Below are 72,089 nucleotides of genomic sequence, written 5' to 3' on the forward strand. Positions count from 1 at the left end.
CCTTCATTAAAGACCAGTAATCTAGTAGCTGAATTTTCCCTTGTTTCTTTTTCTCCCCCCTCTTTTCTTTATTTTTCTTTCTTTATTTATTTATTTAATGTTAACTTGTCTGACTATACTGCACTGGTTACGTTAGGAGTTCTTACAGCAAGATTTTAGGAAAATGGAATGTACTGAAACTGAATGTAATGTACTGAAAAAGGCCCTAATTTATGAAAGCTGAAATACTTACTATTAAAATGCAGTCCTATAAAACATTTCCGAAATAGTCATGCTAAAGCACTTACTTTTATTTCAAAACTTTTTAAATTCATTTCAAAACTGTTTTGGTTTCTCATTCTTCAAAAGCCATTGCTTTAAATATTCAGAGGTGTTGAACAGAAGGAAGGTGTAATTTTTACATGTAACTCAGACGCTTAATATCATCAATATCAGTATTGCTTTAAAAATAAAATATGAGAAGATTGCACAATAAAAGCAATGCAATGTTTTGCAGTAATTTCTGCAAATCAGTTGAATAGTCTTTTAGAGCAAATGATGCAAACATTAACTGATAAAACAAGCTTGTTGCTCCTTATTAACTGTTTTTAAAAAGTTTTTCAAAACTGAATTTTCTAAATTAAACCAGCTCACCAGCTACTGTGCAGTAAAATGACTGAAATCGGGAATACTTCTCAGTCACGAGAAAATCTATTAATTTTATACGGAAAACGCGCGAATTGACATTTCTTTTGGTGAACTATCCTACTGAATTATGATCATCACAGAATCATACTGCACTTATTTCCAGAAAGCAACATGTTTGTAAATTATTTATTTGAAATATTTCTTTGATGACATTCACCTGCATACTGCAAAATTATGTTCAAAATGTCTGCTTACTAATATTATTTATTTATGACCTAATTTTTGCATAATTAAATTATGACTTGCATATATATATATAATTTATTTCCTAAACAATATTGATTAATTGATTATATTATCTCCTAAGTTTAATTAAAGTAGAAATATATTAAAAGAGTGAATCCATACTAGTAAAATTAACATATATATATATATATATGCAATATTATGTACATACTATGTATGCATACATACACGCACTAAATATACTTCGTAAAGAGATCACCAAAACCGTGTGACAAAAACAAAAAATAAATAAAGTAATTAAGTATATAGAATATAAACAAAGTATATAGAATGTAAACAAAAACTGAGTCAATTATGAACCTGTGTAAGCGAAAAGAAATTAAATAAAAAATGAATAAAAATGAAAATTAAAAATTAATCACACTGCTGAAGAGACCATTTTTTTTAAAAATTATCTTTAAATTTACCAGCGACCAAGCAGTAAACAAACTGAACGGTAGTAGTTCGATCCGGGTTGAAATCCCAACGAAAGGGTTGCTGCATATTGTTTTTCTCATGGTTCTTAAGGTTTTGTGGTTTCTTTCTCTCTCGTGGGGTCCGAGGTTCGAATCCCGCGAACGGGCTGGCTGCATGGGCGTTTTCGTGGTTTTCCCCATGTGTAACGTGTATACGAGCCAGTTTCCCTTAGAAAGTCCTCCACGAAGGCATCCCTCCCTTTAGGCAGATAGCCCTCGTGTGCTTTGCCATAATTAAATAATCCAATCCAATCCAATCTCTCTCGTTGTTTGCTTTTCGTGGGACGTTCAGTACGAGCCAGTGTCTTTTATAACGTCCTCTATGAAGGCATCCTCGTTCGTTTTTTCAGAATCCAAACAGCCCTGTCATTAAGATTCAATCAGTGATTTTTCTTCCCTTGAATGCACATGCAAATTAGTTTTAAATAATCATTTCTTGTTTTCTTTTCAGAAACTGAAAATTTCTATTGGCTTAACAGCTAATTTTAAGTTGTTCCTATTTCCTTTTAGTTTTGATAACCAAGGAATACTGGCAAACACTTCTACTGTGTATGGGAGGGATAGGATAAAGCTGCATCTTCTAAAACTTCAGGACTTTATAACCAAGCAAGTGTGCAACATCCTCGAAGCGTTAAACTGATAACAATTAGTTGGCAGTATCAGAAATACTGTAAAAAAATTCTACACATAAATTATTTTCTAAAACTTAATTTCTATATCATCTCTTTCCAAATTGTTATTCAAATCATTCCTCCTATCTAATTCCTCAAAGTGAATCGCGCATTAAATTACACTTCAACCAGTGATTATTGATTGCTGCGAAATCTCACTAAATCACTGTTAATTATGACGTGGTGGCATATGCCTCAAGCCAAAGCGAACGGTAAATCAGACGCCCTTTTGATCTTCTAAACCCTGTTCTAACGTAGTGTGAACTACGCAATAAAGGCAAGAACTTCGCAAGGGAATGGTAGACTTGCTTGGCCTTCTCTGTAGTTCCTATTTTCTGACTCACGACAAGCGGGAACGGTGTTGTTGATGGCTTGCCGAGCGAGAAAGAATACACGCAGCTAGTCGCGATAGAAATAAGGGTATTTGGCAGTAAGATTGAGGAGCATGGGTAAAAAATAAAGGGTGTAAGATGTATTTGGAAACGAGAGTGAAGTGTGAGAAATGAAGAAAAATTATAGTGTGCTGCAAACAACGAAATGATAGATTTAGATCAATAAATGCAGTTGTAATTTAAATTCTTCTATTTCTTTTGCGTTTATATTAAATTACAGGAAACACTTGTTTTTAATATGGCACAAAATGTTTTGTAATTATTTAATTTTAGGCTGACAGTCTGAAAAAAATAAAGGGAGGGAAGAAAAGAAACAGTTGCTCTGTAAAATCTTACAACAAGGATTTAATTTATACGAGCGGGACATTTTACTCAGTAATGGCACCTTTTTCTCTTTTAAGTTTCTGCTAATTACTAAAAAAAGTACTATAAAGAGGTTTTTAAAGATAAATATTCTGCTTATGTATTTAGTTGGCATATATTGCTCATCTAGTGTGACAGAAAACACAGGCGGAAAGAAAAGGGGCAAAATATGGCAAACTACAGTTATGATTGCTGGTGTTTCAGCCCTATTATTAGTTTAAGTGAGAAAAACCAGCCTATACGTGATAGCCTGATTTACCATTAAAATTAAAAATTTTATTACTTATTGCCTTCCTTTCTGAAGCAACTTCCTTAACTAGTTTAACTGTTAATTCCAAAGCTGCCGAAAATTTTATTTTTCTGATGCAAAAAATAGCAATTGATACTTTCATGTTAAAGTTAAATGAAAATTTTACATGACAGGAAGTTAAGTGAATTCTGCTCTCGGGTTGAAACATTATTAACTGGTAATTACATACTGAACAGCTATCAAAATTTAAATTTCTTAAAGTTTCTATCTTTATGGTGTTGGTGTATTTAATTACGGTAAAGCACACTAGGGCTATCTGCCTAAGGGAGGGATGCCTTCGTGGAGGACTTTCTAAGGGAAACTGGCTCGTATACACGTTACACATGGGGAAAACCACGAAAACACCATGCAGCCAGCCCGTTCGCGGAATTCGAACCTCGGACCGAACTACCAGTGTTCAGCGACTTTACCGCTCGGCCGCTGGTGGGCTTCTATCTTTATGAAATTGAATGTTCTGGGGAATAAACAATTCGACCATAAAAAGATAAAAGTTTTGCGTGAGTTGGTTTGGTTTATTTAATTATGGCAAAGCACACTAGGGCTATCTGCCTAAGGGGAGGGATACCTTCGTGGAGGACTTTCTAAGGGAAACTGGCTCGCATACACATTACACATTGGGAAAACTACGAAAACACCCATGCAGCCAGCCCGTTTGTGGGATTCAAACCTCGGACCGAACTACCAGTGTTCAACGACTTCACCCTCGGCCACTGGTGGGCAGTTTTGCGTGAGAGCTTGAATATGAATACTGCGGAAAGTTAATATTTTGCTTGATATTTAAATTAATATAAAAGCCTCAGTATCTTTGAAATGTTACTGGTTACCTGATTAAGGCATAGCAACTGGAAGGTTATCTACTTGAAGGATGCCTTCGTAGAGGAAGTTTTAGAGGAGACGCGCACTTATCCCCAAAGCCACGCATTTCTCCCTTGAATTCTTCTTTTTTCTTTTCTTTTTTTTTTTTTTTTTAACTTTGTTTAACAGCAAAAACAAAATTTATATCACTAGCCTGCAGAAGTTTCTATGCGCAAGCCTGTTTCAACATACTCAAGCCGTCTGTGCATACATGACGGCGAACAAACGCAATCTTAAGAACTAACTAGCACTTCACTGACAACAAATAGAAATATTTCAACCAATTAGCGTGTTTGTTTCTTGAATTGTAATGGAACATATAATCTTAAGACATTACATTAAATTTATTTTTTCGCTGTTTTAGATACAAGGCTTTTTTCATATTTTTAATTTCTATTTACTCATTTCTTTTTGTTGCAAACATAAGTCTCACAATTTCGTTCTTTAGCTTAAAATCGTATTCCTTACCTCATGTGTTTTGCTATATCTAAACATAAATTTTGTTTTTACATTTCTTTTCTTAAAAGTTTACTAAATTATTTTTTTAAATTTTTTTTCCTCTTCACTTTTTTAATTTTTGAAAAAATTCCTTACGCTTAACACTTTTATTTTACAAAAGTAATATTTTTTCACAAATTAAATTTTTTATTTTCAATTTTTGACTTGAAAATTTTTTTTTCACCTTTAACTTTTTTCACTCTACAAAAGCAATATTTGCTTTTACAAGTTTATTTTTTCCCTTTCTTTTTTTATTTGAAAAGTTATTTTTATGTTTTCATTTCATTTATTTTACAAAAGTATTGTTTATTTTCAGAAGTTTAACTTTCTCGTTTTAACTTTCTTGTTTACACAAATGAAAATTTTTATTGTTCCTTTTTCGTTCTTACTATTTCTTTACATCAGAAATGAATTTTAATATTTTTCTTTTAATATTTATTTTGTGTTTACAAGTGTAATTTTTTTTTCTTCTAACTTGTTTTGTTTTACCCTTACTTTTCCCCCTTCCTTTAAATATTAAATATTTCTTTATCTACGGAATTTATGTATAGTCTTAATTCTACAGGCCTTAGTGGATAATTTCTGCAACTTTAAACCGATACATGTGCATTATACACAATTTGGTTGAAATATTACATTTCTCATTGTTTTCATGCTAGTACTGCTGCTAAATCGGAGACACTCAGAACTTTCTCTTCTATTATATTGTATTACTATCGTACTATACTAATTTTTTTAAATACTTTGCAAAACAACCCCTATTATCTTTTACACATCTTACTTTTATTCAACGGCTTATCCAAACTATCTCTATCGAAAAGTAAATTTTACATTTTCTACTTCCTAATTACACAATTTTCTCTATATTTAACTTTTCTTCTGCTTTTAAAAGCTATTCATGTTACATTTTTCATTCCATTTTCCAAAAGTGAATACGGACTTAAAAATTTTTATAGTAAATCTGACTTTGAATCAAATCTTATAATTAAAAAATAATAAATTATCACGGAATAAAATTTACTTAAGCGAATACATATGCATTCCTACCCCAGTTTAGTTGAAATACATACCAAACATAATTCATATCTTATTATTTTTTGCTATACAGACATATATGCGAGTATACTCGGAACACTCTCTTTTATTCACCAGAAAGATTAACTTAGATTACCAATTTATAAGATTGTTGCTTGCGTACGGGTTCGTAAAAGATAGCACAAGTCCGATAATAGGTCAATAAAAATTATTTTTAATCAAAAGCAATATTTAAGAACTCTGGAATTTTCCACAGAAGTATCCGTACAAGTGTTCACAGTATTACACAGTATATTCAGTAGTTACACTTCAAGCTACTAAGATCGTTAAATGTAAAGCAATACAAAGAGCATCTAAAGAGGAAACTAACTCGGATATATCAGTTAACGCTGAACTAACAACTCGCAACAACAATAAGCAACTGAAAGCAAATGCGAATATATATTAGGAAGTATATATTTATCGATTCTGCCATGTGTTATTTTCTGATAGTACTCCCCTATTTAATTTTTAGGTATAAGAAACAACGATTCAGATATTCTCCTCTATGAGATCTCAGTTCTGTAAGTACTCTTCATTGAATAAATTGGAAAACCAAACGATTCTGACATCACTGCTTTGCTTCTTTATAATAAAGCTTAACCATAATGTAAAGTTAGAAGGTGAAGAATTAAGACTTGCATTGATTTTAAATGAAACTCAGGTTCACTTAAAATGCAGTAGTGCAAGTTTCTCCCCCTCCTGCACTTTGTTTTTGCCTAGTTTTATAATGACGTGTTTCGCTTCGTAATGACATATAAGTCTAACGTGAGGTATTGTCGTTAGACTTGATACGGGCTTGTTGCGATACCTATTCCCTTCAATCGAAATTGCAACAATTGTATAGAACTGAGTTTCTAGTAAATGTGAGTCTTCGAATACTTTATATCTAGAAAAATAATTTCAGTCGTAAGTGGAAAAACCAGCCCAAACTATTGCATTTCCTTAACTTATAGATCATTACAGTGCTGTGCAGATTATCTCCTGTTTGGTATATTCTAGCATTAGTTTAAATTACCTAAATTAGGTTTTAATGTACCTATAAAATTCCGCTCATCAACGAAGAGTTTAGGAGCATTTTATGCAATAATCACATTTATGCTTAAGCGTAGAAGAACATTATAGTACACTTTTTTTTAGTACTTGATTACCATGAACGGTTGATTACCGTGATGATGAAACGTTTCGGAAGCCTAACCTCTAAAATAAAGAAAGAGACATTTTTAATAAGAACAAGGGAATTTTAAGCTCCTTTTAAGGCTTGCGAAAAACAGAATTTTATTATTTTTTTCCAGATAGCGGATGGATAGGGAAGATACTTTAACAAGATAAACACAATTTTCTGCAAGGGAATTTTTGCCGTTTCAGTAATTCATTGTTTAAAACACACTGCGTTCCATATTTTGAGATACATCATCCATAATATGAGAGTTTTCTTTTTGTATTGTTAATTCCAAGATTTTATTATTACAAAAACAAGAAATAAGACAATTTATATTATGAAAGCAAGAAATAAGTTGGATTCATTGCGTGCTTGCAAAATGATACTCTGAACTAAATGAGCTGGCAAATATTAACCCGTAATGCTTTTGTAAGTTTTATAGTTTAAAAACTAAATTGTTAAAAAATAAAAATACTGTTATAATCAAGTGTTATTCTTTTAGCAAATAAAATCGCTAGTTGCGCGCAATAAATATCTAACTTATTCACTACTGCATTTCCTAATATAAAGTCCTAACTTTTATTTACTGAGAGGTAACATGAAAATCTGTAAGAGGTAAACTATTTAATAAATGATGAAATGCAGGAGACTTTTGATGAAATCAAGTGTGAAAGAGGGATTCATGAAATACTTCTTTCATGTCATCATGCAGATGAAAATTCTTTAAAAACATTTTGCAGGTAAGGAAATTTAAATGCATAATTATTCTGCTAGCAAAATTAGAAATTTAAGGCAATAGTAATCGTTCGTTCACGATTCTAGATTGAAATAATGAGTGTTCACACACCAATTTCAGATCAAGATGTTGGTAAGATGATCTGGTAAGTAATTCGTATAGAATTTTGATTTACCTACTGATCTTTGAATGTAAATATTTACTAATAGCATATCATTATACAGCTTATCTTAGGCATTTCAGGAATAAAGGGTGTGTGTAATCTGGTCAAAAAGTAACCTTGAAAGAATAGCGAGAGGGCAGCTCCTTTTTTATTATATCATGCTATACAGAGCCGGCGTTAGATTTTTTGCCGCCCGGATCCAACTCAGGAAATACAAAATTCTGACGCCCAGTTCTTTCCAAAAATTTTAAAAATTGTGCTGCCTATGAATTCTGCCGCCAGGTGCGGTCGCACGGGTTGCACACGCTCTGGCGCCGACCATGATGCTATATAACTTATGTAAAGCAAATTGAGCACCTGTCATCAGACAACTTAGACATCGTAGCCTCTGATTATTCCATTGTGGTTGATTAGAAAATATTTACTATAGGTTCATAATTTTTATGCAGTCTTCCGAAAGGAAACAGTAAAATAAGAGAGCGATCCATAATTGGCTTGAATAGTTGTGACATGTAAATTTTTTTTTCCTGCTTAGCTAGCTTCAAATTGCTTGTACTTACCTTCATGGCAGGAGAGTATACAATTATTATATATTAATGGAAAGTATCCATAGAATTAAGCATCTTTAAGTACTGCTTAATTCAAATTAAATTTATCACGTTATTGATAATTATTATTAGTTTATGAACAAACGTAACGGCCATTCATTGAAAGTACCTCCACTTGGAAGTTACTTTTATATATGAGTCAAATTAAGAGTCACTAAGCAACACGATCTGAAAATGCGTGAAAGAAACAGCGAAAAACATTCTAGTTGGTATACAATCATGTGAAACGTACCTTACAGAAAGTTCTGCAATTAAATTTGGGGTGTAATGCACAGCCCATTTTGACCCATATAGTATATTAGAAGTTTATTTTGTGGGCGTTAGATCTTGTGATTCGCAAAATGTGATGTGAAAACATAATGTTCTATATATCACAAGACCAAACTTAAAGATCACGCTAAGGAAAGGGCTACCTTTTTTTATGAGACTATTTAGACATTCACTAAAAAGTATCTAAGGGCCTCTACCCTAATAGTAAAAAGGTATTTTTTTACTACTTTGTGAGACGTTTTTAAACAAAATATCACGTTAAATTGCCCTTTTTTATGTATGCGTTTTTTTAAGTATAAATTTGTTTATATATGTATGTAATTAAGCGTTAAAATAGAAAACAAACATTCTCTTAAGTTTTCCTCCTTACAGTTGTTAGCATGAAAACAGTATCCTGCACATGAAAATAAATTTAAACGTCATATTAATATAATGCTCTTTTGTTATCAGCTTAGAAAAAAAAAAAGTCTAGTATCATAAACAACGAAGAAATGGTCCGTACAAGATCTTGAAGAATTATTTATGAAATGTAAGATGATACTATGAAAAAGAAATTAGGCAATAATATCCACGTATTACATCTTGTTTAGAATCACATGTTAATCTACAGCTACAATATTCCTGATTAAACAGTGTTTAAACACTCTCCGTTATACGCATTTAACTCTCTTAGGTATTCGTAATAATATTATTAAAGTAGCATCAGTTAATTAATAATAATGTGCCTTAGCTATAAATTTGTAGAGCAAACTTAAGAAACAAAAGCCAGTTTAACAATGTGTTCAAAAATGCAAATTGTGCACTTTCCCCGAGAGAAAGGTCGCCCTCTATTTCCATGGAAATGAGTATGAAAAGAGCTAAGGTGTGCCTCTTCTGACAAGTGAGCAATGAAGAAGATAGCAATTCCTACCATCTTCAAATTCTATAATGGGAAGCTCCAATGTAATTGCTGTTTCAAACAACTAATTTTCATTTAGACATCATTTTCTGACCACAAGCGACGGAAACTTCATGCAGCACGAAATCATTTCTGTTAGAACACTTTTGTTCTACTCTTTATTGAGCTTCAGAGCTAGAAAATAACAGGTGTAAACATAAAAATTCATATTCACTAATTTCTCTCTCTTATTTTAAAATCATATTTACAGAACTTGAAGCAGCAAATGAAATTCATTTACTTCATTTTCAGAAACTGAATATTCAGATCTTTCCAGAATAATAAAAGTAAAGGAACTAAGTTTTCATTTCTCTCGTTTTAGAAAAAGTAACTCTGTTTTTCACTCAGATGTGAAGAAATATTTACGAGTTGAATAATCTGTGCGCTCGAAAATGTTTTTCTAAAGATACTAAGTTTTGTAATTCCTTTATTGTATGGATTTAAAATTAATGTTACGTAATTTAGAGATATGATTCAGAAATAAAGAAGTATGTGGAACACATTTAACTTAATATATTCAGAAAAATACATATATGGAATCCTTTACAAACCGCACTCATAAAACATTGCTGTCTATATCATGTTGAGTTTTAAAAGTTGAAAAATACACCAATTACACATCCATATAACTTAGTCCAGTTTTCCAGTGTTAGTTAAGAAGGGGGGAACTCCATTTCTTGCGTCATTCTGAATTTGCACTTCTCTTCTGCTATTATTTTGCCTTTTTATAAAATCATATAACTCCCGAAACTTTGTTCAACCGATAAGGTGGGGGGAAAAAATTATGACCTGTGTAGCTTTGTCACCTACCTTCTCAAACACAATTCAGTTCACTTTTCTAATCTGAAGTAATAAATCTTGTAGTCTTTCTTGGCCTAGCTTGGAATTCCTCAGTGTTAGAAAGCATATTTCCCCGTCTTCTAATTTGAACAAATTTCAGAGAATCGGAACAATTATCGTATCTACTCGTGTAATAGCCTCACTTCTTTTGTCGATTTTTCATTGTGAAAGTCTAGGTGCGTCTATTATGCGAGAAAATCTACTACACAATATTGTTACGGATTTGGTATTTAAATAGCTAATGTTAGTAGAAGCATAAATTAAATTGTTTTATTCCCCGTGCGCGTGACGAATATTATGAGAAAGCTAAGCCAGAAAAATTAAAAATACAATAGCACGTGCATTTAACATTTAATAAATAAATATCTCTTTTTGATTTCGAGAAAATACGAGAAAATTCTCGTGCATTTAAAAAGTTTATATAAGCGGCATGAAAACGTCTCAATTCAGTTAGTTGTTGTTTTAAGAGTTTGTTTAGAAAACTGTTCTTGTTAACTGTAGCGAATTCGCGGATTAGCTTTCTTTAGCTGTTTTGAATTAAGATCTGTTGAACGTTTGAGTAGTTGAAAGATAACTACTGTGAGATATTGTAACACTGTAAGAATATCTGAGGAAATTTAAGCATTTTGTTTTATTTGTTGTGATAATAACAAATGTTTGTTCATTTTTTATCGGACTTGTGCATTCAATTCATAACGAACCCGTAAGCGCAACACTTTCATAGACTTTTTACGATTTCTTCTGCTTCAAAACGGGACTGCGACTATTACTCGAAAAAATACGGTAATAAGTAGGCTTAGCCATTCAAATGGAGAAGCTTAAGAAAGCAGCTGGAGACTGCTCCCCTTGCAAATCTGCCAGATGTGAAATAGTTTTTAATTTTTGTCAGATTTGAAATAATTTTTAGTAAATATTAAGAATTTAAAAATTTTTTTCAATGACTAGAGGAAAATATCAGTCAAAGTGAGCAATTAAAGAGAGAAAATTTTGGAATGTGTTGATAAATTAATAATTTGCATTTCATTTGTGAATATATAGGAATTATGATCCTATGTTAAAGTGAGGGAGAGGTAGGAAAGAATGATATTCTAATCCTATCTGCAAACAAAGTCGCATTAATAAATATTTTAAGCAAAGTTACAAGGAATTTTTTCCCTTCCACACCTCGCGCTATTGTAAAGTCGAAGCACTTCCGAGTGGCAGTCAGAAGGTTCGGATTTCAAATCCCGGATAATGCATCGGTGATTTTTTATGCCTTATGTCCTGATAAAAGCTTAATGACATCTCCAACATCTCAGGACTAAAATGTACTAGCCAATAATTCGCCACAACCTGCATTTGGAACCAGGTCCCAGTCCTCCACATTAACCCTTTCAGTGTGAGCGAATAGAAGGAAATTTCTCTTCCCTCATCGCGTGCTTTGTGAAGCAACTGGAAACGTGTCTGGCTGGCGAACGGAAGATCCAGAATTCGAATCTCGGCGAGGATATCGCTAATTTTTTTCATGTTTTTTCTATTTCGATAAAAGCCTAATAAACTTAACAAAGTGAAAATGATACATAAGTAAATAAATTTTTAAATCTTTCTTTACATTAAATTTTGAATTCAATAAAAATTTGAAAAACATAAAGATCAGTTTAAGTATTATTTAATCCGCTTCGGAAGTCATTTTGTAAAATGCCCTACGTTTTAATCAGTATTAGAGTGTCGTACTGTCGAAGCTTGACTGTATATGTATATGTATGTGTACATACGTGCTTGACTGCGTGATTGATGTATGATAAAAACAAGCAAGAGCTAAGCGGTAAATAAACAAATAAAATTACCCCAAAATTCGACCTTAATATGACGTCTGTTTTTAAATTCTATCTTTTTGAAAGAGTCAGCCACATAGTACTCCTTTTTTTTTTTTTTTTTTTTTAAGAAAAGGGATCTATACTGCTTTCTCTTCAAATCAATAGTGTTTCTTAATGAACGAATGCCAGTTAAGATGGAAATTTTGTCAAATTTTACTTTTGACTCTGGCCTGGATATGTTCCTTATAAAAAAGACTTTATTAAACATCAAGCGCAAAGTAGCAATGCTGAAATTGCTTAAATAAATATATATATATGTGCATTCGACATTCGATATAAAAGAGTTGAAGATGCATTAAAATTTGCTTTTTATTACTAAAATTTCTTATAACCATCATTGGCTCAAAACGGAAAAACTTTGGCAATACTTTCCAATGATTTGTATAGAAGCAGTATTGGCAACATTTCAATGAGTTTTATTTTTGTTCAGCTGACAGCTGTTTACGATTTTCTCTCATGCTGTATGTACTCATTTGATATCTTGTTACGGAATATCTATCTTAAATGGAAAACGAAATGTAACAAAAGTGAGTAAAAGATATCTAAGGAAGTTAAACTTTCTTATGATGCAGACCAATTCAGAATCTCTTTCTTTCCTGAATACTTGCGGATAAGAAAACAACCATTTCATTCTTAGCTTTTAAATAGACTCTGAAATTTATCAAGAGTTAGGGAATACGTATAAATGTAATTTTGCAGACGAACATAAACGTCGTTATATCTGAAATTTAACATTTCTTTCTTATAAATGCATTTTTGCCATATTCTTTATCATTACTGCAAACAAACCTTTATTTCTCTTTCTTATGACAGCAAATTACTTATATCAGGGCCTTAAAATTAGGAATCTACTGTTTAACTTAAATGTAAAAGAAGGCTTGGGATCTTCAGCCAAGTGAGCAAACACGGAACTCGAAATAAAATAGGTAAGTATGTTTATGACACATGAAGAATAACAAAAATAACTCCTTTAAAAAATTAACTCTTATTTTAAAATAATAAATTAAAAGCCGTTAATCATTATTCGTCATCCATTACTAATCGTTGCTCTCTATCAGCCTGACGGAGAAGAAAATTCTTAATAGGAGAGAAATAAGTTTATTCCAAATTAAAATAAGCAAAGTCCCAGTTGGTATATTGCGATTACTATACTACAATAAAACTAATTAAAATAAAAGCAAATTAATAACTGAGAAATAATTTTAATTATAATTTAAAATTTAATTTTAGCTTTTGAAACATATTGGTAAATTTTATTTACACTTTTAAACCATTAATTAAAAATGAATGTAAAAATATCTTAAATTAGAGAAAGGGAATTTTCATTAGGAGCCCTTCCCATTTGTCTAAATGCCGTAATCTGCTTTCTGAGGTTTTACTGTATTCTTTTTCTTAAGTTTCTGTATAATCTGTTTCCTTGGTTTTTTGCCGTAATCTGCTCTTTGAGATAGATTCATTGTTTGGAAAATTGCTTTGTATCACAGCCTTAAAAGATAATGTTCAAAACTAAATATTTGGTAACTATTAAACCATTCTTGCTTTAAATAAATCATTGTAAGTGTTTAAAAATTTCTAGCCAAATCTCTTTTTAATTAAATGGTCAATAGAGTGCTTCTAAAATGAATACTGACAACTTATTTATCACATAAGAATGTTTGTCCTCAAAAATTTCAGACACTTTTGAAATATTCTTTCAGTGTTTCATGATAACACGAACAAAATTATGATCTTGAGCTTATAATATAATAAAATTCAATTCTTTGATGAATTCATGTTTTAATTTTGTGTGCTTCTGTTCTGTCTTTAAAATTCAAACAAATTGTAACTCTGAGGTGCTAATTTATATAAAAGAAATGTTATTATTTACTAGCTACTTGTCTTACAATACAAGGTAGAAAATCCTTAAACTAATCAAATTACCAAACATTATTTCCGATACTTAAGAATCCAGTATTACTTAAGTTGTGTTAAATATGCCAATATTTATAAATTAATTGTAATTAAATATTTTCATTTTTCCTATTTATTTTCTTATTTCAACGTACTTTGCACCAGATACTTAGCTACTAGCTACTAAATTTGGCATAAAACTTTATATGCCCTCCATTGCAACCAACCTTTAATATGGCAATCTTCAGTCGTAAATCTAGTTCTGTTCTTCTTCTCAATTTGCTATTTAATTTGTATACATTTATATGCTCATAATGTCAAATATAAAATGTATTGAAAGAAGAAGTTTATTGTGCAAATGTTGAATTTCACTTGCATAAATTTGTTGGAACTAACATTGTCGTTATTAACAGTTTCAAACATTTGAGCCCGCCAGCAGCCGAGCTATAAAACCGCTAAACACTGGTAGTTTGACCTGGATTCAATTGTAAACCAATAAGCTAGCTGCGTAAGTGCTTTTCCGGTTTTCACTACTTGTAGCATAAATACAAACCAGCTTCCTTACTTCCAGAAGACATTTCTCTCCTTACACAGATAGCCTTTACTGGCTTTGTCCTACTCTAAATAATCCAGTCCAATTAAAAAAACAACTTTTTAAAAAATTACAAAAACAATTTAAATCTTGAAGCAAATACAATCTGTATTTTGCAAGGAAGTAATAATGTGCTGATTGCGCTTAGTTTTTTTCTTTTGGATATATTTAGATGATTAACAGCTTGCGAATTTTGGAACTTTAATCTTTTATAAAAATAACATATAGAAAGTTATGAAAAATAAATTACTGTATATAAAAACTAATACACTTTATGCATAGAAAGCTTTGTTTGAAAAATTATGTGTTTTGCTGAAATGTTGCCGAAAATACGCTGAAAACTTTAAATTTTTTTCATACTTGTAATTCCAAAGCTGCGTAGAAAAACACTTTTTGAGCTATTTATGCCTCCGGAAATTATCTTATGAGTTGCTTTTTAAGGTTATTGAGATTTAACTGTAATCGTAATTAGCTGACAGAATTTTCTGCCTTTACTAGTATGTAGTTTACTGTATTATGAACAGTCAGTATTTTATCAAAACCGATATATTCTGGTTAGAAAAGAATTGGGTAAGTATACATTTTAAAAAACTTATTTCTCATTGCGTTTTCTTTAAACAAGATTTTGTAGTAAATGAAGAAAATCTCAAACCTTTAACTCTAGTTTAAAGGCCAACTACATGTTATCCTTTAAACGAGGAGAGTTTTAGAGCAGCATCCATGCAAGTGTTCCCCATTTTTTTTTTTTTTTTTTTTGGTAGCTTTAGAGAAAAGGTAGCAATTAGATGTGGTGAGCCTAGTTATGAAAATAAGGAAAACGTGGAGCTGTTGATAAAAGAGCCATTATGCGCGCAGGCAAAGAGCGGGAGCTGTCAACTGATTTCACGGCCACTTAGTTCTTTTGCAAAGTGAAGAAACGATTATTTACTTTTCCCTTTGTAGCTGCCTAATTGGTGGAGGCGACTTTTGTTGCAGAACTCTTTTTTAATCCCCTTTGTCGACTTTCTATAGGGTGGCGTGACAGCTCGCCGATTAATCAACACCTTTAATAAGGACGCTTCCGTAGCCATTACTTCGATTTCATGTTTTCCTCTTTGCACCAGCTCTATTGAGTGCAATTTCTTGAGCTTCAGTTGTTTTAGCTCTGCGTAATATGAATGTGTCTGTATTCAAACAGTTATATCAATATTATGATTTAACAACATACACACATTCACTTAAAATTATACATTTCAACTTATATATGAAAAGAATATCTAAGGTAATAACTGTACTTAAGTTCCATACTGTACTTATGTTGCCATTGCATGATTTTCATATAGAAATATTTTGAAGTCAAACCATTGCTGAGTTTTACTCATCGTAATACTAAATTACTTTACCCCATCGAAATCAAATGCGTACAAGTCTGATTTACATCTAAAATTTAATGTAACTGTAAGTTGTCTCCTACTCAAGAGACCCGGATGTGCTCCGATAAAAAAAAAGCATGTGCTCCGATGCCTCTTGTATAGGAAAACCTCCATTTTTTAGACTATGTAGAATTGTAAGTCTATTACAATAAAGTTACAATTCTACATAGTCTATTGTAATAGACAATTGTTGTATTGTAATTGAGTTTAAACTATGTAGAATTGTAAATCTTTCTTTTATTCTTTTTTATTTTTTTAAAAATTCTATTCTAATTCTAAAAATACAAAATCAGAAGTAGAACCAAAGTTTTAATTTCTTATTTTAATTTTTATGTCTTTTTCCGAATCTTAAGAGTAACTGATATCGTTAGTAAACTAGAGCTAAATTTCACAGCCAATACCTGATACTGTGTTACTATCACATTTGAAATTCCTGATGTCACTGGAATATGAGAGTCTTCTAATTTTCGTATGAGTGATCAAACACTTCATTATTATTACACACTTATTAAATTTAAAAAATTTAATTGGATTATCTTGGATTTATATCCGTAATTTAATTAATTTAGGTCTGCAACAAACTCATGAAGTACGAACTCTTTAAATACTAAGAACTTTTCAGGTTCTTCTCTTTATGCCAGTTTTCCTCAGAAAAATTTAAAATAAGTGTTGAAAAACCCGTTTAAAAAGACGTCAAGTTTATATTTTATATAACACATAACCAGTTGAAACCACGCTAACTAAACACGTGGAAGGTGAAATGCATTTTTGTTTAGATAACTTTAAGCGAATACATGAATTATTGAATAATATTATGAAATACTGTACATAATTCCCATTAGTGATACCCATTACACTGAAATATATCAGAAAAGGAGGGGTTCCTCCAGTCTTGCAGTTTTGCCAATCGGGCTCCGCGTGTACGTGTATACTGCGCCAGTTTTTTTAATTAGTGTTTATTTAAAAAAAAAAAAAAAAAAAACTCTTTAAACTTAAAACATTTCTGACTACAGCTTACTTCTCCTAGACCCACTGGCCTCTTCATGTGCGAAATATATGTGGATGAAACTATGGCAGTAATAAAATAGCTCCGTATTCTCATCCAATCACATATAAACTGATATTATAAATAATCCATAACACTTCGATAATAGCACACTCTAAGTGGGAAATGCAGATTTATTACCACATAAAGTTCTAGTCCTCGAATGAAATATTTCCTTCTTCCATCACTTGCTTTCATGTGTGTAAGTAAAATGGTATTCTACAAAAATTTAAACAAGGATTCTATTCTTTCGTCCATGGCTCTAAGTCAATGTAAGTATATGCGCGTATGTTGCTAATCTCCTTGAAATAAAAAGGAATTCCTTTTATTTCAATTTTCCTTGAAATAAAAGGAAGTCTTGCTCTGTCATTGAAAAAAATTCTCTTGCACCATGACATCTCGTGTACGTATATATGAAGAAAAATACGTATATTTTATTGCAGTTGCATGTACAAAATATGTATGTAGACAATCAAAAAAAATACCTCCATCCATGTCACATAAATATTATTTTGCTCTTGCCTTTTTTTTCTCTTTTTTTTTTTTTTTTTCCTTTTTAAAAAATATTTTTTAGTTAGTCTTTTGTTGCACAAGAGGGGTCTTTTCTGTAGCTTTTTTACAGAGTAATTATAAAGGTTTAGAACTTTAAATTGAGTGTATTGTTTGCTAATTACATGTAAATAATGAAATTTACACTTCTGATGGATACTGCCGCAGAACGTCCACCTAATGACATCTTATTTTCCTATACGACAATTGTATGCTTGATTTGCTGTATATCAGCAGTTCGCAGCTCTGTACCCGCGAAGCAGTTTTAAAATTGTCTGCCATCTGAATATCTCAGTTTTAAATTTTAGACATTTGGACAACAAAGACTCTTAATTGCAATGAATAATTTTAGTAAAAGTTCTTATTTTTTCTTCTCCATTTTAGCAACTGTATGGAGTGTATGGTGAAACTCTGAAACTCTTGGCAATAAATGAATCTTAGCGACATTTAGAAAGTACTATATGAGTAGATGAATCATTTTCTGACAGCTAGAAATACCTGATTCCTCATATAATGAACTATTTTCTGTATCCATTATTTTCGTATACACTGTCCAAACACAGCGTGCTACACTTTACATCCATAATCTATAATTCTTACATAATATTGTCATTTCATGAATTTGTCTTTCGAGTTGCAAGTACGTATTCTTCTCTTCAGATAATAACGAAAAGATACAAACAAAATTGCTTTTGCAATAGTTGAAATAATTTCCTTTCAGCTGATTGTTGTGAGTCAACAACTTATTTCATTTGCACAATAATAATAATTAGCAAAGTTCTTACTTGCTAGCAACATTTATGAACAACGTGCCATAACAACTTTTTCGTAAAAGTTTTCTCAATAATAATAATAATAAAAAGGTAAAACACTTTTACAATCCACATAAATTAACTCTATGTTGATATAATTACATATTTTTTTCATTATTACTAGACCTTATTTTAATTTAATATTATTCTTTTTATTATTGTAGTCGCCTCACTATTGCCGCCGATACTGAAATATACCCTCTTAGTAGAAAATCTGACATGTACACTACATGACTTCCTTGTACTGAATATTAAATTATAAGAATTTTTTGCTGCATTTCGTTTAAATTTATTTCCTCGAATTTCATTAGAGATCTATTTCTCATTCAATTAATTCAATTCTCAATCTGCGGCAAGGCAAAAATACATAATACTCCAAATAACTTTATTAAAAATTGAAAATATAGAAAAATATTAAAAACCAAAATACAGTTAAAACAATTAAACAATTTTTTACAATTCAAATTAAGAGTTTCTACGCAAAAACAAGCAGTTTGGCCAGCGGGCAAGATAGCAGAGCTTTCGGTGCGCAAAACTGAAGGTTTATTTTTGGTCCCATTCGGCAAAAAGGCACTGAAGGTGCAGAAACTGAATTCACTGTTGTGCTATGTTTCAAATTTAAACAAATATGGCAGTTATGGTAAAAAAAATTAGGCTTAGCCGCAATTACAAACTTTTAAACTGTTGATAATTATACAACTACTGCATGCAGATTAACTAAAGGCAAAAAATCCTTAACCAGAAGATAGGAACAACATAATTCAATTATTTTTAAAGTAACAAATTCACAATTTACCAACATATAAGCATAAAAAAAGCTGAGCTCATGGAGCCGAGTAACAGAATATATATACTTATGGTGTAGCCGATTACAACTAAAAAGGGAGGTGCACAGCTACATGTTATAGCAGTTCTATATACAAAATTTCAACGTTCTGAGACTATTCGTTTTTGAGTTATGCGAAATACATACATACATACGTACGTACGTACGTACAAAGACGTCACAAGAAAAATCTCTACTGAATCCATTTTAAATCAGTTTTATAATTCTGTTGGAGAAAAAGAGCCCTTTATTCGGTCCTTACGTACAGTTATCAGGCAAAAACATCGTTAAATTGCATTCGATAGCGGTCAAAAGGCATATTTTCCGAGTCATGCACTGTTTAAGCATTCTCCGGAATTTAAAGGAATCTGAGCTCATAATTGTGTCTTATGCTAATTAACCAACCAAAGAAAATACATAATCAGTTATTAGGAAAAACACTAATTATAAACAGAAAAGAAAAAATCTATTGCTGTATTTATATATAAAATTCCTTGCTTCCTATCATGCGCAAATGCCTTACTTATATCAAGTGTAACAAAAATGATCGTTTAGTCGAATTTGTGGAATTTTATGGAATGAAACAACAGCCCAACCTCAATGAAACTCATTTAAGGAAATATACCACAGAATGAAAGCTTAAATCGGTATTTAACATTATTGACAAGCTAATCATTGTTTTTCAAGATACGATGGCTGATTGACTAATTACGACAAAACACTCGACTTCTATTGGTCTCGAGGAAGGGATACTTTTTATGAAAGATTTTTTGATAGAAATCCGCTCTTATTTACGCTATAGATAGGAAAAATTTCTAAGCCACACATGCAGACATCCGTTCTGCCATCTGCGTGTAAAACCTACGAAGTTACTATCAGTATTTCGAGGCATTAGCCATTCTGATGTTGGTGGGGACCCTAAATGAGAGAACACTAAAAGTTATTCACTTAGATAAAACATAGAGGTCCAAGAAGGGGATCAAAAAGTAATTAAAGAAGCATCAAACCAAAACTTAACTAGACTTAACGATCGGCAATTGTCTCATCGATCATATTATGGAATCAGATTGCTTTACAACTGCCCTATATTCTTCAACCATTAGATTCAAACGCATTTTTTTTTTTTTTTTTTTTTTTTTTTGTCATACTCTGAAACTTTCATTGTCACTATAGCTGCATTTACATAGAATTTCTCTTAGCGAACAGATAGACACATTTATAAACAAACTTACAGCAACATTACTCTAACATTTATCCTTTCTTTTTTCACATCTATGTAAAATTTTCCATAAAAGTAAAGAAATTTTATTTCACTGGAAAATGCTGATCACAGATAGTGGTTAAAATCGCTTACACGTTCTTAAGCTCTTGTCACGAGATCTTTTTGCAAAGGTGGGAATAATGAAAATTCAATCGAATGACTGGTTCTTGCAGGAAGCTTCAAGGTAAAAGTACATCATTAGAATCAAATGATCTCAACCCCTTTTTGTATTGCTACGCTATGACACGAATACTTAAACCACTAGACGGCCTACCTGACCAATTAGCTCTCGCAAAGTGTCAATGCGGTATGATTCTCCATTTGGTATATAAACGACAATTAATATTCGTGATTCTCTTGCTATCAACACCTGACCTGTGAGCAATTATGAGCTCGAAGTGTTTACCTACCACCTGCCGACGTTTCTCTAATGATCACCACCTGAGGCGTGCCGCACCTGGACTAGGAAAGATAACTCGCCAATTATCGGGTTAGAATGGTTCAAGGAATTTCGTATCGAGCTGAAAACATTTTCGAGCTCTGTATCTTGCTCCTGAAGTCATAACTTTCTTTTAAAAATGGATGTCTAGGTTTTGAATTTCTTTTGGCAGCATCACCGCCTGCAGCTATCGAACAGACTACGTTACATAGATAAAATAACAGAAATTTTGCTTTAGTGTATGTAAAGTGAATGAGAAAATTTTTTTTTCGTAAATTTGCCGAGATAGCGTTTTGACTTGTGTCTGAGTACAAATTATTTGCATTTACAAAGTATATTTAAAAGAATGCTATTCCAATCAAAATAACATATGAGGCTACAAATAGTCAAAACATAATTTTAAGATGTTCAGCACAAAGAAAATATTATAGCATAAATATTATTTAATTTATTGCTATTGCTGGAAGTACCAAGAAGAATTAGATTAAATTATATTAAATATCACTTCAAAGGTGTACCACATAAAATAACGTAGATAAAGTTTATAACGTTACTATTTAGAGATTGATTAGAGTAATAACTGTAGGTATAGTTTACCATTTTTTTTTTTTTGAGTAATTTCAGTGCTATTTTCAGAAGACTGTATTCAAGTTTCTTTGTTCTAATGAAGAGGGTGATTTGTATTATTACAACATTAAAAGGAAGCTTGTATTACCTGCTTTTAGAATGATATGTTGACAGGATGAAAACTAAAATTTATTAAAGAATTGTTTGATAAGCTATCGAAGAATTCGATTTAAATTAAAAACAAAAAGTAAGAGAAGGGCACAAGGATTTAGACCCAGTGTGATTTCGATGCTTGCCAAGCTCTTTTTTTTTCTTTTCTGAGGAACTACAGAATGAATTGGGGGGGGGCAAAATGTATACCCACAGACGGTAATCAAGCTCGTACCAGATCTATAAATTTTAAGGCTAATTTACCTCATCTTTTTTGTTAGAAACTTTTCAACACATTCATGTGAGTGTACATCATTTTTTGGAAAACTTCCATGAAACACAAGTACAGTAAGACCTCGCTTAACGCTGTTTCTTTTAGCGCTGTTTCGGTTTAGCGCTCTTTTATTTCAACCCGGGGATTCTCCGAAATTGTGCGCAGCGCTAGGTTTCCAGATAACATATCCGAAACAGTGTAGTTGTGTTTCTTGCTTGGTGGACGCATTTTTATCATTTGAAACATTTGTTGACATTATTGTAAGTTTAAATTTGTATAATACTATAACGATTAATACAGTGACAAATATTATGATCTTTAGTTTTTATCATGGGTGATAATAAAAAACAAGAAAAGAAAGCAACCAGAAAAAGCATTTCACTGGAAACTCAAATGCAAGTGATTAGAAGATTAGATTCTGGTGAACGTCAATCTCAAATTAGTGCTGCATTGATTTTGGCAACTTCAACAATAAGGACAATTCTTAAGAATAAAGAAAAAAATACTGTCATCGGCAACTGCAACTACGTCAAGCTCTGCAACTAGAATTACCCGTTCTAGAAATAACATTATAGATGAAATGGAAAAACGACTGTCTATATGGATTGACGACGAAATTGAACGCAATATGCCATTAAGCCAATCTATCATAATGCCTTCTTCACAAAAAGGCAGAAAATTGGAAACCCAGAATAGACTGAATGATCTGACTGAGAATTTTATTTGTTTTTAAAAGTATACGCGTTTATATTGTTTTTATTTTTGTAAGAAATAAATGTTTGATTTTATTTTTATTAAAAAACATTATTAAATTTAATGCGTAACCATTTTTTATCCGTCTTCCCCTAACCCCATTATTTACATGTTAAGATAGCCTCGCTTAGCGCTGTTTCGCATTACGCTCTACTTCGATGGAACGTATCCCCCGCGTTAAGCGAGGTCTTACTGTAACTCATTTATTTGTCCGAATAATTGTATCTTATTATCGAGAAAGAGGATTACAAAGTTGCACATCTGGCAGCTAATTTCACCATTAAAAGAGCTATTTAAATTGCTGATTGAGACACAGTTATTAGTACGAAAATTAGTGTTTTTTTAAATACGAAAATTCGTTTAAGGGGAAGAGTTAATAGCTTTATGTGAGAATTCTAAAAGTTTTGATAACTTTAATTCATGATTTTATTTGATAAAAATTTTTAGGTATTGTTCCTGTGAGTTTTAAAAAGTTTTCTATGAAGCTTAGCCCTTAAATTCGATTTCGAAATATGTAAAATCGAGAAACATTACTGGCACTATATCATAAATGGATTACTTATAGACTGAAGAGAAGAAACTATGCCTGAATCGAATTCTATTCCATTATATGAATTAATGGAATTCCATCTGAAGTCAAAATAAGATTAAAATTTCGTATGTTGAATGTGAAGTTCAATTTACTAATTTCATTGAACAATTTTCTAGCTTTCGATTTCCAAACTGCATTACTAGTCAGAATAAAATTTTTAGAAAGATGACTTAAGCAAAAATACTTGTTACTAGAAATGATTACAAGTAGCATGAAAAGTTCTGCATCAGGTGGGTCAGTGGGTCAGGGGGCGTGGTCAATGACATCACAGAGGGCGGGGCCAAAGGCAACGTCATGACACTAGGAGGCGCGGTTTCGAGTGGAGTTGAGTTGTTCGTAGACTGCTGGTTGAGTTGTAGACCTCCTGCTTTTCATTAAAAGTTAGTTTTTTAAATATTATGTGAATTAAATAGTGTAAGATATGAACCTCTTTCTCTCAATAGTTAATTATTCAATTGTAAGACAATTAAACTTTAAATATATATGCATATAGTACATGTAAAGATTAATATTACATTGATTAATGTAAATAACTGATGATATGTGTATTAACATAGTGAATGTTCGCTTTTATGAAGTTCTAAGCATTACTTTAAATACCATTCATAAAACTTTTATCTCATATATACAAACATGACAATATCTATTGAGTTTTCGTTTATTCTTTGGAATGTATGAAAGTTTAAATATTTTTTTTTAATTTAATGTAGATTGGAGTAAAATATCTGTATCTTTCTTCATTTCAATCGGTAATATCTGTATGCTGGTAAAGGTACATATGTTCGTAAGAATTATACTGTGTCACATTTTTGACAATCTTCTTTCATTCATATTAGCTAATAAGAGAATTATTGAAGTTAGTAAAGTAATGAAAATCAACGTTATTGAAAGAAAACTCTAAAAGCATTTACATTTCCAGAAATATATCAGAGTTCCTTTTCTTAAAAACAGCAGGTGTATCGTAGTTTTTATTTCTATTTCATTAAAAGCTGAACTTGTAAAATAAAAATTTTCTATTAGTGTAAGGTAAACAAAAAGAAAATCAAGAGATAATCCGTATCATGAATGAAATTCAAGTCTTACATCGGATTAAAAATAAATATTCTGAATCTAAATGTTTATGCCTATTTAGCACAAAATGCGTTTATTTGTGTTATAAATTTAACTAAAACCATTCTGATAACAGTATATTGCCTTTAGACTGGGTAAAAGTGTTAAGTATATTTTCTGATGGTATTGATATACTTGTCAAAGAAGTTCTAGAAACCTCAAATGTTGAAAGAGCATATGATAAGAATCTCCTTTCCTACCGCTACGTCAGTTACAGGTTAAGGGGTGGCTTGAATGGATAAAGGAAATGTTTGTGCAAAAATATAGTAGTTCTATTTTGAAATGAGAAATAATTCGCTTTTTGTCAATTAAGGAAACTTGTGGTATTATTAAACAGAATGTCAGTGAAAGACATTGCGTTTGCATAGTGAATTATGAAGGTACTGAAAGGTAGTAAAGAAGGTGAATGAAAGAATTAATTTGAACAAATAAGGTAAGGCTATCATTAAAAGAAAAAAACTGTTCAAAAGATGTATGTTAGAATTAAAAGTAAGATGTTAAAATTTAAAAAGATGTAACAGAGTAAAACCAAAGAATACTGGTAATTCCCATCTGGAAAACAGTAATTTGAGTACGATATTGAAAAAGTTGGTTTTAAGAATTTCTTTATGCATGTGATGCAAAACAATTGCTAGTTTATCATGAGTGCTGACATAGATGCAATTAGTGCAGGAAAAATAGTAAAATTAGTATAGTTAGTGTCTCTAAAACATGAAAAAATAATAGTGTGAGCAGTGTAAATTCATTTTAAGTACTGAAATATGACATAGACTAAATATCAGAAAATGTAAGAAATATTTTGGTATGTGTGGATGAAACACTGAACGTGGTTGTAAAATTAGAAATGAAAATTATCAACACACTTAAAGGTAATCGGGATTTAAAACTAAACATGATGTTAGAAACTTTGAAGACCATAAAACTATATGAGAAAGAAATACATTTAGATATAAATGGTATTAAACTGTAAAGTTGTGAATGGAAATTTCTGAGTAAAACCTGTAGATGATCTATTATGATCGAGGAATAAAACAAGTATTATAAAAATTGTAAGGAAATATTTGAATATGGAGTAAATGAAAACAATCCATATCGTTAAAATGAATAAAAAGGGATAAAATGTTGGAATTACGAGTGATGAGACAAATAAAAACATTATAATAAATAAGTTAAGCTAGAATTAAGAAATATAAACACAGAAGGGAAATCATGAACGTAAGAAAAGCAATTAACAGTTATAGACTTAAGTTTTTTTTAAAAATATTCGGTAATGTAAGGAAGATATTGTTAAACACGCGAAAGAAATTAGAAATTCTGTAGAAAATTTAGTAAAAGAACTAAGATCACGAAAAATAAACGTTTCTTTTTAAATACAATTTCATATCGCTAAGTTAAAGTGTGTATAGAATACTAGAATGGTTTAAAAAAAGTAAATGAAGTTAAAATTCAGAATATATTGAACATTATAACGTTAAAAAAAAGTGTGAAATTGCATCTAAAATTAAGTAATGTAACAAATAAACAGCACGTGCGGGAACGTTTGTGAAATATAACGTTAAGTTAAAAATCAGGGTATTCTGAAATTTATGAAAGGTATGAAAAAAAAATAGTATGTGGAAATTAAATAAAATATTACAAATAAATTAGAAACGTTAAGTATTAAAAAAATATGACAGTAAATGAATATGTTATTATGAAACAGAAAAACCTGAGAAATAAGTTAAAGTTTCATGAAAAACTAGAAAGGATAAAAGTATCAGAATAAAATCGAGTAATAAAAAAAATTATCTTGTAGTTACATTTTCATAACATGATGAACTATCATTAAAGGAAAGTCTTTTTTTTTTATATTTGTTTCTTTTACATTGTTTTCAGAGTCGCGCATTGAATCATTTTAACACCAGACTTAAAAAATATATTTCTAAAACATATAATTCACTTTTTCATTAATAGAGGGCAGCATCGCTATATCATCAAAATTAAGATGCAGAAAATATTTCCCGTTGCCAATATTAAAAAAACTAACTTTTAATGAAAAGCAGGAGGTCTACAACTCAATCAGTAGTGTACGAACAACTCAACTCCACTCGAAACCACGCCTTCTAGTGTCATGACGTTGCCTTTGGCCCCGCCCTCTGTGATGTCATTGACCACGCCCCCTGACCCACTGACCCACCTGTCGCAGAACTGTCATTTTCATGCTACTATTACACAAATTTACCTCAAAATTCTGCACAAATCTCTTTATTTCCAAAAGTGATTGGCTAAAATCTTCCTAGCAGTATTTGTTGTATTCTAAAGTTGTGAAATCGAGAAGATTCCTTAGGCTCTAACGCCACAGTTTCGCATTTCATTACTGGACCTCAGAAATGAATCCGCATCTCATCTAACCATTAATAATGGCTAGTGATATTAATAATATCACTAGCCATAGAAAAAATTATCTTAAATGAAGTTTACTGCGGAGAAACGTTCTCGAGAACAATCATACAGAATTTTCTTCATTTCTGGAGTCAGCATTCATGTCTTCAACACTCCTAGCTATTCATGCAAGATTTTTTTCACCGACCCAACAATGAGGCGGTGATTCGACACATCTAAGCCAATGACCTAATATTTTCGGTTTTTGAGTCGATGGATCTTTCCACTGACTCAAAAGTGATGCTCATTTCCATCGCAATACGAGAAACTGTCAACATTAAATTTGCGTCACATATTCCTCGATTTCCTAATAGGTAATTTCTGTGGTCATTCACATCTAGTATACGGTCTCTTTTAAGATCATCTTCGAGTGATGTTCTCTACTGCCTAAGCATAACAGCTTACATTTCGGTGGTGGCATTGAAAAATGCAGTACTATTAAAAATCTGTTTTTTTTAACTTTTATTTTATTATATAACTGTTGCTATGCATTATAATTGTGTACATGTTATACCAGACAATATCACTGCATGAAACAACAATTTTTTATTAGTCGGTACTCCCTTGCAACTTACAAAAGCCATCATCAGCATTTTTGGCTTAGTCCCAACAGTAGCGTCTCTGCCACGGAGAAAGGAAGAAGTATATTTCTACGTCCAATGGCATAATGATGTTTCTTTTAATTCTGTAACTTTAATAACTGAATTCCACTTACTATGACATCATAATGTGTATTTTTATAATAAATAAGAGTGGGAAATCTCTTCTAGCGACCATCTCAAAAATGGACAGGAATTCTTAGAACACTGGTATTGAACATCACTTATAGTTATATTTTCTAGCATGATCTTCTTTATAAAACACAAAAATCATTTTGGAGCGTGCAATCGGTTTGGGTAATTTCAATGTAACGAGCAAAAACTAAGAGAATTAATTGTTTGCAATGATAATTCTCCTCACCACCACCACCACCACCACCTGAAATCTCCGAAATTATTTATTATATTATCGGAAAAATATGGTCACTTTATAGAGTGTACTAGGTGTTTTGAAACAGGAAACTTAAAAAAAAAAAAAAAAAAACTTAATCTCTGGAATTTGAAATCTGGATCTTCCACTTGCCAACTGGATATCAATTATACTTTGACAGCACGTAGTGGGGAAGTCGCAAAATTCCTTATATTCTCAAAATTGAGAGTGATTGAGAGAAGAAGTTAGTCAAAACCGCGTGGTGACAAATTATTGTCCATAAACTTTTCATTCGGACTCCCCTTGTAGAGTCTGCTAGGTTTTTCAAAATGGTGGTGTGGTGTATTGAGAATACGGCAAAGCACACTAGGGACATCTGCTTAAGGAGAGGAATGCCTTCGTGGAGGACTTTCTAAGGGAAACTGGCTTGTATACACGTTACACATGGGGAAAACCACGAAAACGCCCATGCAGCCAACCCGTTCGCGGGATTCGAACCTCTGACCAACCTACCAGTGTTCAGCGATTTTACCGCTCGGCCCTTCAATTCAAAAAGCGAAATTCACGAAAAACGAGGGATGTCCTTGCCGGGATTTGAACTCCAGATCTTCCGATTATCGGCCCGACGTGATGCCAAATACATAGCGAGATTGCGCTGAGGGAAAGGTGAAAATTCCTTCTAAATTTTACCATGTGTAGAGCGAAAACAAATTAATTTCTCTTAGAAAGTGTTCGATGAAGCGTTTCTTTTAGGCAGTCAATCCTCAAGCAATTTTTAGACAAACGTGGGTGCCAGGTAGTATAATTTAAAGTTCACTTTTATTACTAATATGATTTAATATGTTTCATACTTCATCCCTCCTTTCTCCCCCGCCATCATTTGCTGAAGGCAAGTTCAATGTATCAAATTTTATGAATTTGATAATAGTTGTCGACTAATTTTTTTATTCAAAATGTGAATCACATCAACAAACATTTCTGTGCATTTGCTTCTTTTTCTTCACACAACCATCCTTCTGAAAGTGTAGTTCTTTGAATTTTTCAACAAAATCATAATATTTTTAATTATATTCTTTTGAAAAACTGGCCTAAGAATTCGTTAATTGAAATTTTGAAATATATATTTTATAGCTATTAATTTAGCGGAATTAAAATAATTTTTTTAAAAAACATTAGGCGATATGTTCTCATATCGTGTAGAAAATTTTCACTAAAAATAACACTTAATAAAAAGAACTTTTAGGATAAAAATGCGTTCTTTAAAACCCTGAATAATAACATACGTGTTTTTAAAAATTATAGTTGAATAAACAATAAAACTTTAATTAATTCTTTGAAACAAGAGATAATTTTTGAGCGAAGTAACTAAGATTGACGACATTCCAATCATCGTCATCATTACTATTATTGTTTTAACATTTCCAATCAATTTTACAAACTTTCAAAATTTACCCTTATGATCATCATTCAGAAAACTTGTAAAGATTAATAAATAACTCTAAGTTACATGGCTGCTACAAGAAATACGTAAGCTTTATAAATCGATTTCAAATTATTATGATTATTGCTTATTTATTATATTTTTAATAACATACGTGTTTTTAAAAATTATAGTTGAATAAACAATAAAACTTTAATTAATTCTTTGAAACAAGAGATAATTTTTGAGCGAAGTAACTAAGATTGACGACATCCCAATCATCGTTATCATTACTATTATTGTTTTAACATTTCCAATCAATTTTACAAACTTTCAAAATTTACCCTTATGGTCATCATTCAGAAAACTTGTAAAGATTAATAAATAACTCTTAAGTTACATGGCTGCTACAAGAAATACGTAAGCTTTATAAATCGATTTCAAATTATTATGATTATCGCTTATTTATTATATTTTAAAATTTGTTTTTGTTTATATCAGTTTGAATGATTTAGGCTACTCATGATCGCTCAGCTGCAGTCAAATATAATTTCCTTTCCTTAATGCCAAATGTTTTTATCACTTTCTCTGAGATTTTCCTTCACTGAGTTATAGTTAAGTTAGTGTAAACAAAGCAATGATTCATTCCCAGAATAGCATCTGTTTATATAACTATTTAACTATAAGCACTAAATTCCTCTGCATGTCCAACATTCTTTAATAATGTTAACAACTCATATAAAATGAATAAATATATTCTACAAAATGTTCTGGGTATTTGCGAAGTAAAAGTTATGAACAGGTAACGATGAGTGATAATTATGTACATTAATAAAAAATCTAGCGAAACTAAATGCAGTTTTTTGTTTTTGTTTTGTTTTGTTTTTTGGATTGGGAAAGTTATGATAGAAATCACAGCAGTAGATTTTTAGCTTTAGAAATCACAGCAGTAGAGTTTTAGCTTTGACATAGTCATCTGAAATTTTTACTTTAATCTCTTAAATAAAAAATTTAAATTAAAAAGAAACTGTGGATAGAAATTGGTTCAGTTTTAAATAATAACATGTAATTAATCTTTCATCCAACCAGAGAAAAATATTGAAAAAAAACTAAGAAACAACTTTTTCTGTTTTGTTTTCATGTAGCTGAGATTAGTAGGCATAATTTTGTGTGCGCATATGAAGGAAGGGGGAGGATTGTTGAAAGGAAAAAAATTATATTGAGGGACAATTAATTTTATTTTTATTCAAAAAGATCTGCTTAAAGAAGAAAACAGCAATGTCTAATTGCGCTAGGACTGCACAGTAAATGAATTTGAATAAACTGTTTCCAGCAGCATACTTGCAACTGAACTCAGAATTAAAACAAGTCAATTCAGGAAATAAAACCTGTTACAGTTATTACATATATTACAAATAAAACTAAAGATAATTGAGGAAGTAAAAGTTGTTACAAACTGGCATATGAAATCATTTTGCAACTTTACTTTGTTAAATGGATGCTTTGAGAACCAAGTCGTCCAAACATACATAGCAAAGAATAAGGTTTCCGTCCAATGTTTAAAACAGACGCTTCAAGCAGCTCGATAAGGATTTAAATTATTCGAAATAAACTGGGGATGTTCAGATCTTCCGGATAATGCAATTTGAATAAGGTTCCCTCTCATTAAGTTAACGAGATGAGAGTGATTTGCGATTCTAATGCCAGTGCGGAGCTGTCAAGAACAGGCCCGACCGGCCTAGAGTTCCGGAACTTTATCGAAGTGACCACACCGCGTGACTTCCGTGCAATATTCATCGACCGCAAACGCCCTTGCAGATGCCCAGCCACCGAAAAGCCAACGAATGCTTCTCCTCTTTCTTCCTCCACACCGAAGGTTTCTTCAAAACACGAAAATAATATTTGCGAGTCGGAAAAACCAAATAAAGTGCGTGCATGCAACTTTGAGTTAAGTATCCTAGTAATTAGCTTTAAACGTCTTAAGTCAGTTAATGGACGGCTCCTATTCGAAAACGCTTGCTTAATGCCTCTCAGCACGTAATTTAAACATCAAGGTAACTAATTGTATATTTAAACCGGATGAGCAAAAAGCCAGTACAGAGTATTTTCATTCCGCTTTGGAATAACATTCCATAAACTCAAAACGCAAGTTATGCGAAATTCACTTTACTTTAGCCATTTGGAAATCTACATTCTCATCAGTGGAACTTGCCGATGCCATTACGATAGATTATTTCAAAATTTTGAGTTTACTGGAAGATCCAAAATGCAGAGTAAACGAATCTTAGAATTAGATTAGAATAGAGGGAAAAGTTAATGTTTCTGTGATTTGACATCCAGCAAAATGTGCGGGACGAAATTTAATTTCAACAAAGATAATATAGCAAAACCGAGCCATCACCATTTACAAAATTGAAATAAATAATATGTACATTAGTATGAAGCATGCTGGGGAAGCCAGGACTTTGGCGATGTATCAACATGCCAAGCATGCCGAAATGGTGATGCAAATTCAGCAGTAGCCTACTGGAGCCCGGTTCCCGTACTTCTCAGTTTTTGAGCGAAATCGTAATTTCTGTCGGAAGCAGAGGAAACCCAAATAAGATAAACCCCGGTGTTTTCTCTTTTAGCTAAGCACAAAACCATCGTTAGAAAAATAATAACAAAGAATTTTACTATTTTTGCAACAGTTTGTTTAATAGTTAGTAAAACTACTTTTGTACTGTTTACGGAACTCACACCTCTTCCCCTAAAAACAGTAAATAAGAAATGAAACTTCAACAGCTGTTGAAAGGAAACCCCAAGCTGAAATGCTAAACCTTCACGATGAGGAATTTTTGCAGACTGCATCCATCTGGTCAAGAAGGTTTGAGCTGTAGTCAGTTGAAGAACGTCTTTAAAGAGGTTAACGAGCAAAACAAAGAAGCAAATTTTATCTAATCGTGAATTAATGCCGTTTAAAATGCTTACCTCCCTTTTATTCTCAGTATCGTTTCTTGCTGAGATTAATTTACTGGCTTTTAATTTTTTTATTTAATTTAATTTTTATGATATTTTAATTTAACGTACACCTATTTATTGTTAACCTAACTTCTTAATTGTTAACCTAACCTAATTTAACGTCTTAAGTCAGTTAATGGTAAGTCAGTTAATATTTTTATTTATCCGTTTACATTTTATTGAAGTTTAACTATAAATTATTTATTGCTTTATTTACTTACTTTATTTATTTATTTTTATTCATCGCCCTGATGGCAGTCAACAGGGGTACGACAGTTCCAATTTTATAAATTAAAAGCTGGCCGAAGCTAAAAATTCTTTTTTTAAATTTGTTTTTCTGAAAATTGAGGGAAAGAAATGCTGAATGGATAACCTGATCATTATAATGAAATCACAGAGCAGAAGGATTAGTTAGTGTTCTTAAAACCAAATCCTAAAATTTGAATGAGTGGAGAGATTTCTTTAATTAGGTATTAAGGAATATGTTTGCTTTGTAAGAGCTTTTTATGCAATAAAATTTTCCTTTAGAAATTTTAACAAAGACATTTAGGTTCCTTAGCTCATGAATATAAACGTTCATGTTACTAAGGCTCGTTTACATTGATATGCAGCATAGAAATAAAAGCGACTGTTTAGAGAAAGAGTGTTTTCTTTTAGGTCTCCTTTAAAAATATCAAACAAAAAAAAAGGCCATGATATCATGCCAGATTTAGAAGACCTTCCGAAAAAACCTTTTTTCTTCCTTATTTAAATGTGAACATTAAAAATAAAGTTATGTTAAGTGTTGGCTGTAAAAAATGATTGATAGTATATGATAGAACTACTGTGATGCAATTTCCCCAGTATCTTATGAGAAACAGCACTGAACAAAATAATGCATTTTATTTACTAGTAAAATCATTAGGTTATTTTTGAAGCAGGAGATATGAGAAATATGCAATACCCTCTCCGGGACTCGAACCCTGAACCTCTCAAATACGCTTCAAGTATGCTTCCAATTACACCATGAAGGTACGCGTAAAGAAGGGGAAAAATACTTTATATACTACCCCTTTTAAAGCGCAACTAGAAGTTTAGGGACCCAATAGCCAAGATGAATTATCGTCCACCACCTCTTAGTTCTGGCTCCACTTTAGAACCATCATCTTATTTTCTAAGCAGGAGCAGGGACTTGGATATTCGCTGGACCGTCGAATACAGGTCGAGTATTCTTTCAATTACACCATGAATGCGTGTGGAGAGGAGGGAGAAAATACTTTATACAGGTTAACAACCCGAATCTGAAGTGGACTCCCATAAAGAACTAGAACCTACTTCATTGATTTTGCTTATTCAATAATTCTTATCAGAAGTTCTTCTAAAATATGGCTTCTAGTTTTCGAAATTTTTGGGTGAACATTTTATAATAACAGACTGTTTCAAATTTCAGTTACTCAATTAATGACATTTTCTTATTTGATAAAATTGCCGACGAACAAAATAAAAAAAAATTAAGAGTTTCAGTTTTCATAAAGCAAACTTTTTTAAATATCTCTCATGACATTTTAAAGTCATGTCTTTAATAAGTGGGCAACATTTACTTTACACAAAATTATTCTTTTCCATAATCTAAACTGAGCATAGTACAGTAATTAAGTCACGCAATCTTTTCTATTTTATTTCTTTAAATCTCTGTCTCATATGAGAGAAAACTTCGATTTATTTCTTTACTATGCAGTCACAGAAAAGAACAAGAAAGTGGATTTTCCACTAAAGTACTCTGTAACTAACTGAATTCCTCTTCAGTCTGTTCATAGAATAATAAGATAATGTTTAATTTTAACATTATTTATAACCATAATAGTAAATTTATCACGGGGAGAAAAGTCTCGGACAACACGAAATCGAGGCAAGAAAGTAAGGCGAAAAAAATCTGCCGGGCAAAAACCACCAAGATAAAGTTTTTCTGCTCCCGAGATTTACACTAATAATTTTGTTTTCGAGCTGTTGCAACGAACATTTAAGAAAAAAGCGGCAATAATGCAAATAAGTATTCTGTGAAATCTTAAAATTACACATTTTTATGTTGAAACCTCCGTTTATAAACCGATTGAATTCTAAAAACGTAAAAAGTTAATAAAATCCCAACGTACATGAGATCAAAAATAAGAAGACGTTGTTTTGATGCATTATATTACACATACAAAGATTTTCTTCATTTAGTACATACATATGTTTCTTCTAGTTTTTCATTTCTTTCTCTAAATTCTTTACAATTTAGTTAGTTGCCTGATTAAATTAGTAGATAACTGAGAGTGTCTGAATGTAACTTCAGAAAACGACCGTTTCTTCTGCAGCGCACTACTAGGAAAAAAAAAAGGAAGTAGCTGTAAGATCTAGTTTGTATTTTTATAGATAATTATTATTCTCATATATTCTAATGATATTCAAACTATTTAAACTCGGAAAATAATCTACCAATTATAATAGAATGAATAAAATAATAGGAAAAGGTCTGAAATTCAAAGGCATGTGACATTTAACCTCAAATATGAGATCTCAGCAATTCGTGTCGAATTAGGCGTTAGGTTAACATATTTGAGTATGGCAGAGCACAAGAGAGTTGTCTGCATAAAGCAAAGAATACCTTCGTGGAAAACTTTGTAAGGGAAACGCCACAAGAAACACACATGTAGCCAGACGGTTTGTCTGGGTTTAATACTGCTTCGAACTATCAATATTTAGCAGTCGTAACCACTCGGCCATCCGTGAAGCTGTTGCCAAGTGTATAGACATTTTTGTGCCATCTAAATACCTCTCTCTCCTTTTTCTTTTTTCTTTTTTCTTTTTTTTTTTTTTTTTATAGGTTACGAATTAAAATGTTTTACTTCCTAGTCGGAAAAACAACACCATAACATAAAATAAAATAACAATATATAGACATCAAAGCAAGAAATAAATAATCATTTAAAAACTGAATCAAAAACATTAAAAATATTTTGAATGATAGAAAATTAAGCAGAAAAGAATTTAAAAATAAAAATTTGGTAGATTAAAGATGGCAATAAGATTAAATACATACAGATTCCTCAATCTAGTTCTTTCTCAAGGAGACAGACCATTATATTTATTATTGAAAAACGAAAGCCGAATTTTTAATCCGCAAATCAATCAGTAAAAGAGCGAAGAATTTTTTAATTAAGAAAAATCTTTTAACTTTTTTGCGGTTGCGAGATTAAGCAATTCTTTCTTTCCAAATATGCATAATACCTGTCAGTCACAAATTTATAATGGAATCTGTGTTTGTCTGCGCCAACTGCGATGTTTAACGGGAATGCAAGTTGAGTTCGTTGATGACCATCAAAATATTAAATATAATTATAAGTAATAACATTTTGCCATCTTTTAATATATGTATATAATGTCATATAGATACAATAATTTATATGTTTGACGTAAACTATGTTTTCGAGTGAAATTCTTTTTGAATATTGTGCAGTTATATCTGCATGGTCTACATAACAAATTACCAAATCTTAAAAATCCACCATATTTAGATTATTAACATATCAAATAATAACTCTACAAGTTTTGCTGAAATAGCTATTAAAGGGGGTTAAGTTATGTAACAACAATTCTTTAGAAAAATGATCAGAGAATCAATAAATTATATCTTATCCACGGTTCGATTCCCGGCGAAAGCTTTGTTAATTTTTCATCTTTCCTGCTTCCAAAAAATACCTAATGTCTCTACACTATAATTCTGGCAAAGCGCTTAAGAACATGTACTTACATAAAGGCAAAAGGGAAACAGAAATCTTTTATCCAATAGTATTGAAAAACGTTCAAATAAAAACTTTTAATTAACCGAAAGAAATAAAGCTATACTACTTTTCTCTGATGAGGAAATGAACTATAATTTTACTGCTTTAATCTAACGTCAATAGGATAATCTTCCCCCCTTCTCACGCTTGCCTTTGCTTCGTAGAAGTGTTATTTGCAGTTTCTAACCTTTTCCCCACGGCTAACTATAATTATATGAATATAAGCTTAAATTGCGGAACAGAAACTACAATGAAGTACCATCAGTGGACTAGTGAAACTAGGCTAGTCCCTAAAAGTTTAAGAAATAATATTTTTCAGTAATTTTTAGTCCAAGATTTTAAAATACTAAATGAAACGTTATTTTGCTGCTTCTAAGAATGCGAACTTTTCGCATGAAGTCATATTCACGGGAATTGGATTAGTTTAGCATCGGCTCTACGCGAGAACATCTTCAGGTTCAAAACATATTTTTTCTTCACATTTAGTCCCCCTTGGTGAAAATAGCTGCACGCCCCCTGAGCGGATACAACCGGTCTGTGTGCTTGCGCATTGCTCTACTGTGTTTTATTTAATGAATTATGCAGAAAATAAAGAGGATCTGAGAATATCCATGACTACCTATAATTAGAAGAAATAATCACCAAAAAAAAAACAAAAAAAAAGTATTGTAAGCATCATCATTGTATTCTACGTCACCCAAGGTTAGTTTTTATTATTACAATTAAATTAAAGTTGGCATTATAAAATATGTGTATTGCCGCTTCGTCCACCAAGAAATGCATGTGTATTACTTATACTCAATACGAATTATTCATGGCTGCAAATGCTATTTTCTTTTAATCAAACCAAGGTAAAATTTCAGTTGTGTTTGTAATTTTATCCATCAAAAATTCAGTTCTTCTTCATCTTCTACGACTACTGCACACTAAATTTCTAATACACACTTGCAGCTTATATTTATCTCAATTTATATAATTTATCAATGACCGAATTATCTGTTTCTCCTTTTGATCGCTTAGAAGAATACAAATGATTATAAGAACACTTCGAAAAACGAATCAAAAGTCTAGAGTAATATGTCATTTGCAAATAGAATGTCAGTCACAACTTTGGCAAATGCGTAAACGAAAGTCATGCATTCCTCAAAAAAACTCCTCATACTCTTTTTTAAATCGGAAATTAAATAATTTAATTTGTTAACATATTATAATTATTTATACTTTTTAAAATGTATGAAATAATAAATATGATTTTATTGCAGTCGTTATATGTATGGTTTTCTGAACTCTCTGTTCATTAAATCAAAGGCACATTCGTAAATACTTTTATTTCAAGACACAGAGGAATAAAAATGCTGTTTATCGCCTTCGGTTAATAACATCAATTCTCAAAGAGGCAATAAAAGTTTCCCATTTTCTCTAACCGCAACCTGACTCTTTGAAGGAGTCGCATGACTGATGACGATTTGTGAAGTGTGCTTCATGGGTGTGTATAGCTGTGACAAATTCCAAATTACTTTCTTTTACCCGTGGCCATTTAGTTAAACTGTAATAAATATGCTATTCAACGTTGCGGAGAAGAATTGTAGAACATAACTTTATCAAGCTTCCAAATTGCTGCAATGTGTTGTGCGTGTGAATCTTCACCTCGGTCTGTCTCCTGGACATTTTCCGTCCCAGATGTCGATTAAGGCTTTCAAATGTGCCACTAGTTTAACCTAATGGCCGTTCCCATCCATTTATGCCGACTTGTTTCGAAATGTAGGCTCCCGAAATCAACCACCTGGAAGAAAATGCCTATTTTATCCAACGAGATAAAAGTAAAATTAAAAAGTTGAATACGTTTTATGGTCTTCTGCTTTAATGACGCCATAACTCTCCTACAGAATATGCTAATGTTATCGACTCATGAACTCAAGTCATAAAGTGCATCTAATTATTTGGAAATTATTTCATCTGCGTTGATCGATAAGAATGACAGATGGCCATCTTGTAACGTCCTCCATCGATAAAGCACATTACTGAGTGGGATAAGATGAAATTACAAGCTTCCTGTTTCTAACTGGAAGATTTATTTATTGCCGTCTATTTCTCCGTAGGGTCAAATTTACCTCCAAACTCTGATCTTTCAGTTTATGAAACACAATGCAACATTATACAAATATAATATATTATTTACAAGAAGTACCGAGTGCACGATACATCAGTTAACTTTGTTTATTTTCTTGAAGGCTAGGATATTTTATGTACTATTAATGGCAGAATAAAGATAGGGGGGAGATTCGCGAATTTTTTAACGAAAATTTTCAATTCTGTCACTCATTTAGGAATTTTTCGCCTTGAAAGTTTTATTCAATTTAATACGTTCGATCAGTAATGATTGATGACAGAGGAAAACTGTAAATGCACATGAAGGTGCAGTGTTTATAATGCGCAGTCTATCCGTATTTCATGGATTTGCTTTGCATTCAGAGAAATAAACCCTACCACAATACCTTCGCCGGGACTCGAACCTGGAAATCTCGAATACGAGCCGAATGTGCTACCGTTACACTACGAAGGCATGCTAGAAGGAGGGAGAAAATGCCTTATATACTTCCCTTTAAAAGGGCAACTGGGGATTAGGGGACACATTTGCCAAATCCTCGTGGTGACGAATTATCCTCCACCACATTTAGAGTCATAAGGCGCCACTGTAGAGCCATACGAAGCAAGAGACGTGAAAACTGAGCAATGTCCTCACCGGGACTCAACCCTGACCCAGAGTGTGCTAATGTTACACCTCGAAGGCACTCTGGGAGGAGGGAGAAAATATATTATAGTATATTTAATCTATAACTGAGGTTTTGCGCAAATCATCACTCAAACAAAACTACTTGAAACTTATTTTGAGCAATGAAATCAACATTTATTGAAGCATCAGTTAAAGATTTAGATATTACCTGTGCCTTATTGAAACTGCATGCATATTAACTGTATCTTATTGAAATAAGTCTCTTTAATGTTCTCGAAACACTAACGCTTAAATATAATTGCAACAAAAATGTGCACAAATAAATAAAACATAATCTCTTTAACTCGGAAAGCGGTATTGCTTTACAACGTAAGGCGGAGCATCAGCTTTCTAAAACAAATTGCTTGAAACAGAATGCCTTGAAAAATATGATTATTGATGGAAGATTTTATCCAAATTAAATATAAGTAAAAAAATTGAAATGTTATTAATATGTAGAGTCATTAGATTGTTTAGAAGCAGGAGTCTTGAAAAATGACAAATGCCCTCGCCTGGACTCGAACCTGGACCTCTCGATTACGCTTCACGTGTGCTACTGTTACATCACGAAGGCATGCTGAAAGGAGGGAAAAAATATCTTATAAAAATAAAAGCTATGCTATTAGAAATACGAAAAACTATTGCAGATTATCATATCCAAAATTTTTATGACTGCATGACATTTTTGAAAAGTTGTTCTGTGACTTAATACACAAAAATTATTTTCCTTTCTATTTTATCCTAATAGTTTTTGTTAAGTTAAATCTAATAAAAATGCACTAATACTGAAATATATTTAAGTTTACAACTATATAATTTTGTAATAGATTAAACTTTACAGTGAAAACTATACTATTTCTCATCTCATTACAGCGTTAACTGGGGGAAAAAAGAAAGAGATTTCCTTACTAAGAATAATATTTCTAAATTCTTTAAAAGCTGAAAGATATGGCTGACATTTTTGGAATGGATTGGATTGGATTATTTAATTATGGCAAAGCACACGAGGGCTATCTGCCTAAAGGAAGGGATGCCTTCGTGGAGGACTTTCTAAGGGTGACATTTTTGGAAGTGCCAACTGTAGACGAATACGTATACAAAACTATCCCTTAAAACTGAATTTGCTAAGCGAATTCTAACAAATGATTAATAGTAGTGAAAAGCCTGTAGTTACATAGAATTTTCTTAGTAATAGTTAATATGCTTGATGTGATAACGATAAAATGCGGTTTATCTAAAAATAAAAAAACTTTTTTATGTATTAGCACTTTTTTATTTAGAGAAATGCATTATTACTTTAATAGAGCTAATTCTCAAATAAGATTGCATTCCAGCTAAAAATAAATATGTATCTTTAAGATCATACTAATATTTTAGGAATTAGTTTGAGAAAACATGTAACTTATGGTAAAGTGGATTATTAAAAATATTTGTAAGAAGTTCTAGCTTCATTTTTACATTACCAGGTGTCAAATTTTTCATTATTAAATTTATGTCGTTAAAAAGTAGGAAACTATTTTTCAGTAGAGCAAAATTACTTTGCAAAACACTCAAAAATATCAAATCAAAGATAAATTTTACAGCTCTATGCCTGTAGTTACGAGAGAAGAAATAATAAAATTTTGTTTTCTATTTAATTATATGTGAAGAAGGAACCAGTAATGTATTTCTTTTCTTAAAATAATAAATAAAATATAAGTTCAAAAAAAATTTGAAAGGTTTCAGATTTTAAATTACGTCCAAAGGGGCGTTTTTTTAACATTTTGTCTGTTACCTTTATTAAATAGCACGTTCTTCGCACTTAAACCATAAAATTCAGTTCAAGAACAACATCGCAAAATAGTTTTAAATTAAGCACATCTTTAGAATTTCCGACACAGAGTCTCGCGCGCTAGAGATAAAAATGTTTTTTCTGTACAACATTGCCATTGCTCGCTTTGAAATCCTTGAGTTGGTAATCAAAAATTCGTTAAAGTTTTACGAAATATGAAATCGATAATAAAAGAAATTCCAAATTTCAAATCTGGTCACATGCCCATATTCGAAGGAGGATTACGTCATTCAAAATTCGATGGCTCTAGGTACCGTTGTTTTATCACAATGCGAGAAATATACGTACATTTATGCAGATCTTTCATTATTTAATTTCTTCAGATACAATGCAGGACTCTAACATTTGGTGGCAACAGTTTGAAAAGTGAAACGGACATTTATAGTAAACCAACGCAAAATCGCAAAACGAAAACAATAGTCCTTCAGGGACAAAGCTCCTTTGAACTAAAAATATATAAAATAGTCCTACTTATTTGAAAACAAATAGCTACACATAATAGTTTTTTCTTACACCATTGATGTGTTTCTCATTTACCTTCAACCAGCGGACGCGTCGGAAAATGAAGCAGAGAAATTGAGACTTAAGTTTTAATAGGTTATTTTGTCGTTTCAGTAGTCAAAAAGTGATTTCATGTTCAGTCTCAATTCTTCTGTTTTGACGAAACGCGATATGGAATTAGCTGGATTCGAAGATCATTGTGCATTTTCCCTGAAGAGTCTGCAATGAGATTCGAATTAGGCTTATTTACCATTTACCGCTACCTAGTATTTTTGCTTATGTCTTAAATAACTTTTGTGTTTATGTTAAAATGTTTTAGGATTGTAAAAACTTTAATCAACATTTTTTTAATATCTAATTTGTTTTGAGTTTTACATTCACTTTTCATTTATCAGTTTTCTTGTAATAATTTAATTTTTCTTGCATTTAAACTTTTAATTGCAATTTATTTTAACTTAGTATTAAAAATTATTCACGGGAACCACAGTATTACATTCGCTTTAAAGCAATAGCATGAAGAATTGCCTTTTTGCCTTGTTTTCTAATTTTGCAGCTCAACGCGGAAAATTCTTGACCACATTGGTCTTTTTTAGTTTGTGAGATAATATAATCAATTAATCAATATTGTTTAGGAAATAAATTATTATATATATATATATATATATATACTCAATTCAACTTAAGATAAATATAAGTCTTCATATATATTTTAAAGATGACACAAGGAAATACCAACAAACGATGTTTCAACTTAATTTCCATTTTATAGAAAAAAAAAAAAACTGAAGAGAAACGCCCAGAACTTTTTATTTATCTTCGAATTAGTTTTAAAATTAAGTGCTTTCGGGCGCAGTATTTCGGTGGATCGACTTGTTTCGTTGATAGTCGGTTATTTGGGTAACACCCTTTTGGTTACGAGAAAGATCTTTGGATTGAAAATTACAAAAGGCTATAATTATTCACTTTAGCAACACCAGCATTATAGAATGATAGGAGGCATTACAAATTGGTCAGGGGTAATTTTTGCTTCCTTATTTTTTACTTCTCTACTCATAATAATTAATGAAATTTTGAGTTTCTTAATAAAAGTCCAGTGTAGTATAGGAAATGAGAGCACTGGAATTGAATTAACAACACAGAACCTCCTCATTTTATTTTTAATATAACAAGGAATTACAGCAACGGTTGTGTACAAATAAATGAAGATGTGTCTGTCTAACGTAAGAAAGAAATGTTAACAAATACAATGTAATACATATCACAAGAAAAAAATTTATTTCATATTACGGGAAATATTATTTCACTTCATCTTATACTTTTGCTTTTGTTTCCTTTATACTATTGCTACTCTGAAGTTTAGAGACTTTTTGCTACATATGGAGTAATCGCTTGCATGAATCTGAATAACTTTCAAACGGCTGCCAAGAAATGTAATCATATGGCTGCTTCCAGTTCATATATTTGCCAACATCTCTGTGTATAATAACTCCCAACAGTAAAAATTACAAGCTATACAGACAGAAAACAGAAGCAATGCGTTAAGAAAAACATAAGCACATATAATTTGAGACTAAAATTAAAAATGATCACTTTAATTTAATTTTACCCGTAGTTAAAATATCGGTAAGAAGGCTAAAATTCGATCCATCGCATTTCTTTCCTTACATTTTAATACAAACAGTGATTATAATAGAAATTAATTCAAAAACTTTTGTTGCTTTGTATTTAATAAAGTTCAAGATTTGATGTTGTTTTACTGCTTGTTTTGAATCTATTATTATTTAATGCACTTTTTTTTTTTTTTTTTTTTTTTTTTTTCGGTTTTCTATAATTAGAGTTAATACGGGCTCTTTGGCACAAACCCTTAGCGTTTAATGCGCCTTTTGAAATGTTTTAAAAGTAGGCATTGAGATATTGCTATTTTTATCAAACTTTTTTTTTTCACATTTGAATTTCAAAATCTTTGCTTTAGCTTTGAATAAGTACTAACTCAACAGCAAACCGATACTCTAGGTGAGGTTACCATGTTTCCAAGCTAAACAAAAGATACGTGACATAGAATCGACCTCAACCAAAAGTTCCTTTATCTTGGACAGAGGTCAAAAGTCACAATGGTTCGGAACCCCCCTCCCCCTTCTAAACTTTCTTTGAGTTCCCATATTTCCACCACATGGGGCCACCCTAACCTCCCTGTCTCAATAACTCCACCTTTTAAAGAAATGCCGCCTAAGATTTCGGTGTCCTTACAGGACAAGAAATATCTTTTAGTAACAAAGTGCAAATTTCCGAATTCATTTCAATCGTTTCTTTGTTCGTTTCCTTCTCGTATTCTTTTCAATAATCGCGGACCCCCTACAGAATGCTTTGACCTCCCATTTTCCTAATTAGAGGAACTCTAAAAGGTTGCAGTGTGTTTAACATTTTATTTCATTCGTAGGTAAAAACCGTTAGAGCAAACCAAAAGGAATAGTACTGTTTCCGAATAGGGTTCCTTTGTGTACTTAGATGTTAATTGTATTTTCTTTGTGCTTTTGAAAGTAATAACAATAAAAGAAAAGAAATTACTGCATTATTTAAAAACTAACTTTAATTTCTTCTGTTAATAGCAAGAAATTTTTTATGTCTCCATTGCATAGAAATCTACAGAATTTTAACAAACACAATTTAATTCGTTTATTAAAAAGAGTAGATTAAAACCCTACTGTAATGTTTTGTCCGATGAAGTTAACGAAGTTATTTTTATTGTTTATTCATAGCTTACGAAAAACTTCGTTAAAATACTCTCTCACAGAAATGGATATTGTGTTAAATTGAACTCTCGTAAATCTGGCAAATATTAAGTAATTATAAAATTTCCTTTGCAAAGCTGAAATTGCTAAAGAAGCGAATTTTCTGTCATTGCGATTCTGTAATAGTCTTGTTGAACTAATTACCACAGAATAGTCTAGACCTAGACCTATTTTATTTTACATATGAGTGCATAAGGAGAAGTGTGAATAGAGAAATTAAAGTATTAAACGTAATTACTTATACATTTGCTTTGCTAATTACCTATTAACTTTCCATGACGAATAGCACATCTATTTCTATCTGTTTATAAGCTAATCTTCTTGGTTTTTCATTCTTTCGCTTATTGCTGTCTTTATACGTGTAATTCAATTTTTAATTAGCATATATTAATCAGCTTAAAATGTATTAATCTATGATTTTTCTCTATTTTGATGTTTCAAACAATTTAAGCAATGCATAGCATTATAATAGTTCGTCTGCAAAAAAGTGTGAAATTTTTTGCATCATTTTCCCTAAGGTCCCTCTGAAACATATATAAATCTAAAATCCACATCAGCAATGCGTTGAATAAAAGGGAAATATTAAAAAATACAATACCATTTCTTAATATGTATATTAAAATATTAAAAAAATCAACACTCGTTAAGATAATTTAATGCAGGGCATTGTTTAGAGTAAATGAGTTATAATGTAATCTTTTACTAAGCAAAAGTATCTGCAAAAGGAACTAACTCTTTTAGTGCTTTGGTCAGATTATCAAATTAGGTTTGGATGGAAGGGAACTAAAATTTAGGAAAGGAAGCAAACTTACATTTTAATAAATCTTTCACTGAAAAGATATAGTCCCTCTTTCTGTGCTTTAGACAAATTTACGGACTTCAGAAGGATCCACGAACTCCACTTTAAGCTAATTTAATGCAATAAAACAATTATGCATTAATTTCTTTAAACGAAAGAAGAGTGAGCGGGAAAGTGACAACAATAGCGAACAACAATTCGTCCACATTTTACAACAGTTTCCGTTTTTCTGCGGCAAATACCGCGAACATATTACTTCTTTAGGAAGAACGGGGTTGCGGCGCAGAAAGGAGGGAAGAAAAATTTCTATACGACATTTACTGCTGAGAACGGGACTATCTTAGAACACCCAACCCTTCCGAACACAGAGGGTGAAAGGCGTAAACAGTGATGATTTGCGAGTGGAACGAAAAGAAGGGGATTCACCCTGCAGGGATTCTGCTATGCGGGAACAAGGCGTCATCAAAGAGAATCAATGACGAACCTTTTGAGTGATCATACATCTTAAATTAGAGGCTTCTTCGAAAGGTCGTACTTCTAGGATGGGTGCTGAGCGTAAAACGTTCTATCAGACGTTGATGGATAGCGAGTTTTACGTTCACCTGGATGCATAAGTATGCTTTGTGTACACACTTGAAATGACCCACGAGCATGTTTTTAATGGTTTAATCGACAGCAGAGAAGGACATTTATTTCTTTATTCCGAAGGGGGAAAAAATAAAAATTCACAATTTTGGACTGGTGTTACTCTGTTATTTTTATGTTGCTTATTATAATGTATTATCTAAACTTGCCTTTATTAATAAAAGCCCTTCACTTAACTATTTAGAAATTTGTACGTCATAAAGGCTTCTTCTGCAAAATAGATATGCTTTTATATTATGCTTTTTCTCGACTTTGCAAAAGTATTATTAGTTATTGAATGCCGCATCAGCATTCGATATTTTCATTAGCTCCATATATTACATAAGCTTTACTTTTTCATACATTTTACATCGTGGTATTGCAGATACGTTGAAAACTAATATCAGAAAATTTTCATTTCTTAGCTAGTTGCCTAACAAAAGTAATTATTATGGCAAAAATTTTAATTTAAAAAAGCAAAGTAACAGTAAAAAATCAGTTTAGCAGTTTATCTTCTAGATAAAGCTTAAGACTTATGGCCATGTATATTCGACAGAAACCCATCCAGGTGCCCCATCCCAGGTACTTATTAGTTTTACAGGCTCTGAAGCTACCCCGAAAGCATAATCTATAGATGTAACGTTAAAATAGCTCTTGGAAAATATTCTAGAAATTAAAATTTTAATTTAAAAAAAAAATTTCGGTCCCAGTTTTGTGAGGTTAGCTGTGCCGTTGGTTCATTTACTTCAAATGCTTTATTTTAAAATCAAATTTATTTACAATTTATAGTTTCAAAATGTATTTTTGGTAAAGGAGCAAATTTGAGACCGTCTTTCAAGCTGAGAAAACTTAAAATTGCATCGAGAAGGCGTGTTTACTAAAAGGACAACCGTGTAGTCTTATTTAATAACTGTGTAGTAGTGTTTATCCTAAATTTACTTTTATTATTATAATTCTGCTTTCTATTGCTTCTTCCATAGTAATAATTCAGCACTTTTCTCAATTCAAAATTTATCTTCCGTTAATTAAAAGTTAAATTTAATGTAGTATTACTTTTAGCCCGAATGATTGAACTATAAATTTTTTAAGTTTTACGTTATATTCTTTTAGTCAAAAAGAAAAAAAAAAAAAAAAAAAAAAAAAAAAAAATATTACCTTCTGTTGAATGCATTTTCAAATAATAGAATGTTTTTGCTTGTTGAAAGACAGAAGCTATCATCAGTCTCTCTCAAAATGCATACAGCTTTTCACTCAAATTAATGCTAGTATAAAAATGATTTATATTTTAAAGTTAGTGCATTTCTCTTACAGCTATAATAAGCCTGCCACTGACCATTCAAACTGATTGAAATTTTTAACTGTCTTCTACGCGTAAAATTAAATTATTCGATATATTTAGCATAAATCATTGTTTCTTTGTTGCTCAAGATCGGTTCTTTCAAAATATCGTAATAAATACATTACCAAAAGATGAATTTAGTGTGCAAAAGTATTTTATTTTATTTTCAGATTTTTAATAAGCGTGTTAGCGACTGCAACTGAGCAAGACGACTGCAACTGAGCAACAACATTTCTGCGGTTGTTTTGTATAACCGCTTCTGGGAAACATGGGAAAATAAATTTAGAAAAATATCGATATATAGGTGTTATTTGTTTGAATGAAATACTCCAAAAGGGCGTACAATAGATTTAGCTTTGGAACATAGCCAAGCGCTTTATTCTTCTCTGTTGTTCGCTTGTATTTTCAGACTTAAATTTTGGAAAGTAACATAGATTGTTTAATCCTCTTTGCTTTGGAGGTTAGCCTTTTTTAGTTTTGCAAGTACACGGATAATTTTTATATTTAGCTAGAAAACTAAGCTCATGTTACATATATGTGGAATCGAAAGCAAATTTATTTTATTAATTTTCAGAATGGCTTATTTTTAAGAGACTCGTTTCGAAATTTAATGGAATAGATACCATTATTTTTTTCTAGTAGGAGAGGCATTGATCCCACACATGCATATATAACATTTGATCTGAGAGCTTAGCAATATAATGTAACTGTCACAGTGTAAGAACATCCATTCATTGTAAAGAAAATCATCGACATATATTCAGACAACCATGTCCTTGTAAAATATTTTTGTATTCTTTTCCGTGGATGACTTTAGATATTTATAACAACATGACTCTTTTTATTCGAAATGCTATCATTTTAACCTCATTGCCTTCTGAATAGCTTTCTACAATGAATTAACTTAAGAGATATAAAAAATGCGTCTAGGTTAATGTTATGATTTTAACCTCACTGCCTCCTGAATAGCTTTCTACAATGAATTAACTTAGGAGATATAAAAAATGCGTCTAGGTTAATGTTATGATTTATGTTCAAGAAATATAGTTTTGGAGGATGAATTCGAATTTTCTTTTTCCAGCAATTGATTTTAAATTGAATTGAAAGTTAAGTTACGTACTTTTCATCAGAAAGTTTTGCCTAACAATGCTAACTGAATTTCTCAAAGGATAAAGTTAAATCATCTGTGTGAAACATTATAATAGCATTATATTATACAGCCAGAACCGTTGCGCTTTGCTCAATAACCTTGATGTTATTTAAATAGATAGGTCTGGTTAAGACATTTATTAGTGTTTAGATGTTTGTCTGTTGAATTATGTTCAGTATTATATTCAAAACAAGTATACGAACTTATAAATAAATATACGAACTTATAACTTAATATACGAACTTATAAAACTTATCGGCGGACATCGCTGAGAATAGTGGCTGGGAAGCCCCATATAGTGCGTTTGACATTACACCAACAGAGGAAGTGAAATACATTTGGTTTCCGCTTAGCAGTCATCTTTTACTCATTAGCATATCGCATTAACTATAGTTTTTTTTTAGAAATTTTAAACTTCTACCGTGGAGCAAACCTAACTGCTTGATCATTTGAAACCTTCCGGATGAAAATTTATAACTCGGCTTAGCTTAGTTCCCATACCTCGCTCATTTTGCCGGTCTTGTGAGACTGCCGTTTACATGCAACTATGCGTTTTTTACAGTTTATCCACGCTAGTAAAAACGCTTCTTTATAACTAAATCGAAAATTTTTTGTCAGATTACTGAAGTGATTTCTAAATTTTTAGAAACTTAGATGAATAGCATACAATGAGCAAATGTCAAATGTCTGGAAAGGCCAGCAGCATAAGCAGCGCCACCGAAAATGGGACGTCATTATGATGGTTTAAAATCGTATAATTTTTTTATTAGCAATTGAACTTAAAATAAATAATTTGGAAAAAATTAGAAGAGAAAAAACATAATTATATAAGGCATGTTTAACATAAATACTTTTACAGTGAACTTGAGATTTATTGTCTTTAAATATTAGGAATCGAAAATTAAAAATTCTGAGATTTTATACCAAGCTACACTGCCCTGTACCAAATTGCACTGCCTAATTTTATCGGTTCATTTAAAAAGGTCACAACACGCAAATGCAGCATCACCCTATCTTGAATTAAAGCATCTAGAGAACATAGCTGAAAAATTAACAAAAATGCGTTAAGGAACACTGGTTCAATTTTAACAATTTATATTATTCATAAAGTTTATTATTCTGCTTCATGATGTAAAGATGAAAATTTATAAATATTTTTTAAAAGGTAAAGTTTACATATGATGCAGCAAGTCTACGATTGTTTGGAATGCCAGTTATTTGGATGCAGTCTTCGCAAATAAATTTTTTAAAGTCCCTCTAAAATAGGGCTAATTTAATACGCTAAAAAGGATATTAATTAAAACTAGCTGTTGTAGGTAATTAAAACAAAAGTTCCTAGATTGAATTTCCTGACAAAGCTTGGGCAGCATTACGAAATTTTGCTAAATGGCAAACTAATGCTGCTGGCCTGAAGATATATTTTTATACAGTTAAATTTCTGACGTACATCGATTTGACAAATTCTTTTTTAACAATATATATTTCTATTAGTTTGAAAGTTTTCTGTCTTATTTAGTTCATACTTTGATAAAGAATATACGTATGTATCTTCTTCTATAAACTCTTTAATAAGTGACTAAATACGAATATTAGTTCAAGAGACCTAAATATAATAAATGAGTAAAACTCACGAAGGGATTGATAATGCAAGTTAAAATTCCGCATACATCTATTCGTTTAATATTTTACATTTTTTTTTCCGCGAATCGAGCAGCTGAAGACTTCTAAAAAAGCATTTTCAAATTTTGAAAAATCACAAAATATTGTTGCATCGCCAAATGTCACCATTTAAAAATATTTTTAATTGTTTATGTATAGTAATAAAGCAGCTAATTTTGTTTTTACCATCACGTATTTTCAGCTAAACAGAATTTACACTTTTCTTTTCTCCCTCTCCAAAAAAATACCTGGAGTTTCAAAGACCTTCATCGTACGCTGCACGCTAACGCTGCTGCTCATTAATTTTTGTAAGGTTACTATAATGCTGTTATTTTTCGCTCACAGTGGGCTGCAGAAATGCTGCATTGATAATGATCCAAGTAATGTACTGGCAACTCCTATGTTTTTGACCTATGCAGCTAAATTTCTGAAGTACAAATTTACAGTGCAATTGTAAGAAAATTTTCGAGGAATATGAAAAGAATTTTCATTAGAATATGAAAAGAATATAAAATGTGTTTAATAGTTAAGTAATAATGATAAATTTCTCTGAAACTCATAGTGTAAACATCCTGAACATAAGGTTCATGAAATAAGTTTTCGAAGTTGTTTTAACCTTTTTAAGCCTCAGTTACTCTTTTCTTCTTATTTATTTATTTACTGTATTGCCCGTCAATACAGAGAGACAGATAGCTAGATACAGAAAACCATCCCTAGGCTCGTATACACGTTACACATGGGGAAACCACGAAAACGCCCATGCAGCCAGCCCGTTCGCAGGATTCGAACCTCGGACCGAACGACCAGTGTTCAGCGACTTTACCGCTCGGCCGCTGGTGGGCCCAAAATCTTTTTTTTTTTTTTTTTTTCTTTTTAAACTATGCACGACCATCTTAGAAAGAGTTTAATATATTCCAAAACTGGTGATTTTTATTATGTTTTAATCAATTCTTTTACATATATATATGTACATATATGTTTTTTATACAGTATGATTTGTTTATTCCACATTTATAAAACCTTGCTTTAAAATAAATGTAACATGAAACAATTTATTCTGTTTTCAAAATCTCAGACATTAAGCAATTAAAAAAAAAAAAAAAAAAGGAAATGTTGTAGTCAAACAAATTTAATTTCAATTGAGGAAAAGTACACGAAAGCTATCTGCCTGACGCGTGTAGGACTTTTCAGTGTAGGTACTCTAAGAACTTCCACATAGGATTTTCTAAGAGAACCTGAAACATTTACAGGGGCAAAACTAGGAAAATCTGATATAACTAAGCCCTTCACTATAAGTTCAGGTTCGAAATACCGGTTCTTAACGGTAACCTATGCGTAATTGCTTCCTGTGTAAATAAACTTCGAATAATCATTTTCTGCACTTAAAGAAGCAGAATATTTTCCAAAAAACTTAATCCAAATTACTGATTTGCCTTTATGCCTTAACATCAGTACCTTAATGGCAATATGGGCTTTGATTCCATGAAGACCGTTCATGTGTTATATAGTCATCAATTTTTTTCCTCCGTATTCAAATACTTATCTCAAAATATCTCATTTACATTATCGAAACTTTTGATAAGATTTCAGAAATGCATTGAACGAAGGTGTATTTGGAGTTCCACAAAATTCCTCAAAAAAAATGACGCTTTTAATCGCGTTAATTTCAATGATACTGATTCTCTTCACTCCTATATATGAAACTTTTTATAAATAAATCTTTATTTAGTGTTCAGTTTAATAGCTTTCTTAAAAATCGAAAAAAAAAAACTTAAATAAATGTTCCTTATTTATAATTTTGAAAATTATCTAAAAAAAGGGTTAAAAATTAAAATTTTCAAAATTCAGTTTGCTTAGAAAGTAATTTGGAAAATTAAAACAGATGGACTTTATTAACCTAGAAGCATGTTTCATAAATATTTTATAATAATCATCACTAATATGAAAATTAATTGATTTTACTTCCTTTCATGTTCACATGTTTAATGAAGCAGCTTAATCGAGTATTAATGAGCTCAAATGCTTCAATTTTTTGTAGTATGGCGAATTTCTTTTTGTTTAATGTTAATTTTTAATTTGTATATATTATTTTTATTTTATTTAAGATTATTTCGTAAAATTAAAGTCTGCCTATAAAAATATTAATTTTCATTAATGCAGAATTAATAATAACTTAAACTAACTAAATTAAAATTTCTGAGCTTCATATTCGAATTATATTGCATTAACCAAGTTGTAATACATTATTTAGTCTACATAAACTAAAAACTAGAAAACTAGAAAATTAATTATGCCACTTAAAAAATTTCTCTCTTTATGTGCAGAACTAAGTATTTTTTATAAACTATAGGCAGCAATATTCAGTGTAAAAACAAAAATGTTCTCTCTATATATGCAGAACTAAATATCTTTTATAAACTATAGGTAGCAACATTGAGTGCAGAAACAAAGAGTCCAGGGAACTCAAGCACAGTATAAAACAGTAACAATACGAATAGGAAGGAAATCATAAATCACTGTTACATACAAAATAGGATGTACCTGTGGAAGTTTAAATTATTAGTTACGATACTCCAGTTTCCTCTGAACATCCAACAGCAGAAGAACGAATCACTAGTTTATTTTAAATTCAAATGAGCAACGAAAGTATTGGAAAATGAATGTAACAGAAATGATCAAATTTCATTTTGGTAGAAGCCGCATTTTAGAACTTATGAAAATTGAAAAATTGCAAGTAGATTTTCGAAGAGCCATAATTAGAGAATTAAGGCAGTAAAACAGTTTTTAAATATACATAAAAGTTTCATATAATTTAATAAGCATACTGCATTTCAGAATCAATATGATTATTTGGTAATATGAATAAAAATTGCTTCTTTCCCAGCACAACAAGAAAGTATGTTTTTGTGACGCACCAATTTTAAAATTCCTTGTTGTACTAGATATTCTTTTTTGTTTTTGTTTTTGTTTTTGTTTTTTTTTGGGGGGGGCAGAGAAACAAGTGTTTTCTTTTAGTTTTCCGTTTTGGCTCTGATTACATGATTATAATTGTCCGCTGATTATCTGTAACGAGGGAAAAAAGAAAGTTGACTAAAAAAAACTTTCAACCGGAAACTGCCAAAGAAAAAGAAGACATAGTTCTTTATTAATATATATATATATATATAACTTTCTATTCGAGGGAAGAATGACGTAGGGATTTGAAAAACAAAGCAACGATTAGCGTTACTCGTAACTCTGAAATAAGCGAGACAGAAAAGAGAGCTCTGGAGAAATTGCAAAATTGATGTGGAAAAATATTTTAAATAAGCTATTAACTTCGTAGACTTTTTTTTGCATGAAAAGTAATTTAAAAAATAAAATTACTGACATTTAAAAAAGAATGACATAAATCGATTTCTATTTCCTCTCTAAATGATATTTTAACATTGGAATGATTAATATATTTATTACGACGCGAGGAGAAGGAACGAAAGAGCCGCAATTTTGCCATACCTGTTATATAACATCGACACCCATAGCGCCTATTGTAACGAGCGGGTGGAGGAGTAAAAGAAAAAGAGCGCTGAGCAGTTACTTTCTGATTTTTAGTTACCCGGACGATGGGTTCATCCCATTTTCTTATCTTCATAACTTCTGCCATCATCGACAGTCTTTTGGATTACAGTGCTGCATCTGAGATATAAGAAATGCAAAATTTCTGAAAAGATTTAAAGGTGTATACATATGAATCATGAATTTATAACCTAGGAGTTTCGTTGTCAAGATCGTGTTTTTATTTCCAAAGTAAATTTAGCTCATTCCGTAACATTCAGAGCAATTCTAAATCCTTGGAATTACATTTTCAGTTCTGGTAGTGGTTTATTACTCTGCCAGTTTTGACAACTGATTTATCCTCTACCGGGAATTCTGGTAGTGAAAAACAGAAACTTGAAAGGTGAAAAATCGAATAATTTTATTCCAAAATTTTTCGTCTCTAATGAGAAATGAGGAAGAGGAAATCAATAATTTACCGTAGCTGCAACAACCAAATTTCATCTTAAAAGTAATTAAAAAACATTATTTCAAAAACTTTTAAATGGAGTGCTTCATATTTGAGGGAACTGGTATTAGAATTTATAAAAAAATTAGATTTATAAGAAGAAATAGTAAAAATTTAAATCATGAAGTAGCCTAGTAAATAATCTACTTTGTATACAAGTGTTGCAGTGATGCATTATCGTGAAAACTTTATTAGCATTAAGTTCCGACTTTCTTAACTTTAAGTTTAAATTTAAAACAAAAATTAAAAAAAAAACTCCCCCACAAAAACGTCACATATCATTGTATGATATAAATTACATTAAATTTGAGAAATGCTGTCTGAGATACGAACGTGAATCTTACTGAATAAACAATATGCTCAAATGTTAAGCGAATCAGCAGCTTTTTCAAATTCTGAGATTTTGAAGGGAAGGGACTTGGTTTGGTTTATTTGATTAGTTCAAAGTACAGAGGACTATCTGCTTAAGGGTAAGGATGCCTTTTGGGGGGGGATTTTTAAGGGAACTGCCTCGTATCTACTTCACGTATGAGGAAAACCCCGAAAACTTTCATGCAGTCAGCCCGTGCGCCTGGAATCGAACCCCGGTCGAACTACCAGCCTTCAGCTTCTACTCTACCGCTTTTAGCAAAAGTGAAGTAATTTTAAACTATATCTCAGTTTGGTATCAGAATGGTTTCTTTATATTTTTTGGTTATCGAAATACAACTTATTACCATAGTTGCAACTTACTAATCAAATCTTAATGCAAAACATTTGATTACAAAACCTAGCACAACACCTAACACATTTTGAGAAGCAAAATTTCATTATGAGGTTTTAATTGGGTTCCTAAATTTAGCTTCGGCTGAAATAAATCTAATCTAAGATTCGAAGAGTTTTTTTTATTATTATTAATTTAAAGATTTACTACTAAACAAAAATTTTCTGCTTCACCTAAAAGAGGAGAGCACCTATGCTGTGTATGGTTTCTTTCTCTTTCTTCAGAGAAGGAACTTCTACAACTTTAGAGCGTGCTAAATGTTACAGAATATTCCCCTTACCTGGAACTGTGGTTTAGAACTGGAAATATTCTATGAAAATTTAATTTATATTGGCTGCTGCATACCAATTTGGCACACTGAGTATTCATTTTTTTTTATGACTGATATCTCGCAATAAATGGTAAGTGTTCTCCAATTTTTGGAAAATGTGCGGCTTGGCGAGGCGAAAGCTTGGGAAGATAGAAAGCAGAATAGTGGGTAGAAAAAAAGCCCACCAGCGGCCGAGCGGTAAAGTCGCTGAACACTGGTAGTTCGGTCCGAGGTTCGAATCCCGCGAACTTGCTGGCTGCATGGGCTCTTTCGTGGTTTTCCCCATGTGTAACGTGTATACGAGCCAGTTTCCCTTAGAAAGTCCTCCACGAAGGCATCCCTTCCCTTAGGCAGATAGCCCTCGAGGCTTTGCCATAATCACACACACACAGTGGGTAGAAAATTTTCATTTAAGTTTGGTGGTGCATTTCTTAGCATACAATGAATAAGTGAAAATGGTCTTATAATGTTTTATAAATATAATACATGGAAAATTCACACAGAAGAACTTTTTAAAGTGCTATCGCGCAGGGCAACATGTAGGCGCTTATTTAGCGATATCACAGCTTCGTGCTCATATCTCCTTTTTCATAAGGTAATTTCTTTCGCTGTAAGTTAAAAATGAACCAATTTCCATTAGAAAGTCCTCCACAAGACATCTTTCTTCTTTGCTAAATAGTTTTTGCATAGTTCGCAGTAACTGATAAATTCAATCCCTCTTGCCCGCCGTAAATTTTGAATCATATTTTTTTCCACTTTTTTACTATGAGACTATGAAATAATTTTACGTATGCAATTTTCAAAATATCCCCCAAAAGAAAAAAATTATCGGGTTTGCCAGGCACTGTCTAAAAATATAGATTTGTTTACAGTGGAGCGATAGAAAAATTACTGTCACGTACATACGATATGTTTGCGGAAAATACAAAATGAAAGAAAACGTTTATAGAATGATAATGCATTTCGAAGTAGTTTTTATCCACAAAAGCACGTAATTTAATTACATGTAATCCTAAATATATAAATATTGTTAAATCACCCATCACTCATCGACATGGAAAAAAAAAAAAAAGAAAAAAAAGAAACCTCTGCCATAAAGTAAAAAGTTTCAACAAACATTGTTCAAGTTCTTTCATAAATATTATTTTTAATACCATTTATAGCTTAGTTTCTTCATATTAAGATGTTTATTCTTTAGTTATTTACATTTATTATATTAGTTTCTTTAGTTAGTATCTTTTTGTTTCGTATATTAATTTGTTTAATATTAATGTATAATTTTTCAGATTAAACTACTTGAAAATACGTGTAAATTATTAATACAGTTTTTTCTGTTTATTGTAATAACGGCTACTCCCATTTCTTGGATAGTTCAACTTTTCTTAAATCGACTGTGAATCTGAGTTAATCGTGAATGTTGTCTCCGGTGTTACCCGGTGAATTGGAAATTGACTGCATGATAAAAATTACTGAAAGAGCCCACAGTTAGCATCTTCTAATATACGTTTTACTTTAACAAAGTGTTTTCTGTCAGAGCGTAGGTAAGATAACTTTCCAGATTTATTAGGACTACATAGCTGTCTATGGTTTTATACTTTCATATGACTTGTCCAAAATAAAGATTAAATATATGATATTTCAAATTTAATGAAAAGCGCCCCAATTAAATTTTGATGATTTAGCTTCGTCGAATGAATTTTAGGAAATCTGATTTGTTTGCAATTTCAGGTGCATAAAACAGCAGATCTTAAACGCTTTTAGTTATTGGAGGAAATGTGTAAAAGGCATGGAACAGTACAATTCAAGAGAAGAGAAAATATCTGATGTAAGTTTATCCCCTTTTGACCAACAGTACTTCCGAAATCATTTTCTCCTTACTGTGCTCATACAAAATTTTAATTATTCTCTTGATAAATTCAAAAATTTTTATTAAACATTTTTCAATAAAAACTATATTATTTAAAAAATTTGGAATTCAAAAATGGTAAAAGGCTGACTTTTCAATGGGAATTACCTCTTCTCGATAAAATCATCAGCATTAATTAATTAAAGATATCCTTAATTGCTGGTGATTTTATCAAGAAGGTCTAATACCCCTTGAAAGGTCAGCTCTTTTCCATGGAATGAACAATAACTATTGGTTTTTAAAGTTTTTTTTCTAAAATGAATCTTTAACTGACACCAACTGTTACAAGTACAATCTTTAATTGAAACTACTGTTGCAATTATATGTTACAATCGTTTTCTAATCACAATAGTTTTTATTCTGCTTTTACCATGGATATAATCTCTCTAACTATTGATTATATATACATACTACGTTTCCATGTGTATATGTATATTACTGAAAATCCTTAAATTAGTTTGTAAAGAAAATTAAGATTAGTGCTTTAATGAGATAATTAAGGTATAATGAAATCTACCAAAAATATTCCTAACATGATCAAATCCGAAAGTGCTAGTAATTTTGAGAAAATAATTAAATAATTTTCTTGAAATATAACTGTAGTCATGCACTGTTTAGTGACTGCCTCCACAGAAAGTTGAAATTTTGGAATTCTAGGATTGTAGGTGATAGTAGTAGAGAGATTTTTAACTGTATTTAATATTAGAGATTAAGTATAATATAAGTAAGAGAATTTAAAATTTCTCCTATAATTATTTTGAATTAGAGATGATATTCCAAATATATCAATTGACTAAGTATAAGCAGGTCTACAAATGTGTAATTGCAGCCGAAAACAGAATTTTACTTCTTTCCATTAACTCCTTGAAATTTAAGACGATTTCCTAAATACATAAATTTACGTTTGTTCTAACTTTCAGTCTAGGTTTTACTGAACAAATATAGACTGGACTTGAAGAATTCAGTTGCAGTATATGATTTAAGATATATATATAAAATGTTATATATATATATAAAATTTAAGAAATAATTCTTAATATTGATCACAAAATGTACAGAGTGTTTGTAAATGGTATAAACTGAGGCAATTTAAGGTTGAATTTGGTTCCTGCATGATGGCATTCAGCACATTTTAACACTGATTGCAGGAAATACCTGCATGCCATATGCAAACAGCTGGAGAGGTTGAGGTGTATCTGTACATTGGCTACCACGATCACCAGAATTGTATTTGGATTTCGTCTTGTGAGATTATTTGAAAAATATCACGTGCATAACCTCCACTAACTCCGAAAGAGATCTCATACTCAATCTTCTGCTGTTGGAGATGATAGGGATGTGCCTGGCATCTTTGAAAATGTACGGCATATATGCGCCAGTGGTTTGTTTGGGGTTATTTGATTACAGCAAAGCAAGAGAAAGCTCTCTGTTTAAGGGAAAGGATGCTCTCGTGGAAGACTTTCTAAGTGTATAACTACCTCATATCCATGTTACATATGAGAAAAAATACGAAAATACAGCCCATTCGCCTGGAATAGAACTCAGACAGAACGAGCAGTGTTCATCGACTTTACCACTCTTCTACTGGTCGACCCCTTGGGCTAGCAGCTCGAATCATGTGTTCGTGTAGGTGACAACTTATTTAAGCATCTGCTGTAAAATAGCACTCGTTAAACGGTTTGTTAAAAATGCAGCCTGTCTTGTTTTCGCTTTGCCCATTTAACTTCATCGCCAGCGCTTAAACATTAACGCGAATTCAGAAACGTTACAGATTGCTTATAAATGGAGCATGACCAGTTAAATATGGTGTAAAGTGAGAAGAACCACTGATTATTTGTCTTCCAGTTTAGAAGAAGAATTTATGTCTTTTTCTTTCTGCTATTCCAGTGTCGAGAAAACGCTGCCGTTGTCTGACAAGTTCTTTATTCAGTATACCCTTAAAATCCAAACGTAGAGTGGCCATCTAGAGTGCTTGCGCGTGGCTGGTTGGCTTTTCTTGACGCGATCAAATCATCATTTTCATTCCCAGTGATACCAGATTGAGTTAGAATCCACTGCAAATTTGGCTTAAGGCTGACTACTTTGTCAATGATTTGTTTCTGGATCTTTCATGCAAGGATATTTTTGCTAGGTCTGTATTATGTGAGTTAAGTGTCAAGTTTGTCATATCATTAGCAACAGTTTCCAGGTATCATGCAGCTATGAGTTAGTTAAAAATCGGTAAATACAAACGCACCGAAAAGCATCAGACTTTGCGACTGGGAATATGCATTGTTTCACAAAAAACATGAGGCTAACTTTCCCTTTTTCACCGAATCGGTAAATACAAACGCACCGAAAAGCATCAGACTTTGCGACTGGGAATATGCATTGTTTCACAAAAAACATGAGGCTAACTTTCCCTTTTGCACCGAATTTTTAATGTTATGAAAAAGACGTGCTCTGTGAGAGAAAGCATGTGGCTGAATTAAGCTGAACAGCTAAAACAAGCGTCCAAATCCGACATTCGAACAAAGATTATTCTGGACTATGTATGCTGAATTTCTAGGAAGAGTGGTGCTTTATGAGTTTTGGACTCGTGGCCGTGAATAACAAATGACGTATAGCGCTATCAGCTAGACCAATGTCACCAGAAATTACACATCAGAAAGCAATTGTTCATCAATCGTTTGGAGCCCATATTTCAAAATCAAGCTCGATTTCATGTATCACTTAGAAGCATTGAAAACGAAAAACTGTATACGAGGTCTTCTGTGCAGAGTGGTATGCAGAGCGCATACTCAACAAGCTTGGCCTCTTTGAATTGCTTATGTTTCGCATTTGCGGCATTTTACGAGGGACGAATCATTCCTTAACTAGAGAAGGGCAAAAATTTATCTGAACAAAACGTGTCCACCGTCTGTTACTGCTGTTTTATTTATATAAGAATCAGCAATAATTATGAAATAACCTAATATTTCTTACAGTGATTTCATCAAACTGAATGCACATACCTTTCGAGCAAAAAAAAAAAAAAATGCCTTGCAAAGTTTAAACTTAAAAATGCCATGTTTAATAAACAACAAAAGTTAAGGTTTCTTGAAAACTGCTTTTAAATATTTATCGCAAAACTGTACACTGCGTTTTGATTTTGAACGCTGTCATAAAATATGCAAAAAGTACAGCATTTTCAAGGTGTCAAGTCATCTAAATAATTTCATGGTTTTTATCGAAATGGAAATCTAGCAGGTAAAATAATAAATCAATATTATTTCAATATTACTTACCTTTCTACTCTGAGTACTCATTCATTAAAATCTAAATATACAATATCTACTCATAAATTTATATGACTTCGTAATAATCGATATTTGGATATTTGTAAAAAAATTCATAACTATGGTAATTAGCTGTTTTTATCACACACGCTACTATTACATAGTTTCCCCTCCTTCCCTCTCTCCATTTCTTTTTCTAACCGTCAGGAAACGTCAAAGATAAGACACGAAGTTGGGAATAAATGTAACATACCAGATTGAAACATATCGCCCTCATAAGGAGCTGTCGATCCAGCTATCGACATTATGATGAATGGACTGCAAACAATGTCCGGCTTTTTCACGCTGTTTTACATTGCCCGCCTTTGATCGATATGACTCCAAATGACACATATTCTTTCCTTTTTCACGATCGATCTAAAAAGAAGGAATAACGCTCAATATGAGTGCTCGCAAATATACACAAGACTGGAAATGCATCCATTTGCCTGAGCTTCATACGCGTTTCGGCAATACTTTTATTTCAAGAATAAAGAAAAACTTAAACATATTTCGCTTCCTTATGAGCCAGAAGTACAGAGCAAATTATGGAATTTCTTAAAATATACTGATAAAAACTTCGTTTAAGGATTTATAAATTAAAATTTTGGCATTTAGGGGATTTTTAATAAATCTGTAATAATGAACAGATTCTTAGAGTGATAAAATTCATTGATAAAATGGAACGCAATGTAAAATGTTCCTTCAGATAAACTCGAAAATAAATTATCGATTTATAACTAGCGAAATGATTTCAGTTTTCTTTGGAAGAATAGGCATGATGCATGTTTACAAATAATATGTTGTAATTGTAACAGATGACCTAGAAAGAGACTGCAGGTACCTTTGAATATTAGATACTCGCACAAAATTAAATAATTGTATTTCCCTCGACTATCCTCAAATTTATTACAGAAAAGCGAAATATTTCAAACTCATTTAAGATAGCTTTTCATATTAAATTTACGCATATAATGAGAATGACATTTCGAAATTAAAAATTATTAATCTAAAAAACTTGGAGCTTTAGGAAAGTTGTTTTGAAATTTAGAATTGTGAGATTTCAGAGTGTATTTAAAACTCAGAATTTTGCAAATGCTAGAGTACATTTATAAAATGCAATGCAATCCACCTGTGTTCAAACGGCTGAAGCCACGGACATCTGGTAGTTCTCCGCTTTCGCTACAGTACACGGCAGAATGAAATGACTGCATCAGGTATTAGCTGATTTCCTCATGCGCAGCGCAAAAGATGGGACAGCCTTTCTAAGAAGCTCTTCATGTCCCAGACAGACAGCTATCGAGCTCTGCATCATAAATAATTAAACAACAAGCACAATTAGATATGAGCGTTTAGATAAAGTAAAAAGTTTCTAGGTTTTTCTGATATTTAACAAAAAAGAGTGAAGCTAAAACTTTTGCTGTATATTTGTTATTTTTAATTACAATCATTAAATACAGAGCAAAGAACAGTCAAATAGGTCCAGCAGATTTCTCATGAAATCAATCAAGCGTGATCTTTAGAATTTTTAAATTGAAATTTCAGATTTCCAGGAAATTACCAGAAAACGTTTAAATAAGGAATTCTTATTATGTTAAAAAAATACATTTTGTCTTAAGTATTAAGCCATTTTTATTTACTTAGACCTAATTATTATTATATATATATATTTAAACCCACTATAGCTCTTAAATTTTTTTTTAGAAGATTGGCAAATAATTCTTGTCGCAATCTGCATCATTTCCCTCGTAATTTTTTCTAACGTGATGAGCTGAATGCAGTGACAACATAAAATCCCCCTCCCACACACTCTGATAATGAAAGGTCTACTATTTTGCATATAATGAAGTTGCTCCTTTTTCAAAAAAAGAAAGAAAAAAAAATCCTGCCAAAAATTTTCTCACTTAGGAAATATTTAGTAAGACGATTATCTTCATGAACATATATTTTTTTTATTTTTTGATGAATTAATAAGAGGAAGTGTATAACTACTTATACTTTTTCACTCAATTCTGGTAATCATGTAGAAAAAGAATCACCTAAAGATTTCTTCATCTGTTGAATTTAAAGTACCTAAATATATTGGAATCAAGTAGCTTCCCCTAAAACTAAATCAATGAACATTTAGTTAACGCCGTTGGGTCAAAACAGCTTTATCTCAAAATCCTTGCAGCCGGAAAGAAAAATAGCTGTTGACCATTCTTCCCATATCAGCCTTCGTTTTCGACCCCCTCGTATAAACGTAACAGAGGGTGAGTTTATAACACTTCCCCCTCCCTGCGTTGTACAGAAACAATTTTGCATTAGCTTATCTTCGCGTTTGATCTTTCAGAAAAATTTTTAGAAACAGTTAGCTTCCCTCTTCTTTTTTCTTTCTTTCTTTTTTTTTTTTTTCTTTTCTTTTCTTTTCTTTTTTTTTTTTTTTTTTTTAGCTTCGCTGTATACTGTTAGAATTTTGTTAGACGTTTCACGGAGATTTTGGAAAAGTGGAAAATATTGAAACTCAGAAGGATCGAAAAGCCCTTGTTTATGACAGCAAGTCTTTTAGATTGAAAAATTCACATAAACATGGAAATAGGCAATGGGTTTGTCGATCTAACAATTGCAATGGAAGTATTCTAATGACTATAGACAAGAAAGACATTGACCTGAAAAGACACTAAATATAAACTGAGTTGTTTTAGAAAAGGTCGGGAAGAATTAACAGCCATTCAGACTATATAGAAAGAAACCTTTGCCCATACTTTAGATAAAGATTTAGATTTCGTTTCTAGGTTAGTTTCGTAACATCAAAACAACAAAATCATCAATGCATACAAATCGCCATAAGGCTGTTAGCTATCATTCTTGTCTAGATAACGTAGACGACATTACTTCAGAAAAAATATGCTGAAAATGTTTCATTATTAGATGACAATAAAAAAATATAGAACTCCTTCATTCGGAACCGACAGTGCTATGAATAGTTTAAAAGAAAACTAAAACTGCTTTGGTGTCGGAACTGAAGTCATGTTCATTGCACTTTCGTCCGTTTTTTATAGTGTTCACATAGATGTTGGAAGTTCTGATGATGCAGCAAATGTAATACCAGTTATACAGAGCTTATTTACACATTTCTAGAACGATTTAGACAAAGAATTAAAAAAAATAGTTAATGTTTTGTAATAAAAATTTATCTCAACAGCTTATTATTTGAAATGAGAAATATCGTCTCCTTTTAACTTTATTCTTCTTTCAATATGTCTCATGTAAATAAGCAAACTTTTTCCTTTGAGAGCTTAATGAATCTTGATCAAGGGATGTTTTAATACATAAATATGAAAGAATATAATAAGCACTAAATCAAAAAAAATCAAAAACACATCAGAGAATGTAGAGATTCAAGGATAGGTGTTTCGCAGTTGCTCATAAAGTTGCTCACAAAAGAAAAGAAATCGACAAATAAAATGAAGCTTAAGATACTCTGAGGTTTCGCTTATTTTTGCTAGAAGTTACTCGTTTTAAACTTATTTATTATATGTATGAGAATCATTATATATGAAGATTTCTCTTTTGGGTGCTACTAGTACAATAATGGAGCGGATAATAGTACTCCAAGCATGGAACAGATGGCGCTGCATTTACGATTCTCGCCTGGAGAAGCTCCCGTTATCGTCAATTTTTCTTAACGTTCCTTGATGGGTTCTTAAATGGTAGTTTTCGAAGTCTTTTAAGTGTTCGGCTCGAAAGATTACTAGGTGGTAAACTCAGAGCGGTAATTTTAAAAGTGCCTTCCAGTTTCATCACAGCTCATTAGTTAGAAATAACTAATTACATATTATTCCCACGAACATGACCGTTATATAAATAAAATATACCTGCAAGGGAAAAAAGTGCTTTTGAGATCTTATTATAGTTGCTTTCGTTATTAGGCGCGGCTTACAGTAGCGGGGAGTACTTATAATGCTCTTTAATGTGCTTTCAGGGCAATTATGAGACGAGTTAGGTCAAAATTTGATTACCATGGAAATATAACTTAAACAAAGAATATTTGTGTAACATTACTTTAAACAAAGCAAAATTTGTGCGCGTATGTTCAGATGTCAGATTAGAACAAAATTTCATTATCTTCTGTAAAATAAATGTGCTTATGAGTCACATTCAATAATTTGCATAACTATCTTGATAAAATTTCATCATTCGAATTAAGCGAAATTGTTTATATAATCTGTTTCTCCAACAATGAATACTGAAATAACGAAAGAAATATTTGACGAAAATTTTAAATGCTTGAATATAATAATTCATTTAAATAAGTGCTACCATCTTATAAATTTTGTAAATGAAAATAGAAAACACGATTTCGATTGAAATTTTACAAGCGAATAAACACATCTGCATACGAATAAGATTTCAAACGCTTCAAAAAGTTTGTTGCAATTTTACAAGAGACTGCTGAAATAATATAAATGCATTTTCCTCTTCTCTGTGCATCAGTGCAATATTGAATACTGTATAAATGTCTAAGTTGAGTTCTTTCCTGCAGTATATTGCGGTGTATCATATCATATATCGGCAAGAAATATATTTAGTTGTTCTAAATTCAAAAGCATATTTTGAAGACGATGTAGTTTTTCTATCATACACTAAACGAGCTTGAGAGATGGTAAGTCTAAGGAAGATTCAAGGGCTGATTAGGACGAAATTTTGATTTCTAATTGCAGAGGCTTCAAAATATATGTGACCGTAGATTAACCTGACAGATAAAAAATCAAGATAGCTTTTTTGGGTATTAGATTTTTGGAATAAATCGTCAAACAATTATAGATCTCGGATTCACCAATTCAATTATAGGCACATCAACCAATCACACGCGATTACAGACATTTATTTAGGCTTAAATCACAAGCACTGAAATGTGTTTCCTTCATGAAGAGACGGCTTAATCTTCTCTACCATCTTTTCGGTCAAAGCAAAAACAAAATTAATATACTACACATCATTGACATTTTTCTTAGACACAGAGATTAAATCACACAAAAAACGTTTATCCTGAGAATCAATGGCAGTGGTGAACGTAGCATTGGAATGTTTGATAAACCTTTTTTTAATGGCAAATATTACAACCTCAGCCAATATTGCAGTTCTTGTCTCAAATAGTGACTTATGTATTGTTTCCCATCATCAATGTATTGTTGAGATGTATTAAAATACCTGCCCAGCTGCATCGTTTGCAAGACTTTTTCTGTCTTGCTACATGATACTAAATCTAAACTTCTTAAACCGCTAAAACTTAAAAACTTTCTCGTCTTGAACTGTTGTCTGACTGAACTTAGTGAAGCCATATTCTCTGAACAATATGTGAGTTTTAATGAGCACAACATTCCAGTTATTCATAAGATAAACCAACATCGCATAAGCCGAAACCTTACAATTCTCAACTCCTACCAGTTTTCAATGTGGCTTTTCATTGTCAATATATTCTCCTTAAAATCTCTGTAGATAACTTGGAAAAATACAAAAATAATTCGGTTTGAAAATTCCGACTGTTTTTTAATGAATTTATTTGAATCTGGTATAACATTATTTTGTCGACTGGATGAAAGAAAGTTTCATAAACTTAATCATTAGCATGTTAGAAGCTATAATCCAAGTTTCTGCAAACTTGCGAACGAGTTTCATCGCTCATTCTTGGTGTTATACTTTTTCCTCTTATGTATGGTAAAAATCTTCCATATTCCTGATAAATGAAGAGCAATTAGTAGAATAAAGCATAATAAAAAATAATAATGTCATTATTGACAGTGGTTCTTTTTATTTATGAAATAAATTGATGCCAGCCTCTTGTCGTTTCAGAATATTATTATTTTTAATTAATATACTCTCATTCTTATTTCATCGCATGTTTCATTTAACATACGGAAAGTTTTCTTATGGGTTATGATCAATCAGTGAGTTTACAGCAACATTAAGAAACTGTATTCATTAACAAACTATTTTTACAGGCCAAGAGGTTGTATTGCCTGTGATTCGCATACATCCATAATTGCCAGAGATTACAGCTCATTGAATTTGGCAAAAAATATACGTGGCAGCCATTTTACATGCTGTCCAAATTTATTGAATGAGGCAGACCTCAGAAAGTGCCCTGCTCTAACAATATATGTTATCTAGCACAAGTTATTGGGAGAAAGTAGTGCGGTAATGGGCAGGTAGATCTGCTAATGTTTACTTTATGATCAACAGCATTTCCTTTCTTTTTATAAGCCTTATGTTTATTTTATACATTTTCTTATCTTGTCTTTAAAATATTATAAACAATGGTAACTGGACAATTGCTTTATATAAAAAGGTAAGAAAACGGTTAATAAATTGTGCTTGCATAAAATAAAGACTATAAATGATAAATAATGTCCAATAGTAAATTTGATATTTTTAAATTTATCATAGTGGAACGGATGCATTATCGGATTATTGGGAATCTGGATAGCGCTTTTAAATTAGGTCAAAATCAGATATGGATAGGGCTATTAAAATACAAATAAATAGAAACATACTGCAGTGAAGCTTATAATTAACGTCCCTAGCAATAATTATTTATTATTTTCCTACTGTAATTCCTTCATATTGAAAATAAAGGCCACATTTTTTATATTTTATAATCAGCATCAGAAAGCGTAGGTAGCAAATTTCATCTGAAAAATGTCTTGCTAACAAGCGTCGTAATTAATGACATAAGAGTGAAGATATGCCCTTAAGCTCTTGGGAAGCGCACAGTTAATGGTGAGAGCGTTTGAAATGATACTCAGTATGCTTAGCATATCGCATGAGAATCTCGATTACTGTCGATTACTGGAAATGTCATTTGTAATACATTATGAACACATCTGCAAAAAAACATACAAGTAAAACAAACACAATTTCAATATGTACGACTTATGGGCAGTTTCCGAAGTGAAGCTGCAAAGTTTAATTTCTATGCTATGTTTATTCCTAGATACAGAAGCTTTTCAAGCAATAACATCCAGAGAAATAATTCTCTATTTCAAGCTGATAGGAGTGGCTTCGTATAACAGAGATCCATTTTATTTCATTCAATTCATTATTATTCAAATATTAATAAAGCCTTAAGTATTCTAGATTGTTAATACTTTTCAGCATAATGAATCGTAAGTATGTTTCAGGTTAATTAGATTTCATTAAAGTGAGCAAATTAATATGTTTTAAAATATATGCTTATATACCATTTGATAGAATATATACTCTCATGCAATAGTAAAAGAATTTGAAATTATATCTAGTTTTTAAGAAAAGTATTGAAACAAAACTACTAATTCTGTTGCTAAAGAATTATACAAATACTCCGAGTCGAATACGTAAGCGTACACGTTAGGGTCTTTGGATGTAAGATTGTGGAAAGGATATAAGTGTATTAGGAATTTTCGCCGATTTGTGTGCTCGTACTCCTTCTCGACATTCGCCGTATTTCTCGCAAGAGTTGGGTGAATTTTATAAGATATGTAAAACGAGTAGCCGCGAACATATGGATGGAAAATTGTCGTTAGATTGGAGTCAAGCCAATCACTATAACAGGTGACTACCGATCTCAATGTAACGCCCATTTTCATCTGCAGTTTGTGGAAACAATTTCAGGACACTGGATTCATAACAAAAAGACATGGACAAGGTCAACCAAGAGCCACAACGATGAATGAGATATTTATTTGGCAAAACTGCCTTGATATATTAGTGGGATCGACTGCCACAGGGTCTCTTGAATAGAAAATTTTCGAGTGAAAATGCAGGTAAATAAGATGTAGGAAACCTGGTTCAATAAGCCAAGTGTTTAATAATTTCTTAAATAATAGTAAGTTTAAATTTTCAGTAAATAAAGTTTTTATCCAGATGAGAAATCTTTCAAAGAAACATCTGTGGTAGACAGAAATAATACTAATTCATTAATTGGCTTGTTAAATTTGTTTGAATTGAAGTATAAGAGAAATAACTCGATGCTTCAGTTTATAATACAATTTATTTATAGCAGTACTGGTGAAGGTGGGTTAGTAATAATAATAATAATAAGAAGAAGAAGAAGAATACTTACTATAAGCTTGTGCTAATCTAAATGTGACGAAATATAAAAACAAGTTTGTTCGTCCATTAAATAAAGTAAAATTTATGATAATAGTATCGTCCTTAATAAAATATATTTAATCTATTGTACGTTTCATGATCAATTACAGAGATCATAAGCAAAGTGAATCCTTTTCTGGTGTTAATTTCTATGAAAGAAAATGAATGCATTTCAGAAAGCAACGAACTTCATCAGAAAATCATTCCATACAAGCTAAACAGTATTCGTAAACGCAGTGCATTGAATATCTACGGAGAAAAGGAAAAGTGGGATAAGAAGTAAAGCAAACGAATAATATATTAATGAGATGAGATATATGGAAACTCTTGGACAGTAAACATTGGAAGTGAAATTATTAACTAATCGTCCCCAAGATTTCCATGCTTGACTTCGTAAATTTGCTTTTTTTTTTTTTTTTTTTTTTTTTTCGTTTTGTTTTGCTGTTGTCGTTCGTTTCCTTTTACATTTTCTTAAAATGTAATAAAATAAGTGCCGTTGCATTAGCATTGCATTAGTAATCGGGCTAGTGACCTTGAAGAGAGAAAAAAAAATTATTCCTGCCCCCCCCTCCAAAAAAAATTACCCACGGCATCATCTTTCAAAACACATTGAGTGCTTTTGATTGAAATTGATAAATTGTTTCAATAAAAGATTAAATGAATTTTAGAGTTACTCTAATTTAGCTTGGCATATCCTTTCTTGCAATTCTTAAACGGAGGAATGTCTCATAAGTTGCTAGTGAAAGAGTATGCACCATCCAATACACCATCCAATAAATAAACATATAACATAATTTTCATTACTTTTAAAAAAAATTTGGCATTTTTATAAGTATGAAAGGAAAAATACTGTAAATTTTCAGGTCTAATTTTAAATAACTGAAAACGTTTTTCAAAGTGAAAAAAAAAAAAAAAAAAAAAAAAAATTTGCATAAAAAATGCTTGTTCTCATTATTTTACAGGAAGGTGTGCTAGGGTTTTATTTTTCCTACTCGTCTCAATTTTTCGTATTTACACTCTACTGTTCTTCCTTTTTTAAATTTTCTTTTAAGTACGCAATTTATAAACTGTTACAGGGATTATTGATGATGAATGTGCAACGCAAAATTTAAATTTTTTAAAGAATAGTAAGATGATGCTTGTCAACATACCCTTTCAAATAGGTTGTTAGATTTTTATCCTAGATATTGTTACATGTTATTATAACAGCAAAATATGCTACCATCATCACGACGTAAACGTATTTTACACATTTTTGTTAATATTTTACCATAGGTACCAAACATCTGTAACTAATTTTATATGCTAATTTTCAGTTCCAGCTAGCTCCTACTGTTTAGTTAATAAATTTTTTGACACTTTCGGTTGGCTAGCAAATATATCTTCTATCGTTCTAATTAATTTCAATGCGATAATTACATATTTACGAAACGGATGACGTAGAATGTGGGTTAGAAGAAATGTGATTTGTTTCCAACACTCGGTGTTAATCATGTGATCGTGATTCTCAATTAAAGGGTTGTGAATCTTTTTATTATCTCAGTAAACTGTGCATTAATTTCGCATGTTTTTGGATTATAATCTTTGGCATGTTTTTGGATTATAATGACTATAATCTTGTACAGACAATAAATAATAACATAATTTTTTATGCGATTAAAAAATAAATGGGGATAATTGGGTTTGTATCGGTCTTAATTGTGATCATAATAGTTGTCACATTTCTAGGCACCTCAAAGAATCAAAGACTTAAATTACCAGATCAGATAATATTTTATGTTAGATAAGGTGTCCTGAAAATACAAGGTACTTAATGCTGTATATAAATGGATCAACGTCGCATTGAATATGAACTAACTTTTGATGACCCTAAGTAGTCAGATCCGTGTGATTGTATTCATACTAGAGCAAGTTCGTTATATCCAAAGTATATCATTTCTAATAAACAGCAGGTGGATAATGTATGAATTTAAGTCTGCTGTTTTTTATAGAGCCACATAGTCATAAAAGACATAGCTTATCCAAAACCTTTCATTTTATATAAAATAGATAATTCATAAGATAATTCTGCTCCTCTTATTTTCTTTAATTCAAACATAATCTGCAGAGCTACAGCCCTTAATGAATAACCTAAAATTATTGCGAACCTAGCTTATGGCAAAGTTATTAAATATTTTGAAATATACTTTATATGGCGAAGAAGATGAAAAATTTCAAGTTTTTGTCAAAATGCACAAAACAAACGCGAACAAATGAATAGTGATATTTAGAATTTATGAATAGATTTAGAACTCACAGCGTGAATATTTTCCGCTGCGGTAATTGCAGGGAATTTTAAATTAGAAAAACAAGTGAATTGCAGGAAACGCTAAATTTTTTATCATGCTTGAGTTGAACGTTTAGTACGTACTAAAATTTTCTCGCATATATTCGATTTTACTGCTAAGAAAAAAACGTGAAGCGATTTTTATACTTAAAATCTGAATTAAAAATGCATGCCTACATTATTATATTATATTTTCAATGTCAAAATATATTTACTCGCCCACCATGAAAACGTCTTATGCACGAATAAGCAAGGAATATTTGCGACTGAATGGCACAATCATTTTTTACAAAGCTTTTCGAGAGAAAAAAATTCTTCGCATTAAATTCTTTCCAAAGTTTGAATGAATTTCCCTTTTAGAAATATTTTGTAATTCTTTCTCTGTATTTTAAAATAAAACAAACGCCGAATCAATAAATATTTTTTAAATTAAGAGACTTAAATAACGTTATATCAGAAGTTTTAAGAAACTTCTACATTTGTGATCATGCATTACTTGCCTTCCTGCGAATCAAAATTAGTAGAATATTAATAAAATACAAAACAGGCTGAAAAACTGCAAAATTAAATATTTTTGGCTTAGTTTACTTTCATTTTATTTGCGTAAAAGATATAGTTTATCAGTTTTTAACCTACTAGAATGCTGCACTAAAAAGCACTAGTTGTGTATGTTAGTCATGCTTGCTAATATCACAAAGCAATATTTCTTCTCTCCATCCGAAAAAACGAGTTTTCTTTCTTGTTTCTTCTGCCTCAAACATAAATGCGAACTTCTAACCGCAGCTCAGTTTACAAGCAATGAGTAAATCACTACACAAAAAATAAAATATACTGATATGTTACAAGTAGTTAATGCCAAGATATATACAATAAATGAGAAATATGGCTGAGCTCAAAACGTCCATCCTTAACTACATACCTCTGAGATACGTAAAATGTAAATAACCATTTCAATTGAAAGATTATATTTTGGTACTGCTAACTAGTGAGAAAATTTTCTGCAACACAGAAAAATAATGAAAGAAAGATAATTTACCTCACATGTGATTCAGCTTTATGAAACCCTCATTTTCATCTGGTTATCATTATTATAGGAGCCTTATCTATAAACTTCAGATAATTTAAAGGCTGAATTAATGGCAATAGCAATATTTCATGTAACTGTATTTCCCTTCATATCTCTAGACTGTGGAAACTGCATACACTCTTCACGCTTCAGTATTTAAAATATATAGTTTTAAAATATTATTTCAGTTATTTCTCTTAAAATAATCATGATTTTAGGTATTAGTTTGCTGTAAATAAAATGGCAGGTGAAATGTATGGTTATTTCTCTTCACAAAAGCAAGATCTGCGGTTTGTGCAAATTTCTAGTGATATGTGACACATGTAAGCGTGAAGGCTGAAATAAAAGTAGAACGGCTGTTTTCAAAGTTGGATCAAGGTTACGAATGATCAAAATGCGCCCCAATCTACTTCATTAATTTATACTGGTGAATTAAGAGCTTTTACAGAATCCGAATGGGAATGAAGTTACGCAAAAGTTGAATATCTAGTAGTCATCTGTTTTTTTCCGCTTATTAATAGTAAATAGGCTAAAAATTTATATGCAAGTGTTGTAAGAGCTCACAAGGCAAAGTTATTCGAAGTATGCTTGAACAAGTGCAAACGGGAAATATTTCTTCAAGCATTATGACTATACAAGTAGAAGAAAGATGGAGTAAAATGGAAGGCTATGAAGCTGTAGGAAGCGATCTGAAGCCCCATTTCGAAGAACACAATGGTGACAATTTGGGTTCCTCTTCCGACTTAACAATTTATTCTTCTGACAGAGTCAAACTATGACAGCAGACCAGTATTC

Source organism: Stegodyphus dumicola, chromosome X1, assembly GCF_044657685.1.
Source record: "Stegodyphus dumicola isolate Sdum_Otavi_A_Nest chromosome X1, ASM4465768v1".
Lineage (NCBI taxonomy): Eukaryota > Metazoa > Arthropoda > Arachnida > Araneae > Eresidae > Stegodyphus > Stegodyphus dumicola.